The sequence below is a fragment of the Vitis vinifera genome, chromosome 13, assembly GCF_030704535.1.
Source record: "Vitis vinifera cultivar Pinot Noir 40024 chromosome 13, ASM3070453v1".
Lineage (NCBI taxonomy): Eukaryota > Viridiplantae > Streptophyta > Magnoliopsida > Vitales > Vitaceae > Vitis > Vitis vinifera.
Window position 1 is genome coordinate 17112928 of NC_081817.1, and position 72089 is coordinate 17185016.

The window sequence follows — 72089 nt, forward strand, 5'->3', positions numbered from 1 at the left end:
TCATAACTATGAACAAGTAAATTGATTTTTAACTTTTTAACTTGACTTGTTCCTTCATGAGTTATTTCAAGTAATCTCTAAATTTCTTTAGCCGATTTGCATTGACAAATTCTATTGTATTCATTTCTATCCATAGAACATTGCAAAGTATAAACAACCTTAGCATTTAATTGGAAGTTTCTTCCATCACGCTCATCCTATTTTTACTTAGGTTTTGGAACCATGACTCCATCAACTAGTTTTGAAGGAAAAGTTGGGGGTCATCTTCAATGGCATCCCATACGTTTAAATCGGTTGATTGTAAAAACCAAGTCATTTTAGTTTTCCAATAGGGATAATCGATTCCCATAAAAAATGGAAGTTTATTGGTTGAAAAACTTTCAATGTGAGATGAGCTTGATGGATTCGTCACTTCCTCTTAGACAATTAAGTCCTAAACAAAAGGCCTAGCTCTAATACCAATTTAAAAAATAAAGGCTAATCTTAATAGAGAAAACACTCAAGAGAGGGGAGAGGGGGGAGGGTTGAATTAGAGTTTAAAAAGTTCTTTTTCAAACATAATTAATTGAAACACAAGAAACACAAATATAAAAAGATAAGGTTAGAGAAAGCAAACTCAGATTTTATAGTGGTTCGACATTTGCCTACATCCACTCTCCTCAAGTTCATAACTGAGTGAGGGTTCCACTATACTTGAAACTTCAACCAAGCTTCTAATCACTTTTACACTTAGACTTTGGCTCCAATGGGCTCTTACACAATCTTTTCAAGTTTCTCCTCAATTGAAGGCTTTAACACTCAAATAATAAGTTTGAATCTCTCAACCTAACTCAACGATGACTCAAATACAACTTAAGGTTAGGATAAATCACAATTGTGCACTAATGAATATGCAAATAAAGATTTAATGCACGAAGAAAAGAATGAGAGCTTTTAAGGTAAAAACAAGTAGGTAAACAAATAAATGTAGGTGTTTTCTTGTTCATAAAAGAAGTGGAGCTCTCAATTTATAGGCTTTTAACCTCGGGGAGCCAAAATGCCAAAAAACAGCCTCGACCGATTGAGTTGGGGGTCGACCGATTCACTAACCGTTGAAGCATTTCATGCTTGGTAGGTGAACGTTACCCTCGATCGGACATCAATCAAACCTTTACCGTGAAGACATATCCCTTGATTTAGGAATGGAAGGCCATTGGAAGAGAGATAAGGTTTTTTTGTATCTCTTAATCGGACCTCGATCGGGAAGGAGTAACTAGTTGATCGGTACCCTAACTGGTTGAGCCGATTAGCCAATGCCTCGACCAGTTCACCATTTTTGGCCCAAAAACTTATTTTTTTCAAGTATTTTTGCTTCTAACACTTAAGAAAGTCTTTAGGTAAATTAATATGCCAATTTTGAAACATTTGCCTAAGGTTCATTTGATAGAACTTGGATTTAAATGGAAATGTTACTTTGATGCACAAACTAAGTTTTTAAAGATGCATGAAAAGATATGAAAATCCTAAGTGCACCCATGCATTCATCTTACATATGTTTCTTATGATTAAGGTCTTCCAATTTGTCTTGTTCATGCATCTATTGGGTCTTTTGATGAATTTCCAAATTAACACCTTAAATTCTTTATAATTCAAACCAATTAGTAACTTAACCATGGTTTGTTATCATCAAAACACGATTAGGAGAACCCTTGGACTAACACATGCCCTCATGAAACCTATTGATGGTAGAGGTGAAATTTTAGTTTATGAATCCTAGTTCATCAAATCTCGTACTCTAGGTATTATTTCGAGGTGTTTCGTGTATGAGCCTCTTCAAATAGATCTTATTGCTATTGATTCGATGATCCCTATAAGGTGTCGTCAACAAGAATTAGTTATTGAGGACAAACAAATTGGTAAAACAACAATAGCCACAAATACTATTCTCAATCAACTAGGACAAAATGCAATATGTGTTTATGTAACTATTGGTCAAAGAACATCTTCTATAGCTTAGGTAGTTACTCATTTCCAGGAAAGAGGAGTGATAGAATACACTATCATGGTAGCTGAAATGACAAACTGACCTAATACATTATAGTACTTTACCCTTTATATAAAAGAAACTCTAATTAAATATGTTATGTATCGTAAATATTCAAAGAAGAAATAAACAGTGACAGTCTAAACTAGTTTTGTTTCATAAATTGTAGGGATCTTGAATCTTTTCATTCCCTATACCAAGATCAAGTTAGGTACATACGAATCTTCCTAACTTTTCTAAATGTTATGCACAACATAAAACATACATTTTAAAACAAGACTGAGATTTAGATTTTAAGATTAGTGTGCTTACCTTAGATTTAGATGTTCTAAATCTATTCCGTTCGAATAAGATGAAACTTGAAGTATCTAAAGGTCTCATACACCTAGGATCTTTCATCCGATGACTCTAACTTGATCTTGGCACTTAAACAATAGGGGGGTTTGGAAGGGTGGAGGCTTTGACTCTCTCTACTCTTTAGATGGTGGAAAAAGACTAATTGGAAACCTTAACCCCTAAAAAGGTATTTATAGGTGATTACTACCAAAAAGTGCTATTTTGTAGACCTAATTATAATGGTTTTAAGCACCTTTGAGTAGTAATCATATTCATTTAACCCAATTAATTCATTAAGGTCCTTAGTACTTGGTTTTAACCATTTTGTGGCAAGTTTACATGTTTTTATCAGCTTATGAATCGATTCAAGCATGCCAAATGATGGAGGAGCTACTTGGACAAGTTAAAGCAAGGATTTTGGACATTTACAAGCTTGAATTTCAAGTGGAAACACGAGCACAAGCAAAGAGAAGCAAAGAGGAAAAGCAAGCAAAGTGAAGAGAAGCAAAGAGGACAGCAGCTGTAGTCTTCTTTTGCACTTTTGGAGCACTTCCCGAAGTCCATTTTTTGCATACTATATACCATTTCAAAGCTCTGGAAGTCAAGAATCCAACGCTTCAAACCATGCACGATTTGGAGCTGAAATGAGGAAGATATGGCCTTCGGAAGCCAACTGCTCCAGGTTATGCGAAAATTTCGCATTCCACAAGGTGTTATGCGAAATTCGCATAACATTCGCATAACCCATGCGTGTTGCGAATTTTGCTCTGTTTTTGCCGACTCCACTTTAGATATTTTCCTTTGTATTTTGTGATGTAATTTCCTTTCTTATCCTTGTAACTAACCAATCACAAGCTTTTGCTTTTGTAAAGACTTTATAAGGGGTGGAAATCACCTCTTGGAATATATAGAATATAGAATACATATTACGTTTGACACTTAGAATATTTTTACAGAGCTCTCCCGTTTCTATTTTCTTAGTAGCCAAACAGCCTCTAAGGGCTTTTCCTCAGAGGATGATTGGCTAAAACTTTTAGTTTCTCAAAGTATGGATGTTATGTGATGGCTTGGATGCAATCCCATGGAAATTTCTCGCACCCGGAAGGTAAGGTAGTCGTTTTTCATTAAAGGTTCATTAATGCAAAGTTTGGTTTTTATTTCCTTTGGACAACTTCCAACGGCCAATACTTGATAAGCTTTTGGATTTCTATCCATTAGTTATCTCTTACGAGCTATTGGAAGGTGAGGTTTTCAATTCCAAGTTTTGTATTAATTCGTTAGAACCAATTTCAATGGCCATTGAAAGGTGAGTTTATCACCTAGAATGACTTTGAGTTGCCAATATTTGGTAAGCTTTTGGCTTTAGACCATTAGTTATCTCTTACGAGCCATTCAAAGGAAGTCTAAGGTGAATAACCATTGATGAAATTCACTACCATCTGTTTTGTCATTTTAAAGGATTAAAACTTGATTTGCTAAATCCATACCGGTTCGGGAAGCAAGCATCACCATAGTTGCAACCCCAACGCGAGGAGCCTATCCTGAGATTTCCAATTTGCATAAGAGCCAGAGCATAGCTATCCTATCTTTGAGAAACTTGTTTTTACACCCTTTCATTTTAGTCTTTAATGTTAGCTTAGATTAGTTTAAATCTTTCTAAAATATTTACATCTTCTTTTAAAGTTAACATCCATAAGAAAATCACCTATTTTCCTAATTTGAATATCACTTGTGTTTGCGAAAACCCTTCCCAGTGAACGATCCTAGAACCACTATGCTATAGTAGCTTGGCTACTTTAGTAATAGTATTTAAGGTATAAATTTTGTTGATACGCCTTTAAAGCTAAGCTACCATGAGTCGAATCAAATGGCGCCGTTGCCGGGGATCGACCATGAGTCGAATCAAATGGCGCCGTTGCCGGGGAAGGTGCCACAAGCACATTGAAGCAACCATTAAGGGTAACTTGTGATCTTCATCACAAGTTTGGTGAGTTTTCTTATAATTTTTTTTTTAATTTAGTTTTTATTTAGTTAAATTTTTTATTCTCTTTTCTTTTATTTTTGTTTTAACTTCAATTTGTGCATTCCTTGTTGGATTCGAGACCAAGAGGGAACCCTGGTACAAGTTGAAGAAAAGAGTCTTAGTTGAATATCATTTTTTTTTAGAAATGGAAATTCCACATGAAGATCAAAGCTCTCATTATGATCATGAGAAGGACAAATTTGCATACTTATCCATGAGGGATCGGATTGAATTAGGGAAAAGGCAAGTTCAACAAAGCCAATGGGGTAGTAAGTATGCTTTGAATGAAGACATGAGCATGAAGGCAAAGCTAGCATCTATGGATAGAAGGATAGAAGAGTTTGAATTGAGGAATGTGCATATTGAAGCACAACCACAAGCCATGCCAACTTCATTTGAGTATATAAACCATCCCAACCTTACAACCCAACCTCAACCTCAACCATCAATGAGTACATCTTCATTGGAGCAAGCCATTTTGAAGATAAACAAAGTCATGGAGGACTTTGTAGGTGAGCAACAAAAGATCAACTCTCATCTTAATGAAAAGATTGATAATATGGAGAGTTCAATGAATGTAAGAATGGAGGGGGTTTATAATGATTTATCACTAAGGATAGAAAAAGTTCAAGACTCCATTGAGAAGCTCACCAATCTCGACATAGCAAAGGGGAAAAGGAAGCTTCCTCCTCAACCCCACCATAACCTTCAAGGAACCAATGCAAAAATATCAAGGAAAGTGTTGATGATCGACACTTTGGTGGGGGATTGCAATGACAACTCTATGGACCAACCTTCCATTGAAAATCATAAGGTTCAAGATGATAAAGGGTTACTTGAACCCTTTAAAGCATCCGCTTCTCCAGGGAAGAGAAGAGAAACGAATTCCCTTGGACCAAATGGGAAGGATGCTAATTTTGTTTGGGATCCAGGGGGAGTTCAGCATGAAGTTGGTGTGTGAGTGAGGATGAGCTAAATAGTTCATCTTCTTTTTGGGGTACATGCTATCAGCTTCATTTAAATTCTATGCTTCCTTTAAATTTATGCATGTTTTAGTTTGAATTCTTAGCTTTAATTTAGTTTTAATATGTTTTGAAGTGTTCATGCAGGTATGATGCTTGCAAAAATCGAAGTTATGGTGAAAACAAGGGAAAACAGGGGAGAAAAGCAAAAAAAAAAAGAGCAATTCGCACCACCCCATTTCGGCAACTGTTGGGTCCATTTCGATCACTTCCCGAAGTTCATTTCATGCGTACTATATCTTGTTTCAAAGCTTGGGAAGTCAGGAGTCCATAGGTTCAAACAGTGCTCGATTTGGAGTTGAAACGAAGAAGTTATGGCCGTTTGAAGACGACTGTGCAAAGCTGAACGGGAATGTTGCAGCCGCACCTCATTTTGCTATTGTTGGACACGTTTTTGGAGCACTTTCTGGAGCTCAAATTATGCATACCATATCTCTTTTTGAAGCTTAGGAAGTCAGGAGTCCAGTGCTTCAAACGGTGTACGATTTGGATTTGAAACGAAGAAGTTATCACCATTTGAAAGAATCCAATTTTGCATTTGGGCTGGTGAATAGTGCTTGTGCGAAATTTTCGCATAACACCTTGTGTTATGCGAAATTCGCATAACACCCCCCCTTGTGCGAAATTTTTGCACCACTCTTCCCTTGTGCGAATTTTTAAGCTTCCCCTGTTTTAGCCAAAAATCTCCAATTTTAACACCCCTGCAAGCTACATTCAAATGTCATTGCAACTTATATCAGTATACCATCATGGCATGGACCCTTTGAGCCTTGTCCTCAGCTGCTCAAAGTGGGGCCCACTCATCATTTTTGTAAATATTTAGTATAAATTCCTCTCTCATTCAATTTTTGAATTTTGAAACAGGTGGTTCAACCTTCTCAACTCCAAGTCCACATCACATGAGGTACCACTTCCTTCCTCCTTATTTTCGATTCAAACATTGAGGACAATGTTCATCTCGGTTGGGGGGAGAGATGAGGAAGTAAGTATTAGTTTAAATTTTTATCATACTTAGTTAAATTAGCTACTTTTTGTTTAAATTTTAAAATTTTTGCTTTAAACTCCATGGATATTAAGGATTAACTCTCAAAATTAAATGAGAGAAGTCGAGTTTCAACTTGATTACATGAGTCTTAGAGTTTGTATTATGCTCTTCTAAAAGTTGATAAATTGTTGAAACTCCCATTGCATGCAAACTTATCTCTTCCACCTTAAGCTATTTGCACACACATACAATAGGTTCCGATTATAAGATGAAAAACTATTTCCCTCTTGACTTAGGAAAATTTTAGACTTGGTACCTTTAACCTCATTTAATAGTGTTGGGACACCTTGTAAAAGGACAATGAGTCTTTGAAGAAAATAAAGAAAAAAAGAAAAATGTTTGCTTGCCTTGAAACCCGAGCAAGGTCTAAGCGGCAACGGAACCATCCTTCACCCCCCAACCGACTCATTGCTAGTCCCTTAGCAATGGAGGAGATAAAAACTAAGTAAACTATAATAATATACATAAAAGGGATCATGCAAATCACTCCAAAAAATGATATGAGTGGCATGATGGACATCCATGGATCAATAAAGATGTGAAACTCAACCTATAATAAGAGTTGTCAAAGCATTCATTTGATCATAAAGTACAAAGAATGGATATTATGCAAGTTTAAGCATCAAAAGAATTTCCACTCTCAAAAGATCCAAATCAAATTCTTCCACTAAAATCTAAGTGTTATTTATTAGTTTCCGGATATAGTATGTCAAACTAATCTCTCCCCTCAACCTAGTTCTTTTCAAAGCTTAGCAAACTAATCAACCTCCAATAGGCTAAGAACGCACCTCTTCTCTTTCACAATTTTTTCTTGTAGGAGTGCAAAGCTTAAAGGCATTCTTTTCTAAATTGTCCATGTAACGGGGGTCCATCGATGACTCCCAACCAATTAAGGTTTAGGGCATCAAGCTTTAAGGATCTTTCAACCACTAACTCCTCGGATTTTACCCCGGACTTTTGAGAATGATTTTTTTAATACCCAAGCACCTACAATATGTTAAACTCCACCTATCCACCCTTGTAACGAGCATTGAGGTCGGTGACTCCCAACCAATTAAGGCTTAGGGCACCAGGTTTTAAAGATTTTCACCAATAGGGTTCCCAATAAGGTGTAAGTGACTTGATCTACCAAAAGCTTGGGTCACTTAATCTAACCCAAAATGGATCCTAATTAATTAACCTTATAAGCGTTTTTTAATTAATCAATTAACCCAATCCAAAGACTTTGTTCACCAACCCTATGCAACCTTGTGTAATTACCAAAATGACCTTAGGCACAAAAGTAAACTAAGAGTCAATCCAACCTTCATAAATTGTGTTATCAAGGTATATGAGCTCGAGTGAGGATCACTAGGGCCCATGGGATAGTACTAGCTTCCTCAAAATCAAATTATGAAGTTGAGTCAACATTCCACTATAGAGAATCAACTATAGTCCAGTATTCTATATAAATAACAACGAGATGCTAAGTGCTTGACTTCATGACCTGCTATCTATTGGGTTCAATCTCCTCATGAACTAGTATCCATAGTCTAATAAGGTGAAAACTATTAGTCTTTTAAGACTACCTCTATTATCCTTGAGTTATAGATTCTCCTAGTGTGTGTTCAATTAACATATCTTAGCTCACATGGAGCTTATGTCAAATTCCACTTAAAGAACTACTATAACAATAGTTTACATGAACACACCTCCTTAATATCACTTAAGGGGACATTTAGTCTCAATACCATGAGATATCATAGTGTTTCTATTAAGAATACCTATTTTTATCAGCTTCCATTAATAGTGACCCAATCCATAGGGAATATATAATTAGCTTATGATCTCACTTATAAGTCAAAGCCATTAATAACTTTAGCACAAGCTTAGTATTCTTTCAAGGTTAAGAGACAACATAATAAAACAACTTAGCGAAATTATAACTACTTGATAGTCTTACGTCATGACTTACCGTAGGTCTTATCCAATGTGTAACCATATACATTAGTGCACTCACCATAGGAAACCCATACAATAGCTAAGACCAACCATTTGTCCAATTAGAAGGTAGTACACTACAACATCTAATGGAATGCCTACACCCATGAATTAGTTGTGTACAAATCATCTACTTGTAAGGAACCTATGACTTGGATATTCTATGCAACTTCTAATTCACTCTACTCATGTACAATGCAAAAGATGCAGGCAAGAATGCTTATAAGGTATAATGTATGGAATGAGGATAGATAAAAGAATCTAATGCATTAAGCTCGCTTTATTTGAAATCTATTTATCTAATAAGAAAATTTTGAAAAGTTAATAAATCTATTGGAGGGGATAGAAAAAAAAATGAATGCCTAAAGTAGTACATGTACGAATGAAGGGTAACATATGCATACATAAAGGATAGTGTACACTTATTTCTCAACTACATTGAAACTTTCATTGTATGAGTGATTAACTACATCTTATGCATGTTTACTTGCACCTAGCTTCCAATGAAGTTCTCCTAAATTCTCTTAGGCTATGTTTGGTTGATTGGGTAAAGCATGAAATAAGATAAGAAATAGAATATAATATCTTATCTCATGTTTGGTTGGTGATGGGATAAGATAAGTTATCTTATCACTTATTCTATCCTATGCTTAACCAAACATGGGATGAGATTAGTGTAAGATATATTATCCATTTTTTTTATATTCATTCAATATAGGATACATTAATCCCAAGCTAAGATATAGGATATACATATCCCATGTATCATAAATTTATTTTTTATATATTACTTTTTTTTCAAAATAACAATGTTTTATTATAAAATTAAATTTCTATTTAAAAAATAAAAACTAAAAAATATTTATAAAATAATATGTATATATATATATACACACACATATATTATTTCTATATGTTGAATAAAATAATATAAAAAATTTATTCATAAAGTTTAAATATTTTAATCATGAATATTATTAAACAAAAGAGAATTTTTTTTTTTAAATAGAAAATATTATAATGTAATATAATTTTTTATTTTAAACATTAAAATGATATATAGTATCCTAAGATATATATATCATATCTTATCCTATTAACCAAATGTAGTTTTAATTTTCTTTTAAGGCAAAAGGACTTGTGAATGAATTTAGTGATTTTTAAAAATAATTTGAAATTCAAAGACAACCAATTATTAACATAAATTCACAAAATAAAAATAGTCTAGCATGTATATAATGGTTTCTCCTTTACACACAACGATAATTTTTTCTAATTATGTACACAAACTTCAAATCATATTGGATTTTTCAATGAGTTTAGTAATTCTTTACAATATTTAAAATTTAAAAATTAAGTATCCATTAGATACACTTCTCGTTTACTATTTTTAAAGTAAGAAAATAATCGTAATTTTTCTATAAGATACAAGAATTTTAAGAGATTTACATTTAAAAAGTAAGAATTTTAAAAGCAGCTTAAAAAAATGAGGTATCAACAAATTTTTACTACAAATTTAAAAATTTTTAAAAGTGATTTTTAAAGAAAGGTAAATCCATATATTTCATACTAAATACTCTAGAAGTTTCTGATTTTAAAAATAAAAAATAGAAAGTATATCCAAAGACACCAACTTAGTTGATATCAAAATTCCTCCAACCAAATTGGTTCCAAAAATTTTGTTAGTAATTGGGTGATTAATGCCTATTTGTACTAAAAAAAGTTGGTTTATTTATATATATAGAAAATTGAATTATTTTTATTTTAATTATTCATTTTAAACAAAACTTTATTAATTATGACAAAAATTTGAAGCATTTTTATTCATTTTAATAAAAGAATACAATTTATTGATTTACTAAAATATTAATATCCATATTATATAATATCTATTAAAATATTATCATTCTTTTTTATTAAAATATATGATTGATGTTTTAATTATAATATAAAAATTCTATTTTTAAACAATTATTATCCATTCATTTCATATTTTTCTCATATAATTTGTATAATAACCATCTCAATAAATTGAGATTGGCATAAATTGTTGAAAAGAAGAATATTTTGTAAAGTAGTAGTGTACCTAATGCATAAAGGTGAAAACTAAAATCACCACATTTTAATTCGTTTTAAAGTAGGGTATTGAAAATTAAGTTTCTATTTGGCATTTGTTCTTTAGAACAGGTTTATATTTTTTAAAACTAAAAAACACGTTTGGCAACTAGAAAAAGTGTTTTCAGATAACATGTTTTTATTTATTTTTTAAGAACTATTTAAAAAAATAATTATACAAATATATATAATAATTTAAAATAAAATTCTAAACATAAAAAATAATTATTTTTAAAATATTATAAACAAATAAAAAGCATTTCATTTCCCAAATGAACTTTTGTTTTACAAAACATTAGAGAACAATTTTAAAAATCTATTCTTAAAAACTATTTTCAAAAATAGTTACCAAACATGACCTAATTTTCCCTTGATTATTCTCTTTATTTGAACTTAGAAGGTTAACCTAAAATGAATAATAATAATAATAATGTCTTTTGTCAAATTGCAATGAAATCTATTAAAAAGTTATATGCATATATATATGAAAATGAAAAAATTTGCTTCTCAAAAACTAATTTGGAATTGACACCAAAATATGAAAAATAATATTCTAAAAATTTCTAAAGATGACCTATTTCCAGAAAACCTTGATAAGATTATTGAGAATGCTATTCATCTGTAGGGCTATATGAGAAAAGATTAATTGTGCACTACAGGGAAAGAAAAATAACAAGGAATGAATCTTTTACTAAAATTATTGAGAATAATTCAATAAGTCTAGGAGTTTTGGGGTGATACTCATACAATACAAGATATGCATCATCAGAGTCCAGGTGGGGAGGATTGAAGTAGGCAACAACCTAGCACTATACCCAATACCCATACAAAAGAAAACCTCACTACATCCTCTAAACTGAAATATAAATTCTCTGAATTCATCCTTGGATTCAATATCTGGGCTTTCACAACTCACATGTACAGAAACAAGTTACCAACAATTGCTTACATTAGAACATTGGGTCATTAGCCCAGAAACCCAAAAAAGAAGGGGGGAAAAAGAAGTTAGAATAAAACAGCGAAACCTAACTACAACTACACCAAATGTGTCAACGGAGAATTAACATAATACACAACCGGTTATATACTTTAAAGCCCACAACTTTCAATGCCTCTATTGCTACTGCTGCATTTCAAGTGATGTGGATCTTATTCGAGTCTCCTCTTTGCTAAAGGAAATGTTGTGATGTGGTGATTCTTGCTTGCTGACTTGCCATCAGATGCGTAGTACTTCATGCTAAAAATCAAATTTGGATGTAAGCATCAGATGTCTTACCAAGTATAACTACTTGAAAGTATAAATTTGAGGTGAAAATAAGCAGAAAATGACGATATAAAAGACTTGATCTAACAAAAGAATTGTCCTACAGATAGCATGCTTTTCAGGCCCAGAGAAGAGGAGGGGGGGGGGGGGGGGGGGGGGGGAGGAACTTTTTGTTCTGGTCAATGGTTGGGAGGGCAATTTGGCCATCAGCCCACCTACCTCATCCAGTTAGCCTGCTTTAAAACTGGGTTTGATGCAACTTAAGGTAGTGTGTTTGGTACCACACTTTCCCATTTAGGAATAGCAAGACTGAAGATATATGTGTGGTCTGACAAAGTACTAGGTGGTAAACTCAGTTCATTGTATTTCAGCAGGGGGGCCAAAAGCCTAAGAAGGCAGTTAACTATTCACGTATTTCCCCAAATCCTGCCCCACATTGACCAAATATTCTTTCCCACCTCACACTTTTTTACCACTTGTAGATCATAACAAACAAATCAAAGTCCAAGTCATTCTCATATGATACAGAAGAAAAAGGAAAAAGGAAAAAAAAAAATTGCACCCCTAATCTCAGACTGGGAATGATACATCCTAAATTGGCCAGGCAAAACCTTAGCCAATGACTGCAGTAAAAGCATAATTTGAATCATCTAGTCAAATCTTGGTGTAGCAACACAGAATAGGCCACCATATAATGGATCATGCAAATCATGCTACATCATCTGCATAGCACATTGGGCATGTTTTCCTTCAGAATCTTATTTTGATGTCAACTTGCTTTTCTAAATATGCCATTCCAGTTCCATAACTTTATTTTTGTGACATTTCTAGCATTTGACAATATCAAGGTTCGAGATCTGATGACAATCCCAGCAATGGCCTTGAGGGATTTTGAGGTTCAAAATTCTGACAATTCAATTCCTTTCTGGTATTAGAACCAAGCATGCATTGGAAGGCTAGGAATCTCTCAAGCCTTCCACTAATAGAACTGCTAGGCCTGAAAATTTGCTTCAGACCCCAAGATGTTTGTACATAGAATAGAGAAGAAAAAGGGATATGCTTCTTGTTTTTCAGTTCTGAAATTACACGGGAATAAATAGGCTGAAACAAAAAAACAACAAATCTAGGACCTAACAACTTGAACAGCCTAACAACTTCGACCTTATCTGAAATTCCAAATCTGATTAGTTTTAATCAGTTCAGATTTATTGGAAAATAAAACAGAAACTTTAACAAATAACACTAATATTTCTACACCCTTCCTCAAGTTGGTGCATAGATATTAATCATGTCCAACTTGTTGACTAGAGTTTCGAACCCCAGTCTAGAAAGGCTCTTAGTTAGAACATCTGCTATCTGTTGTCCTGTGGTGACAAATGACATACAGATAATGCCACTTTCAAGTTTCTCTTTGATAAAATGTCTATCAATCTCAACATGCTTCATGCGGTTATGTTGAACAGGATTGTTTGCTATGCCAATTGCTGCCTTGTTATCACAATACAAATTTATGGGAGGTTATGAATTTAACTTAAGCTCTTCAAGAACTCTTTTCAGTCATAATATCTCACACACTCCATTTTCCATAGCCCTGAATTTTGCCTCTGCACTACTTCATGCTAACACATTTTGCTTTTTGCTTTTTGCTTTTTGCTTCTCCATGTAATGAGCTTGCCCCAAAGAAAGGCAAAATAACCAGAATGATCTTCTATTTGTAACTGGGCCTGCCTAGTCTACATCTATAAATACTTCTACACTTCTCTAATCACTTTTCTTGAACAATAGACCTCTTCAGGGTGTACTCTTTAAATATCTTAGGATCCTGTATACGACTTCAAGATGTTTTCATATGGTGAGTGCATAAACTGGCTCACAACATTGACTGTGAATGCTATGTCAGGCCTTGTGTGGGAAAGGTAAATTAACTTCCCTACAAGTCGATGGTACCTTCCAAATTTCAACTGCCACTCCCTCGGTTAGTTCTCCAAGCTTGAGGTTTGGATCCATTGGGGTGTCACTTGTTCTGCAGCCACTCATTCCTGTTTCCTCAAGTAGGTCTACAACATACTTTTTTTGTATGACAATGATTCCCTTTTTTAATTTAGTGACTTCCATTCCTAAAAAACACTGTAAGGAGCTTAAGTCTTTAATCTCAAATTCAGCTGCAAGGCATTTCTTCAATATTGCTATCTTGTCTTCATCACTCCCAACAAGGATGATGTCATCTACATACACAATCAAAATGGCTATCTTACCTCCTCCAGTATGTCTCATGAACATTGTATGATCCATTTGTCCCTAATTGTAGCCTTGATTCTTAACTGACCTTGTAAATCCTTCGAACCATGCTCTTAGAGACTATTTTAGACTATATAAAGACTTCCCTAGCTTGCATACTGTTAGGATTCACAACACACACTCAACAAAATTCTATTAGCAATGGAACAAAGAGCCAACAATCAAGAAATTGCATTGATCAAAAGAAAAAATTACAAAGATTGGTTAGCAGACATTCGAGAGGTCTGCAAACTCTCCCCACAAGTCCAACTCAGTAACTTTTTTTCCTACCTTTTCTTTTCTTTATTTTTCTTCTTATTCTTGCTAACTCAGCCCCAAAGCCCCCGATGCAGTCTAACCGAATCCAGCTTAGCATAACCTACAAATAGCAGCAAAATTACAATCAAAGAAAGATAAAGGTTGTTCACTGATTTTTTATTTTTTATTTTTTTTAATATGTTGTCGTTTCCCATTCCCTCTTGGCTCGCCTAGCGTATGTGAAACACACTGTATACCCCCCCTCCCTAACAGCCACTTTGTCCACAAGGTGGAACTCAGGAAATTGATTCTGAATAGTAGCAAAACTTTCCCAAGTAGCCTCAAAATCTAGAAGATCTTTCCATTGTACTAGAACTTCAGTAACAAAGGTAGATCCTGTAAGGCATTGACGCACTCCCAAAATAGTTCTTGGTTCAACGAGTAACTCCATTTCTGCAGTTAACTGTGATGGTAATGACGAGGACGTAGGAGCAGTACCTACTGCCTTGCGAAGTTGTGAGATATGAAACATAGGATGGATGGTGGATGATGGCGGAAGAGTCAACCTATACGCCACCATACCCACTCGAGCTTCAATTGGAAAAGGTCCATAATACCATGGGCTCAATTTCTCATTACGACGCTTGGCAAGAGATTTTTGACAATAGAGTGGGAGCTTCAAATACACCAAGTCACCCACATCATAATGCTCTTCATGGCGTTTTCTATTGGCAGTAGCCCTCATTTGATCTTGGGCCTTGTGCAGATTAAGTTCCAATTCCTCAAGCACACCATCACCCTCCTCCAACATGTGTTCAACCGATGACACAATAGTAGAACCATGCCCATAACGAACCAATGGCGGTGGATCCCGCCCATATAACAACCAAAAAGGAGTGGATTGAGTGGTTGTATGGTACAAGGTGTTATACCAATACTCAGCCCAAGGAAGCCACTTAACCCATTGCTTTGGTTTGTCTGAAACAAAACAAAGCAAGTAGGGTTCAAGGCATCTATTAATGACCTCCGATTACCCATCTGTTTGTGGGTGATAAGCAGAGCTCCTTTTTAGTATTGTGCCTTGCAATTTAAACAACTCTGACCAAAAGTGGCTAAGGAACACCTTGTCACGGTAAAAAATAATAGAACGCAGAACACCATGCAAGCGCACAATTTCTTTAATGAAAAGAACAACAATAGATTGCGTAGTAAAGGGGAGCTTAAGCAGAATAAAATGCCCATACTCAACCTGTCAACAACCACCAAAATAGTGTCGAACCCCTCAGATCGCAATAGTCCTTCGATAAAATCCATGGTGATGTCGTCCCACACCTTATCAGGTATCAGGAGAGGTTGGAGTAAACCTATTAGTGACATAGCCATGTATTTATTTTGCTAACAAATTGTACACGAAGCCACAAAATCCTTAATATCGTGTTTCATCTTTGGCCAATAAAATTCGGCCGTGAGTCGTTGCATTGTTTTAAAGACCCCTGAATGACCACCCACCAAACTGTTGTGAAATTCCTGTAATAAGGAAGGAATTAAGTTGGAATGCCATGATAGAACAATTCTGCCTTTGTATAAGAATTGTCCTTGTACTACAGCATAACTGGAGTATTTGGGATTGTCTTCTACCATTCCATTCTAATGTGATTCAATGCTTCATCTGTTTCAACCTCTTTTTGTATCTCCTTAAAATTCACAATAGGGGATAAGGTGAGTGCAGTGAGTTCAGGATATTGTGATAAAGCATCCACTACTCTATTCTCCAGCCCCAGACAATATTGAATTTTTGAAGGTATAACCCAGAAGTTTTGTGAGCCACTTTTGGTGCTCCTCACTGATCAACCTTTGTTCAAGAAGGTACTTGAGACTACTCTTATCAATGTGTACAACAAATTGCCTTCCCAACAAATAAGGTCGCCAATTCTGAATAGCAAAAGCAATGGTCATCAACTCTCTTTCACAGTACTTCACTCTATTTCACTGAAGTAAAATATGGCTGTAGTATGCAATAGGACATTGGTCCTACATCAAGATAGCTCCCACACCGACCACCGAAGCATCAATCTCAATAACGAATGGTTTATTAAAACCTAGGAGAGTTAAAACCGGTACTGTAGTCATCACATGTTTAAGTTGATTGAATGCATGCTTAGCTTCATAAGTCCACCCAAAATTATATTTTTTTTAGTTGTTCCGTCAACGGGTATGCGATCTTACCATAACTTGCCACAAATTTCCGATGATAACCGGTAAGACCAAGAAAACCCCTCAACTCTTTCAAATTTTGTGGTGTGGGCCAGCGCTGCATTGCTTCAATTTTGGAAGGATCTATTGGTACCCCATCTGCTGAAATAATGTGGCCGAGGTATTCTAATTTCATCTAGGCAAAATGACATTTGCTCATGTTGGCATAGAACTATTGGTCGTGAAGAATGCTTAACACCACTTCCAAATGATGAACATTGGACTGTAAATCCCTGCTATAAACGAGGATGTTGTCGAAGAAGACCAAAACAATTTTCTGAAGATGCTTTGTGGAAAATATCATTCATGAGTGCTTGAAACATGAATGGGGCATTCATGAGTCCAAACAGCATTACGAGAAACTCATAATGTCCATCATGGGTTCTAAAAGCCATTTTGTGAATGTCTTGCTACTTTACTCTTATTTGATGGTAGCCAGATTAAAGGTCCAATTCGGAGAATATTCGTGCACTGTTCACATCAAGTATCTCGTCAATTACTAGGATGGGAAATTTATCCGGCACTGTGACTCTATTCAAAGCACAATAATCTACATAAAAAAGTCAACTATCATCCTTCTTAACCAGCAGTATGGGACTTGAAAATGGGCTAGAACTTAGTTAAATCACACCAACCGCCAACATTTCGCTCACCAATCATTCAATCTTAGCTTTTTGGATTTGTGGATAATGGTAGGGTCGGACACTCATAGATGCTACCCCTTCCTTTAAGACAATTGCATGTTCAAACCCCCGACTAGGTGGCAATGGCATGTCAAACACAGAACGAAATTGTTGTAAGACACCCTGTACTGCCTCTGGAATTGAAGCAAACTTTGTCTCTGGTGAGAACTCCATGTTAATGAACTCAACTAGAACCCCTTGCTCCCTTCCCTTCACTGCTTGCATCAAAGCTTTTAGAGTAACTTGGGTTTTGCACAACCCCGGGTCTCCTTGCAAAGTCACGGTTGATTCACTCACCTTAAACCACATCATTGAAGTTTTTCAATTGAACTTATTATTCCCAAAGTTTCCAACCATTGCATTCCCAAAATCAAATCGAAACCACCCAAATCAAGAGGTAGAAAATCCTCTACAATTTTAACTCCTTGCAACAATAATTAGACCCCTCGACACACGTCTATAACCTTCTATTTCATCCAACGACATCTCAAGTTACTTTACCAATGCCCGTGAGATAAAATTATGGGTTGCTCCGAGATCGATCAATACCACTACCTCCTTCCCACGAACCTCCCCTTTCTATTTCATCGTCTTTGGCTAAGTAAGCCCTACCACCAAATTCATCGATAGTTCCACTAGTTCCTAGTTTGGCCCATGGACTTCCTAATCTTCCTCATCACTTTCCAGTAGTTCTTCCTCTCCTTGATATGCCATGACTTGGAGTTCTTTCAATCAACGACGATGCCTCGGTGAGAATTTCTCATCACAGTGGTAACAGAGACCTTTCTCAATTTTCGCTTGAAGTTTGGGATCCAATAGCTTTCTAAACGACACTTTCGAAGTCGTCGTACGATGATTATCTATCCATAGCGTTTTCGATGCTCCCCCAACAGAGATATTCATAAATTTATTTCCTCTAGAATTAGGGTATTTATATTGTTTTAAGGTTTGGATTTTTTTTTTTCTCTAGTTTTTGGGCCATTAACATAATGCGGCCCAAACCCCTGGGCCTATGCGCCTTCAACTTGGCCTGAATGTCAGGTCGAAGCCCATTAATGAATTGGCCCTCCAAGAGACATTCTGGAATTTCATCCATGGTGGAAGTAGCTTGTTCAAAGTCCCTACAATACTCATGAACAATACCTTCCTGCCATAGAGAAAAAAACCTCTCGGACATCTCCTCTTTGTCTCCCAAACCAAAGCACTCCAACAACAACTCCTTGAAATCCTCCCAACTCCGAAAAAGTCGACGCGTATCCTCCTATTGATGCCATGCGAAGGCTTCGCCCTCCGTAGATACTATTGTAGTCATTAATTTCTCAACGTCACTCATCCGATTTAGTGAGAAGAACCACTCCGCAAGATAGAGCCATTATTTAGGGTCTCCGCCATAAAAAATCGGCATTTCCACAAGTCGGGTACAAATTTCTCCTTTATCTCCATTGTCATGCACTTCCCTAACCCTATTCCCCTATACTACCAATGGCGGCTCCGATGAACCCACTCCAAAATCGTCATTCGAATTTTTTGGTTTTCGTCTCTCATTCGATGAAAATCGATTTGAATTCTCCCGTATTTCCGCAACCATCGCATCTAATTGCTCCATTATCACAGTCATGCTCTTTTCCAAGAACAAAATCTTCATCCTACTCTCCTTAACTATGTCGATATCCTCCCAAACAAAGTGCATCCATTCTTCCATTAGATCGATAAACCCATCTCCCTTTTCCTAGCCATCCCAAAATTCTAGTCTCTGATACCAAAATGTTAGGATTCACAACACACTCAACAGAATTCTATTAGCAATGGAACAAAGAGCCAACAATCAAGAAATTGCATTGATCAAAAGAAAAAATTACAAGGATTGGGTAGCAGACATTCGAGAGGTCGGCAAACTCTCCCCATGAGTCCAACTCAGTAACTTTTTTTCCTGCCTTTTCTTTTCTTTATTTTTCTTCTTATTCTCATTCCTTACTAACTCAGCCCTAAGGCCCCCAATGCAATCTGATCGAATCCAAGTCAGCACAACTAACAAAGAGCAACAAAATTACAATCTAAGGAAGATTAAGGTTGTTCACTGATTTTTTTTTTTTTTTTTTTTTTAATATGTTGTCTTCCCCTAATCCCTCTTGGCTCGCCTAGCGTATGTGAAACACACTAGAGGTCTATCACATACTTAGGCTCCAAAGCTTTCCTCAAAACTTGGTAGAGCATCCATGAAGACTTCTTCTAAATCACCATTGAGAAACGCATTCTTAACATCCAACTGATGTAGGGACTATTCCAAGTTTACAGCTACAAAAAGTGGTACTCGGATTGTATTCAACTTGGCAACTAGAGCAAAGGTCTCTCAATAGTCTATCCCATAAGTCTATGTAAAACCTTTAACCACCAACCTAGCTTTATATTGTTCCAAAGATCCCTCTGAATTAAACTTTGCTGTGAATACCCATTTACACCCCACTAACGTCTTTTCTTCAAGCAGATTCACTTTTTCCCATGTGTTGTTCTTCTCTAAAGCCTTCATCTCCTCAAAGACAGCCTCATTCCACTTTGGAACACTTGGAGCTTCCTGTATATTCTTAGGTACATCTACACTAGACAATTGTGGGATAAAAACAGAGAAGAAAGGTGACAGATTTTTGCAAGACAAGATTAGAGATTGGATGCTTAGTACAATTTCTAATGCCTTTCCTAAGAGCAATAGGAACATCTATAGGTTTAGGACCATTAGAATTTAAAGAACATGACATTTCAAAAGGAATACCTGGACCGAATACAGGTTTAGGGCCTGCAAAATTTAAAGGACAAGATATTTCAAAAGGAATACCTAGACTGGACAAATCTGTTGCATTCTAATCTGGGCTTGGTTTGGACTTTTGGCCTTGTAAGGTTGGATGTCATCCTAACTTTGAGTTTGTTTGTTTCTTGAGTAGACAAGCCCAAATAATTTATCCTCTAGTTCTTATATCATAATCCATTCCATTTTCAAGTCCATAAGTAGGCACTGGATTAGGTAGTACCACTTCTAGATTCAAAGTTCCCGAATCCAACAAAGGTAAACCAGAATTTATCAAACTTGGTTTTTTAATAGAACCTATGCCATTATTCTCAATTTCAAACGAGTCTTTATAGACATTCTCCCCCTGAATAGGAGTGTTAAAAAAGCTTTAAGACTCAAAGAATCTGACATCCATAGTCACAAAAAAAAATGTTTTCGGATCAAAACATCTGTACCATTTTTGTGTTGAAGGATAGCCAAGAAAAACATATTTTAATGCTCATGGATCCAATTTACTATGACTATGATTATGAACATGCACAAAAGCAACACAACCAAACACCTTAAGGGGTAAATCAGAGATTAACTGTGACTTTGGAAAACATTCTTTAAACATTTTTAATGGAGTCTGAAAATTCAAAATTCTTGAAGACATTCTATTTATTAGATAAGTAGCAGTAAGAATAGCTTCCCCCTATGAGTATTTAGGTACTTTAATTGTAAACATTAAAGATCTAGCTACTTCAAGGAGGTATTTATTTTTTCTTTCTACTACTCCATTCCACTGTGGAGTGCCATTACAAGAGCTTTGATGAATTATTCCCTTTTCCAAAAAATATATTCTCAAGATCTTATTGAAATATTCTTTTCCATTTTCACTCCTAAACACTTGGATTTTTTCTTGAAATTGTGTTTCAACCATATTATAAAAATTCTTGAAAACATATTCAACCTTTGATTTTCCTTTAAGGAAATAACCCAAACAAATTCATTGTGGTCATCAATTTGTGTCAAAAACCATTTTTTTCCAAAAATTGTATGAGTTTTATATGGCCCCCAAATATCACTATGAACAAGAGTAAAGGGTTTGGATGACTTGTAAGGTTACATAGGAAATGGCACACAATGATGTTTTGCAATTTGACAAATATCACATTGAAAAACATGGATTTATACTCTTGAACAAATTGGGAAATAACTACTTCAAATGCTAAAAATTAGGATTACCTAACCTATAATGCCACAACATTATTTCATTGTCACTAGAAACAGAAAATGATTTGAGACTAGTCTTTTGAGCTTGTCCACACAGGTTATCTCCATTTTCGAAGTAATAGAGTCCATTATTTTCCTTAACATTGCCAATCATCCTCTCCAAGTCCACATCCTAGAATACACAATGAGTTGAAAGAAATTTAGCACAACACTTTAGGTCTCAGGTTAGTTTGCTAATGGATAATAGATTGCAAGAAACATTTGAAACATGAAGGACATTGTGAAGAACAAGGAATTTTGAAATAGCTATTGAGCCTTTTCTAGCAATTGCTGAAAGAGAACCATTCACAATCTAGATTTTTTTATTCCCAACATACAGACTATACGAAGAAAATAATTTAGAATTCCCTGTCATGTGATCCGCTGCACCAGAGACAATGATCCATGGACACTTTGAAACTAAGGACACGTTAAATGAAATAGCTTGAAGGTACTTACCTTTTTGGGCTAAAGAATAAGAGGAAGACACATTGTTTGAGAAGTTTGTGGGTTTGAAAAGCTTATACAGTTGATCTAACTATTCCTTACTGAAAAAAAGGTGTCTGAGTGGCTACTCTTGCACCCTTCTACTGCTCAGCTTCAACTTGGAAGGCTTTTGAATTATGGTTGGGTTGGTTGGTCTGGTTGGATGACCTTGGCTTCCAGTTTTGTGGCTTCCCATGTAGATCCTAACTTGTCTCTTTTGTATGCCAAGGTTTATTGAAGTGCTCACACCAAACCTTCTCATTCCTCTTATTTTGCCGTGGATGTCCAGAATGAGTAAATGAATTTGCCTTCAATACTAGAGCAGAAACCTTGGGTAGGGATTGATTATTCTCTCCCATCATTACCTCCCTTTGACCTTCTTCCCTTCTAACTTTAGCAAATACTTCACTGAGAGATGGCAAGGGTTTCCTACCCAGAATTCTGCCTCTAACTTCACCCAAGTTTTTATTAAGACCTGCCTCTATCATTCTCCACCCTCTTCTTGGACAATCCCATTCCTCTTCATAACATAAATCCAATTCTTGCCACACCCCTTTCATGACATTAAAGTACTCCGTCACCTCTCGCTCACCTTGTTTTGACTGCCACAACTTTGCTTTCAATTCAAAAATCTGGACAGAATTTTCCAAATCCAAGTAGGTTTCTCAAACTGCTTCCCACACGTCTCTAGCTGTTGGTAGAAAGAGATACATCTTTCCAATGACTAGATCCATGGAATTGATGAGCTAGGCAATAACTAGTGAGTTTTCAGACCTCCATGTCTTCAGCATGGGATCATTATCAACCAGTTTTGTTGTCTTGCCATTTAAGTGGCCGAACTTCCCTTTGCCATCGATCACAAGCTTGATAGATTTTGCCCACTCCAGATGGTTTTTACCATTCAATTTGTGAACGTTTAATTGAACAAATGGATTTTCAAATCCATTAAGACTTATGGTAGATACTAATATGGTGTGCACAAGCTCTAATACCATGTATGCAGAATAGAGAAGAAAAGGGGATATTCTTCTTATTTTTCAGTTCTGAAATTACATGGGAATAAGTAGGCTGAAACAAAAACCACAAATCTAGGACCTAACAACTCGAACAACCTAACAACTTTGACCTTATCCGAAATTCCAAATCTAATCATTTTTAATCAGTTTGGATTTATTGGAAAATAAAACAGAAACACTTTAACAAATAATCCTAATATTTCTACAGTGTTTAACAAGCAAACCACAATGGTAGGTAATCCATTATGTGGGACACATCTAAAGGAATTTACTAGAGAAAGTTTATATTTATACTGTGAACTGAGTACTCCAATTGCTCCCAGTTGAGTTCAACAAGCTTCCCTTCAGCATCCTAACAAGCAAAAGTTTTCACAATGCATATACATTTTACACAAACAAATTAACAATTTTGAGCTCATTGATAAAAGAACTTAATATGATATTATAGTCAGGGCTTGTAAGTTTCTCACTGCTCCACACAATAATACTAACTTCTATTCAGGCTTCAAAACCTAATCATTTCACAGCATACGTAAACAAAAGAAGTTAATCTCCATACCGAAGAAAATTTCATGCCATTTTTTTTTCTGCCAATTGCTAAGCAAACAGAAAAATAATAAACTTGAAACAGCACTATTTTCTATACATAGCAAACCAATGGAGTGCTGTGAAGTGGAGAAGAAGTTCTTTGAAGTTAGGTTTGAAGGTATCCAGGGGGGTCCTTGGATTTCAGTTTTGGAGAGAACTCCAAGATGGGCATTGTCAGTGGTTTTTGAAGAGGAGGAAGTAGTATGGATTTTGGAATTGTTGAAGAAAACTGTGGAGTTGAAGGCAAATTTGGGTTTCATATTGAAGTTTAGGGGCAGATCGAGGACTCATCTGATGGAAATTTGTTTTAGTAGCAGAGGAAGATTCATTAGAATCTCGGAATTTGTCACAGGCAGAAAAGCTACCTTTTTTATTGTTCCTGAAGGTTTCAAAGGTAGAGGTTGGGAAGCCCTTATGAAGTCAATCTCATCTGTGGTCGACCGGCATGGTTTCGTTGATTTTGGAGCAGTGAAAGTGAAGGCAGTTAATAAGTTTGTGTGGGAGGTCAAGGGATCGTTCTTATGCTAAAGTTGTTGATGAGAATGGCCCAAGGAGAGGGGCTCTCTCTCCAGTCGGGAAGTGGGCTATTGCTGTGATTTGTGAAGGTCGAGAAGCAGTTGAAGACTGGGGTGTTGCAAGTAAGGCTCTTGCAAGGTTGCTGGGGGTGAAGGGAGTGATCTCCATAACACCTTTTACAACCTCCAAAGGTATCTTTTTTGTGGATTCAGTGGAAAAAGCATAGTGGCTTCAGGCGAGAGGAAAAGTGTTTGGGCAGAGGGGTTTGTTTTGGAGCTTACGGAAATGGTCGCCGAGAGAAAACACTATGGTTCTTGGAAAGTTCAGAAGGGGGTGCTTAGAATTGCGAGGTCTCCCGTTCCATCTGTGGGATGAAACCCAGTTTTGGTTCACTTTGAAGAATTGGGGGAAGGTGACAGAGGTGGATTGGAATACTTTGAGGCGAGCAAATTTAATAAAGGCTAGAGTGAAGGTGGAAATGAACCCTAATGTGGTGTTGCCAGCACTGTTGGAGGTGATAGATGACGCCTGGGTTTTCACTGTTGCAGTTTCAGTTGTTGGAGGGGGAAGAAGATGATGTACAAGGAAGGGTTGAGGTCAATGATGGTGTTCAATACTGTGAGAGTCAAATTCGGGTACAAACTTTTACTCCACGCTCCATGGTTGAAGGCCGTGTCTTAGAGGGGGCTTTTGATATGGCTCTTTCTACCTTACCCCCCACTATTGCTTTGTGGTCCCATGGTCTGAAGATGGCTTCTTCGCGATCACCTTTTAACTTTTCATGTTATCCTTTTTCACCAGTGGTCGGTCCTTCAGGGGTTAATAAGTCTCAAATTGTTTCTATTGGTGTTGCGTCTAGTCCTAAAGGTGTGGTGTCCTCAGAAGTCAAGCCCAACCAAGAGTTAGAGGGCAGTTCTTTTCATAGCTTATCACAAAACAACCCTAGTGATTCTTTTTCTCCAGTGAGGTGTTTGCCAGTGGAGTCAAGTCTTCCTCAAATGGAAGATTTCCGAATTGAAGGCATCTCTCCTTCAAAGTTGGCTTCCATTAAGTCATTGTTGGGTTCAATGAGTGTTAAGATTGTGAAATACAATGAGAATGGAGTTCAATTAGCCAAAAACAATGGTTGCTTTGGGGTAAAGGTTTACTCCAGAAAGAAGAAAAGTTTTTCTTTCTCTGTCCTTAGGCGTTTTTAGGCCCGATGGTCTTTTGGGTGGTTTTTAGGTTTTTCTTGTTGTTATGAAAATCATAAGTTGGAATACTAGAGGTCTTGGATCCAGAAAGAAAAGAAGGGTAGTAAAGGATGTTCTTTGTCACGAAAACCCGACTATTATTCTGTTGCAGGAAACTATAAGGGAGTCTTGTGATAGGAGGTTTGTATGCAACGTGTGGAGGATAAGAAACAAAGAGTGGGCAGTCCTTCTAGCTAGTGGGGCATCGGGAGGAGTGGCAATTCTTTGGGATGCTTTGAGGTTTAAATGTACAGAGGTTGTTTTAGGATCCTTCTCAGTAACGGTAAAGTTGGAGTCAGAGGATTATGGGTCTTTTTGGTTATCTTCGGTCTATGGTCCCAACTCATCATGGTTTAGAAAAGATTTTTAGATGGAGCTTCAAGATCTTTCAGGCTTAACTTTCCTGAAATGGTGTGTTGGTGGGGACTTCAATGTCATTAGAAGAACTTCTGAAAAGCTAGGAGGGTCTAGGGTAACCCCAAGCATGAGGGATTGTGAGTTGATTGATCCACCTTTGAGGAATGCCTCATTCACTTGGTCAAATTTGCAAAAAAAAAAGACCTTGTTTGCAAAAGATTGGATAGAATCCTTTTTTCTATTGGTTAGGAGCTTGATTTCCCTCACTTTGTCCAAGAAGCACTCCCCAGATTGACTTTGGACCACTGTCCAATTAGGCTAGTTACCAATGTGTTTAAAGGGGGGCCAACACCTTTTAGATTTGAAAACATGTGACTGAGTCATTCAGAGTTCAAGCAGAATTTAGAGTGTTGGTGGAATGAGTGTCGGTTTGAAGGGTGGGAAGGTTACAAATTCATGAAAAAACTTCAGTTTGTCAAGTCAAAATTAAAAGAGTGGAATAAGGTGTCTTTTCGAAATTTAAAAGAAAAAAAGGAAAAATATTCTTCTGGACTTAGCGGAACTAGATGAGAAGGAACAAGAAGGAATTTTTTCTCCCAAATTGGCAGCTAGAAGGTCCTTAAGAAAAGGGGATCTAGAAGAGGTGTTGCTAAAGGAAGAGGTGTTTTGGAGGCAAAAGATAAGAATCAAATGGATAAAAGAAGGGGATTGTAATACTAAATTTTTTCATAGGGTGGCTAATGGTAGGAGGAATAGGAGTTTCTTTAAATCTTTGATGTTAGAAGACAGGGTAATCTTAAATAACATTGAAAGCATTTCAGAGGAGATTAAGCGTCATTTTGGGAAGTTATTTTCCAAACCTTCAGGTGGGTCTTGGAGATTGGAAGGCTTGGATTGGTCTCCTATTTCTATAGAGGGTATTGAGTGGCTAGATCGCCCTTTTTCAGAGGAAGAGATTCTCAATGTTGTGATACATTTAAATAAGGAAAAAGCCCCTGGTCCAGATGGTTTCACAACTGGTTTTTATCAAGAGTGTTGGGAGACGGTTAAGAATGACTTATTGAGAGTGTTCTTAGAGTTTCACAATAATGGGATAATTAATCAAAGCACGAATGTCACTTTCATTGTTCTAGTGCCAAAAAAGAGTCAAACAAGCAGGATCTCGAATTATAAACCCATCAGTTTGGTTACCAATTTGTACAAAATCATAGCTAAGATTCTTCAATGCGTTTGCGTAAAGTTCTCCAAGAAACCATCTATGTGACTCAAGGTGCTTTTGTTGAGAGGAGACAGATTTTGGATGTCGTTTTAATTGCTAATGAGGTGGTAGATGAGAAGAAGAGATCTAGAGAGGAAGGGGTAGTTTTCAAAATTGATTTCGAAAAGGCTTATGATTATGTTGATTGGGATTTTTTGGACCATGTACTTGAAAGAAAAGGGTTTAGTTTAAGATGGAGGTCTTGGATGAGGGGTTGTTTATCTTCGGCAACTTTTGCAATCTTAGTGAATGGTAATGCTAAGGGGTGGGTTAAGGCTTTCAGAGGTCTAAGACAAGGAGATCCCCTTTCCCCCTTTCTCTTCACCAATGTGGCAGACGTTTTAAGCAGGTTGGTTGTGAAAGCGGAGGAGAGAGGTCTTATTGAGGGTTTCAAGGTGGGTAGAAATAGGACCAGGGTGTCGCATTTACAATTCGCAGATGACAACATTTTCTTTACTAAAGCTTCCTTAGAAGAGCTGATATCGTTTTTTTTTTTTTTTTTTTTGATAGATAAAGAGAATTATAATAAACAGAAAGAGGAAACACCAAACTAGTGCCCTCCAGGTACACAGGGAGTATACAAAAGCAGCCTAGAGACTCGAAACCAAGGAAGGGGAAAGAAACAATAACCCTTACCCTTACTTAGAGCCTAGCCACTCAAAAAGGCTAACAAGAGAAAAAAGGCTCAAAACTATAAACACCCTAACCCAAGACCCAAGATTACATACAAAAGAATGTTTCAGCCTTTGGAGTGAAAGCACCTCATTCCCAAAAGCCAATAAATTTATTTCCTTCCAGACTGACCAAAATATACATAAGGGGGCCATTTGTCACGCCTTTTTATGGGTTTTCCCCACAAACACTCCATGCCATCCAAGGAGAGTTTCCTTAATTGAACCAGAGAGAACCTAAGCCACACCAAAGAGGGAGAAAAGAAGATTCCACAATGCCCGCGTCTTAACACAATGAAGTAAAAGGTGATCCACCGTTTCTGCTTCAGAAAGGCATAGAAAACACCTATTTGCCAAAGAGTACCCCCTCCTCTGGAGTTGCTCCAAAGTTAAGAATTTGCCTCAAGAAGCTTCCCAAGCGAAGAAAGCTACCTTATGAAGCACATTCGCTCTCCAAATACTACCATAAGGGAACAAAGCTGAACCTCCGGGCTCCAGAATAGAATAGAGCAACTGCACTGAGAAAACTCCACTTCTAGATGCTGTCCACACCACTTTATCCTCGTCCTACCTTTGCACCCTAAAGGCTTGGATTTTTAGCATAAACCGCTCCACCATCTCAATCTCCCAATCATTAAGCGCCCTTGAGAAAAGAGGGGTCCAACCATCCCCTACACCATTTGGCTTCCACACATCCGATACCCAGGCATCATTAGCGAGGGAAATGGCAAATAAAGAAGGGAAGGACTTGCAAAGAGGCTCATCTCCACACCACTTATCCTTCTAGAATCTCACTCTCCTACCACTACCCACGCGGTAGGCTAAACTGCTATACATACCCAACCACTCCTTTCTAATAACTTTCCAAAGCCCTACACCATGCCTCCCGCTTACGGGCCGAGTAGACCATCCCCCCTCCTCTACACCATACTTGTGACTGATCGCTTGCTTCCACAATCGCTTGCTTCCACAAAGCCTCACTTTCAATGGCAAAGCGCCAATTCCACTTACCCAAGACAACTTTATTCATCCAAGCTAAATTTCTCACACCCAAACCACCTTTCTTTCTTTCCAGACAAACCAAATTCCACCTAACAAGATGTGACCTCTGTTCAAGACTTCCTCCCCCCCACAGGAAGTCCCTCTGAATCTTCTCCAACCTCAACCTTACTTTTCTGGGCAAATAAAAGAGAGACATGAAGTAAACAGGCATGCTAGAGAGAGTGCTCCGAATTAGGGTGAGTCTTCCCCCTTTTGATATATACTGTCTCTTCCACACAGCCAGCCTTTTCCGAAACCTCTCTTCAACACTATCCCATATCACCTCTGATTTGAAGGGTGCCCCCAAAGGCATACCTAAATAACAGGAAGGCAGACCACCCACTTTACAGCCCAACTCCAATGTCAAATCCTCTATATCATTCACCCTCCCCACCGGAATAAGCTCACTCTTCTCCAAGTTAACTCTCAACCCTAAGCAAGCCTCAAACCACATGAGGAGCCAGCTTAGATGCGTCAACTGATCCTGAGACTCCCCACAAAACACCAAGGTGTCATCCGCAAAAAGCAAGTGAGATATCAGAGTCCTCTCTCCACCCCTGCCTCTTACCCTCCACCCTGATAAAAAGCCCCCACTAATGGCCCTTCTCAATAAGCAACTAAACACCTCCATAGCTATCACGAACAAATAAGGGGATAGGGAGTCTCTTTGTCTCAAACCCCTTGAACTTTGGAAAAACCCGAAGGGAGAACCATTTATAAGAACAGAGAATCTTACAGTAGAGATACACCACTCTATCCACTTAATCCATCTCTCCCTTAAGCCCATTTTTTTTAGCACTACCAACAAGAACTTCCAGCAGACATGATCATAGGCCTTCTCTATATCCAACTTGCACATCACACCCCCTTGATTGCTTTTCAACCTAGAATCCACAGCCTCATTTGCAATCAAAACTGCATCAAGTATTTGTCTACCCTCCACAAAGGCATTTTGGGGTTCCGAAATCACTTTTCCCATTACCTTCTTGATTCTATTTGCCAACACCTTGGCCAACAACTTGTAAAGGCTTCCCACAAGGCTAATCGGTCTGAAATCTTTCAAATCTTCTGCACCTCCCTTCTTAGGGACTAAAACCAAGAAGGTGGCATTTAGAGATTTTACAAATCTGGCCCTTTCATGAAATTCTCTAAAAAAGCCCATAATCTCAACCTTTACCACATCCCAACAAAAAAGCCAAAACGCCATGGTAAAACCATCCGGCCCCGGGGCTCTGTCTTTGCCTAGATCTGAAAGAGCTGCAAACACCTCTTCCTCCGAGAAAGGAATCTCCAACCCCTCAGCCTCACTACTATCTAACCCCATAAAGGACAGCCCGTCGATACTAAGGCGCCACCCCTCTTCTTCTGAGTACACTATTTTTTAAATTATTTTCCTCTGAGTGCCAAGAGCCATTAACTTTCAACTTGGACAACCAGTTTCTTCTACTATGAGCATTCGTCATCCTATGAAAAAATTTGGTATTATTGTCCCCCTCCTTCAGCCACAACTCCCTAGTCTTCTGTCTCCAAAAAATCTCTTCCCTCATCACCCAAGACTTGTAGGACTCCCTTGCTCCATTTCTTGCTCCACACTCTTCCAGATTTAAAGCTGCACATTTCTCCTTTTCATCCCAATACTCAACCTGCATAAGAGCTTCACCCTTTTTAGTCTCAATGAGCCCAAACTCTTCTTTATTCCAAATCTTCAAAATATTTTTAAGGGCCCTCAATTTAGCATCTAAAATGTAGCTGGATGTCCCTATAAATTTTAAACTCCCCCACCATGTCTTCATCTTGTCTTTGAAACCCTCCTCCTCCAACCACATATTCTCAAATCTAAAAGGGGAAGGTCCCCTCTTCAACCCTCCTCCTTCTAGGAGGACCGGGAAGTGATCCGAGATAGGTCTGGGGAGAATTCCCTGCATAGCCCCATTGAAAAGACTATCCCAGTTGCCTGTCACTAAAAACCGGTCAAGCCTAGACTGGGCCTGGTTATTCAAGCCACCTCTCCAAGTAAACAGGCTCCGTCAAAGGAAAATCCCTCAACTCCAAATCCTCTATCACTTTTGAGAATCTCCTCATTGAAGCAGTAAGCACACCTCCCCTACTATGCTCCTCTGGAAACCTTACCAAATTGAAATCCCCTCCCACACACCAAGGGTCACTCCATAACCCTTTAACTGACCCAAGTGAACACCCACACTAAACCATCCACACAATTTTTAAACTGGCACAAAATTGAGAAAACCCTTTCTTCCAAGCCAACCAGCTCCACCAGTCTGTTGTCCCAGAACACCAGAATACCACTAGCTGCACCCCTAGAATTGACTGCTCTCCATTCTAGATTTCTTCCCACCCCTAGACTACGAACAAGTCCCATAGTCATTTCTTTAATTTTAGTATCCTGTAAACAAACCACATCCACTTTCCGGGATTTGATGACTGACTTGATAATCTTACTTTTATCCCTATCATTAGCCCCTCTAACATTCCACGATAGAATTCTTATCTTCATTTACACCCTGATCCAGAAGCCCCTCCGAAAATACCCATGCTAGAACCCATTTTTGCCTTTTTGTAGCTAACAGTCCACTCCAGCTTCTTGAGTTCCCTACTGGATTTTGAAGATTTTAAACTCGTCTTCCTAGTCACCCCTTCCTTACCCTTTTGCTCAATTCTCCCCTTCATTCTCCTTAAGAAGTACAAAATTTCCTCTTCGAAGCCTTCCGTCAGCATACCCAAGCAATGACTGAACATCGCAAGACTGCTTGAACTCCACCCTTCATCACACCCCCCTTCTTCCAGGTGACAGACACTCCTTTTCTCAAAAGGACTCGTAAAGTCCAACCCCACCGGGACAAGTGCTAATCCATTCACTCTCTCAGCATCAACCGAGCCCCAAGAAGGCTCACTCCAGCCTCCGAAAGCCAATGCAGCTCTATTCCGCACCACACTCGGCTGAAACCGTCCCAACTCCCCTTCCGCTCCATAAGAAAACCCCTCTGACACCCCTACAGCTTCGACGTGGCCCCAGAGAGAAGAAGAAGAAGAAGAGGATTCCCGAAGCCCCAAAGAAGAAGAAGAATTGGGAACAGCGGAATACCTGGAAGCCTCCTCCATCAGAGCCTCGTCGGTGACCCTCCGACGACGCAGCAGCAACTCCGCGGCGACTGCTACTTCAACAGCCAAGAGCTCCAAATCCATCCCCCCAACACCCCCCGTGGGAACAGACGGAGCCCTAGCCGAGGAGGGACGCTCCAACAAGCCCGTGCCAGCCTTATTAAAAGTGGGCCTAGGAGACCCACCCAAGCCCACCTCTTCAAAGCTGACGGACAATGGGCCAAGCCCACCTCTTCAAAGCTGACGGACAATGGGCCTTTGGCCCAAACCACTTCGCCACTTAGGCCCAAACCACTTCGCCACTTAAGCCCAAACAGCCATTCCCCTTGAAAGCCTTCCCATTTTCTTTTCTGGGCCCAGACCCACCGCCAGAAGAGTCCAAATCAGCTGCACTAGGTAGCCTACCCTCTGCAACCACTGCAACTGCTACCTCCCTTTGCCTTTTGCCACACACAACCTACTCCCCTGTTCCCCGAGACTGCATATCAATTTGAAAATTTTGAACATCTTTCACGCTAACACTGGCACTTGTTTCACCCCCACCCTCGTCCCTGACCTCCCGCCTCTCATCTTTAAACCAGGCGGACCTTGCCACTACCTCTGAGAACCATGGGGGAGTTTCCCACCATAGACTCACCGTCCAACAAAAATTCCCGATTGCCACCTGCAAAGTTCTTGGTCTAAACTTCCCAGAGGCTCTCACCAAGACACGAGCCCACTGCAACTCGGAGAAGAAAGCGGTTTCCTCATCAACAGCTATGAAACCGCCACATCTCTCTCCAATACTCTTGAACACCTCTCTACTCCAAATGTGAAGTGGAAGTCCGACGACTTTCACCCAAACTTCCTTGGCATGGCTCCCATTTCTAAAACACCCCACTTCAGGTCCCTATTTCTGCAGGAGAAACTCTCTCTTCTTAAGACATCTACTACCCCTTAAGAGCACCAAATCTGCTTCAACTTTATCTTCAAATTCAAACAACACAAGGGCTCCACCCAAACTGGAGATTTTTAAACCTCCCTTGAGAGACCACCTTTCGTACGCCCACTCCTTCAAGAAGGACAAAGAAGGAACGGCCTCGAAACTATCACCAAAGCATCCTACCAGACAACGACTAAGCTGCTCTTCCCTACTGAGCAGGTCACGGTCCCCAACATGCACCCACAAAGCATCCCCTAATTCCCCTGTCTTCATTCTCACGACTTCTACATGCACTCCTTTCCCTTTCTCTTTTCCTTTGACTCTATAACCATCCTTTTCAGAGTTGGAAGTACCCAGATCACCTTTGCTCAAAGCTGGAGTAGAAACTCCAAGGGCCCTTAACTTCTGAGCTAGCAAAAACCACCCTCCTACTAAGCCTTTACCTTCTGGAAACACTAGACAAAACCTCTTTGCTTCCAAATCCCTCACCAAGCAAAGCAGATACCTACCGGCTTCATTTGAACGACACTCCAGCCTATATTTTCTTCTTCCTTCTTCCCAAACTTTAAGACACCCCGAGCTTGACTCTCCTCTGCACCAGTCTTCCACCCCTTCCAACAAAAAACTGAAGCTCTTTTCTCCAAATTTTATCCAAGAGGAGAAGCCTTTGCTCCTTTCCAGAATAATCCCTCTCGGTTTGCCTCGAATTTCTTCAATGGAGATTTTGAACGTCTTTGATTCCACTGCAAACCAACTCTTACCACCCTTCGAAACTCCTCTCCCCTCCGAGAAAGCAGCCATCCTCACAATTTTGCTTGTCTATCACAAACTAACTGAAGAAGATAAAGTTTCATAAAGCTTCCAGTTCTAGAGCTGATATCGTTGAAACTAATTTTGTTCGTTTTTGGGCGTTTGTCAGGGCTAAGGATAAACCTAAATAAGAGCACTCTATCTAGAATCAACATTACCCTTGACCAAACAGCCAGGTTGGTTTTTTTGCTTGATTGCGCAGTTTCTGAGTGGCTTTTATCGTATTTGGGTCTCCCTTTAAGTGGATATCCAAATTCAAGTTCCTTTTGGGACCTCATGATAGATAGATTCTCTAGGAGGTTAGATGGGTGGAAAAAAGTTTTTTTATCCTTTGGTGGTAGAATGACCCTCATTCAATCTTCTTTGTCGCATATCTCGAGTTACTTTCTTTCTCTTTTCAAGATTTCGGTTTCTATAGCTTTGAGGATTGAGAAACTTCAAAGAGAATTCTTTGGTTAGGATGTGGGGAAGGTAAAAAAGATCCTCTAGTGAGTTGGAACTTAGTCTATAATCCAAAGGAAGTTGATGGTTTAGGGTTGGGAAAAATTTCTTTGAGGAATCAAGCTTTATTAAGGAAGTGGCTTAGGAGGTACCCTAAGGAAAGTACTACCCTCTGGAAAATGTCATTTTGAGTATCTATGGGACACATCCTAATGGATGGAACCCCAACTATAGAGTCAGGTGGTCACATCGTTGCCCCTGGAAGGCCATTGCACAATTGCTTCAAGTTTTTTCTACAAACACTTGTTTTGTGGCAGGTGATGGGTTCAAAATCCGTTTTTGGGAAGATTTGTGGTGGGGGGATCAACCTTTTTGTGTACAATTTCCAAGTCTTTCAGAGTCACCACTACTAATAACTATCTTATTTCAGCTATCCTTGATAATAACACTTTGTTGTCTCGGGATTTTACCTTTCATCATAATCTAATAGATACAGAGATTGAGGATCTTGAAAGATTAACGTCCTTATTGTCCAATGTCCATCTGTCTCCTTATATTTCAAATACGAGATCTTAGGTACCGTCCTCATCAGAAGTTTTCTCAGTTAAGTCGTTTTTTTTCAATCTTATCCTATTCTCCAAATTCAGTCCCCTTCTACCCAGCTAATTTTCTATGGAATTCAAAAGTTCCTTCTAAGGTCAAGGCCTTTGCATAGTTAGTGGCACTTAAGAAGGTAAATACTAACAACTTGCTATGGTTGAGAAGACCTTTCAAAGCCCTTAGTCTTAATTGGTGCATCCTATGTAGGAGTAGTAATGAGACAATTGATCACCTTTTCTTGTATTGTCCGATTGCTTTGGGATTGTGGCAAAGGATTTTTTCACAGGCTGGGAAGGAGTGGGTTTCGCTAGGCACTATTTGCTATATGATGATGATTTCCTTCAAGTGTTTTGGGAATTCATTTAGAGGAAGGGCTCTTTAGAGGATAGCTTGTCTCTCTTTATTATGGATTGTGTGGAAAGAGAGGAATGCCAGGATTTTTGAGAACACTTGGAGGACGTCGGATTCATTGTGGGATTCGCTTCATTTTTTTGTTTCCTTTTGGGCTTACTGTACAGACATTTTTAAACCCTACCCTTTGAGTGCAATTCAGCTTAGTTGGCTATCGATTTGTACACGTTAGGGTTGGGTTATAGGGGCTGCTGTTGGTTTACTTGTATAGGCCTTTTTGTTCTTTTTGTATAACCGTCTTTGTTTTGCGGAGGTTTGCTTAGTTACTTTTGATCAGGTTTGTTTTTATGAGGAGGACCTCTCATCCTTCTTTTGTTTTTCTATTAATACATTTGTTTGTTTCTGATCAAAAAAGAAAAAGAAAAAAGAAAAACACAGCACTATTTTCTGCAGTAGTTCCACTTAGAGCTGTGGTGTTTTTGGATACAATATACTCTCAAAATTTTTACTAGAACCAATTCCACTAAAATCCAAACAGAAAAACAGAAGTGGGTTGCCAACCTCAGTTGTAAGCTATAGCTTCAACAATCAGCAATACTAAGCCATTATAGATGCAACCAGAACTCCAAGTTGTGTGAATAAAACCTTCCCTGTGCAAGAAATGGAGCACTCTTTTCTCTGATTCATTGTCTAAAAGCTGTATTTTATATTTTTCTGGCTGTTTCAATTCATCTACACTAAGATATAGCGGACTTGCTTAGATTAGACTCCTATGGGGTGGAAGCTGAAGACAACATTTGGAAATTCAGGATGCCGTCCCATTTCTTGCCTTTAAAATACCAAGGCCCATCAGTATCAACTAGCCCAAAATAGGCATGTTGATCAATATTTCCAGCCAACACATGAATGTAGGGGATCTCAAATTCAACCATTTTAGTACAACTAACAAAATTACTGATAAGAAACAAAGATGAAATTGAATTTCTTGATGATTTGTTCAATTATGAGGAAAACCATTAATCAAAATGTTATTGCAAAGAAATTACTTACAACTTTTCAAAGCTGCTCACGGATGTAAGCCATTGATCTCAACATGGAACCTAGGGTATCTCTAGAAACTTGAAATTTCACCTCAGTTTCTCCAGAAGTTGTCTTAGTATCTTGGAGCTGAGAAGAATAAGCAATAAAAAACTTAACATGTCAGTAATATAAATGGTGCAAATATTAAGCTTGTTCAAAAATAAGCATTCAGTATAAAGTTAACATTTAGGGCTCAAACTCCGAATGCTTATGCATGAAAGTGTACAGGATTCCCGACTTCAACAAGCAAGACAAGCATTTAATGAAATAATAATAATAATATTTCTTTTTTAGTTAAACTGACTCTAGTATTTTTATATTGGACTGGTAGTGAAAGCAGAAAACAATGTTTTTCTATCGAAATGAACATTTTCTTGGTTTCTATATTAAGCTCTTTTAACAAAGCCAAACATGTACAAAAACTCTCATTAAGCTTAAAAAAGAGCTTTTGGCTTTTCAAAAGCCAATTCAAACAATTACATAAATTAAAAAATAAAGCTAAGAAGCATCTCAGATTGAACATGTGACTAACATAAAACAAAGAGTTAAAAGGGAAAAATAACTTGTTTTTCTGGTACAAAAAGTAGATTACTTGTTTTAAAACAAAAGGTAAAATGAGATCAAAGAGGTCCAAAATTTGGGTGTGCATACCTTAAGATTGATAACAGCAACCCTATTAGCTGGAGTTGATAGTTGCTGACTGATGTAGGCCATGGATCTCAACATAGGCTCCAGTGTGACCCTTGTTAACCTAAACTGCACCTCTGTCTCCCCCAAAGGACTTTTTCCATAATCTTGCAGCTAAGGATAGAAAAAGAAAAGCCAAAGACAAAAAGAATAACCCACTGAACTTGAAAATGCAAAAATATCAACAGCAAACTGTTGTGCTCACCCTATGCTCGCTGAAAACAGAGAATGATTTCTGAATAATACTTGTGTAGTCATTAGATATATTTCCAACCTATTTAAAATGTTTATAATGGGAAAAAGAAAATTATTATATTCTAAGCCTATAATCATTCCACTAAATCAGCCACTAAAATAAATCAGCTACTAATTACAGGAAATAAATATTAAGTCAATTGCATAGAAAAAAATCCAAATTAAATCCCAAGCCTATATAGACTGTATAATCCGACCGTTACTGCACGGATTCTCTAACATACCCCCTTAAGTTAGTATGTAAATATTCTTTATTCCCAACCTGTTTGTGATACATTGAAATGGTTGAGCTGCAAGTGTCTTTAGCAAGTATGTTCACCAACTGTCCTGACGGATGCACATCAACCCGCTATCCAGTTTAGTCATGGCTCGAAATTTTGCTTCAACACTCAACCTAGTAACCACATACCATTTCTTACTTCTCTTAGTTACCAAATTCCCTGAAAAGGACTACAGTAGCTAGATGGATGATAGCTTCCTATCAGTGATTGATCCTGCTCAATCATATAAACTACAACTGTCACCTTCCTAGTTTTCTAAAACAAATACCACTATCATGAGTTATTCAAGTATCCAAGCATTTGAGTAACCACCTCCATGCGTACCTCTCCTTGGGAGTATGCATAAATTGGTTCACCAAACTTACAACATATGCTATATAAGGTACCTATCGAGCATTGATACCTCTCTCTCTTAACAGGAGAATTTTCTGATCCTTCATCAAGTTGTGATCAGCCTTAATGGATGTATCAGACTACACCCCAAAAGTCTGGTTTCTCTTAAGGAGATCTAAGATATACTTTGGTACGAAATTACAATTCCCTCCTTTGGCTGAGTGATTTTAATCCCTAAACATATTTAAGTCTTCCTAGGTTTTTAATTTCAAATTCTTTTTTCTACTTCTCTTTTAATGTTCTCATTTCTTCTAACTTCTATCACAACAAAATCATCAACTTACACAATGAGAGTGACTATTTTTCGATTCCCAAAGTGTTTAACTAAGTATGATCCCATTGGCTTTAGATGTAATTCATATTCTTCATTGCCTTAGTAAATCTTCCAAGCCAAGCTCTGGGGAACTGTTTAAGTCCATATAGAGCCTTCTTCAATTGACAAACCTTATTCTCCTAGAAATTTTCTTTCAAACCAAGTGGCATCTCTATATAAACCTCCTCTCCTAAATTTCCATGAAGAAATGCATTCTTGATATTAAACTTCTATAAGGGCCAATCTATTTTAATAGCAAGGGATAACAATATATGAATAACATTCATCTTTTGCCATCGAAACAAAGGTTTCTTAGTAATCTATCCCTTAAATTTCAATATATCTCTTAGCTACCAATCTTGCCTTGTACCTCTCAAATGTCCCATTTGACCTATATTTTGCTCTAAACACCCTCTTACACTTGTAACAATAGATATTGTCCGCTTTGCACTCAAAGGGGTCTTCATGGCTTTAAAACGTGTCTACATTGTTAAGAGGAGCCCATACATATATAGCATCAAGAACTTTCTCCTTTATCCGATATGGGACATCACAAACACCCTTCCATGCAGACGCAACATCCTCATTACATCCTACAGGATTGAGGAATCAAACACACAAACACCCTTCATGAGGCCAAACAAACCCCCACACTAAGGTCAAGGATTAGCTTTGATACCATGTTGTAATAACCCACACCCAACCATGTAAATATTGTTCGCTCTGGACCTAAAAGGATCCTCACGACTTTATAACATGTCTACATGGTTAAGAGGACCTCATACATATGTAGCGTCAGAAACTTTCTCCCCTATCTGATGCAGCTTGTTTGTCCTCAATAGGAAGATCTACAATCTCGTAGGGATTATTATTTTGATTTTTTTCAAGGCACTCATCTCATGTTGCATTGCTTTCCTCTAATTCTTATCCCCTCATGGCCCTAATGCCTCTTGAATAGTTTTGGATATGCTAATAGAATTAAGTTTGATAAAAAAAATGCTTTGTGAGATACAAAATTGTTATCAAATTAAACGAAGTTGATTAAAGGGTATTAAGTATAATGTCTCTTAGACTAGACTAGACTGATTTACAAGTCGAAAGCCAACTAAGTTCAATAACATCAAGTAGAATGACTCTAAAGGCAATGGTACAAGAGGCCCACAAGGAGGAATAAAAGTGAAGTAGATCTCACAACATCTCTTCCATTCTTCACTTTTCTTCAAAGATCCTAGCATTTATCTTTCGGTACACAATCCAAAGCATAGTTAGGCAAGCGATTAGCCAAAGGGTCTTGCCTCTAATGGAACTCCACAAACCTTTAAATGAGAAGGCCATCATGTCACATATACTCTTGGGCGGAACCTAATCCATCTAGGCTAGACTAAAAAGCTTGTGCCAAAGCCCCAATATTAATGGGCAATGTAGAAAGGGATGGTAAACATTTTCTTTCTCCTTTCTTTTTTTTATTTAGGAGGGGGAAGGGCCATTGCATTGGCAAGACTAAAGAAAACACCAATACCCACTTTTATAATTAAGGCAGCATCAAGAGTTCCAACATCTATAATTCATGTAGCATCAGGTTTACGCATTATTTAGATACAAAGTGGCAAAACACCATAACCACATGGAACAAAGACAGAATGCAGCACAATGCTTGAGTTTACAAAAGTGACCTGCCGATAGGAAATGTAGTTAAGTACAGAAGGCACACCTTCAGGTTGATGACAGCCACTTTACCAGCTGGTGTTGAATTCTTATTTTCAATGACCCAGGTCATGGACTTAAAACAAGTGAGAACCACCTAAAGCAATAAAAGATAGTCAAATGAAGTAACAAAAAAAGAAAAATTCTTCACAAATATGCATTAAAAGAGAAATATATGGATAACAGATAAAATACGATGAACCGCAACAATTAGTAAAATCAGAAAATAATTTTAAAGGGGAAAAAAGGAATATAAAGCTCTCTACTTCTTACCGGGTTATCAGAGGGACCACCATCATGATGAATAGACACAGGCGCCATGCTAGGCTGATTCAAATCAGCAACAGGAACTCCAATGTCGTTAAGATTAAAGCGATGGGGCATTGCATCTTGCCAAGGCCACAAAGATGGTGCAATTTCAGAAGCTGATACCGGGGATTTCTTGTTACTGTCTTCTTGATTATTTCCGCTGCCCTGAGAGGTGGGAGGTATAATCTTAGCAACAACTTTCTTCACAGCAGCAATTTTCTTTCCACCCTCTCTTAAAACACCCATTGCTGCATTGTAGGTATCTACAGCAATAGCTCCTTCTTCTGCATATTTAATGGCTTCTCGACAGAGATTGTTGAAGCGCACAGTCAGAGACTCAATACCATGTTGATCTAATTCTTGTTCATCTGATCCAACCCCAGTCTTTGCATTCCTTGTCCATCTCTTCAAAATGTAATGGAATGGAAGAGTAAGAACATTAGTTACAGTAAATACTGTCAGTATATGTCTACAGAGAATGCCCGAGTACTCAAACATTTGACAACTGCAACTTGCTTTCATCTCAGAAACATTCAATGTAACCATGTACGCTTTGTGATCAAGTTCATATTTAGCAACCCTGTATTTACTGGCCACCCCATCATCCTCGACCTTATTTGCAGTATAAACAAAAGTTTCAACTAATTCCTCTTGAAACTTTGCAAAAACCTTTTTGGTATAGAGGTTTGCTGCCTGTTGTTCCATTGGTGATGGTGTTTTCAGTACTGGGTTAGTACAAATTGTGTCATAATCTGCTTCTATTTCCTTTTCCAATGAATTTTCTAAAGCCCTTTCATACTGCTTAAAAAACACTGGTATGGTGGTCTGTTGATTCACATAACCATCAAAAAAGGAGCTAACCCCTTGGTTTGAAGAAATAGCAGCAAAGAAAGTGCCCCGAAAATAAACTGGGGCCCACTGCCTGCGAGCATTATATACTGCTTGGAGCCACTCATTTTTCTGTAGATCATATCTATCAAGGAGAGAGGCCCATGAAGATTCAAAATCCTCAATTGTCTCCGAAAAGTTGATACAGCTGTACAGCTCTCCGTAGAAGGAAGGATGAGCAAGGTATATGTGAGCCAACCTCTCTTGGCCTTCTCTCAAGATGTGCCACTTGCAAATGCAGTGGCGAGTTTCTGGGAACACATGTGCAACAGCTACCTGTATGGCTCTGTCTTGGTCTGTGGTTATAGAAACAGGAGGGCAATCATTCATTGCAGATAGCCATGTCTTGAAAAGCCACGTAAAGGAAGACTCGGACTCGTCCAGAAGTAATGCACAGCCAAATAATACCATCTGACCATGATGATTAACCCCGGTGAAAGGAGCAAATGGAACCTGAAACTGATTTGGTCTATACATTGTGTCAAAGATGACTGCATCACCAAAGTAATTATAAGCTGTCCTTGATCTTGCATCAGCCCAAAAAACATTAGTCATACGGTTATCATCATCAAGTTGGATTGCATAATAGAAGCCAGGGTTCTCAGCCTGCATCTTCTTGAAATAATTCAAGAGATTCTGAGCATCTCTTCCAAGGGTTCTTTTTCGGGTAGGTCTAACATAATTGGCGGGCCCAATACTTCTAGCTGGGAGATTTGGCTCTAGAGGGGAGGCATTTCCAACTCCACGAATTGGTTCATAAGATACATGATTTCCATCAATGGAAACATAGATATCACTTGGAGCATCATATGGTTCGGCCACACTTTTTGTAGTACCAGCAAAATGCCTACGGGGTCGAAGGTAATGGACCTTGCTGGGAGTGATTGTAGAATGGTTATGGTCCTCCACAAATTTTGTCACAATCCAATTGTCTGAATCCTTTCTCTCTATCCTAAGCATTGCATTGCAGCTTTCAACATTCTTTCTTTTAAAAACCTCCCTAGAACATGCAAAATCCCAAGAAATGATTGGCCCATCAGGCTTAGTACGGCTGAACTGACCTACGTGGGTGCTAAAACCCACACGCCTGGCATATTGATCATAGAAGGTCTTGGCAGCTTCTTCTGATTCGAATTCCATGGCCACATGTGGTTTTGCACCCCCATCATCATCTTGACTGGATACCTCTCTCTGTGTAGCATTTTCAATCATATTTTGTCTTTCTCCCTTATTAGGTTCAGCATGTGCTAATGCACATTTTTCCCGGTTTTGTCCTTCCATGTCCACCATTTCAGTGTTCATATTTATTGGGTGGATATATATCCGTGTACTGTTATTTTTGGGAAGGCTATGAATAGTTCCACATGCTTAACACTGCTACAACAAAAGTGCAAACACCCAACATTATTTACCAACTGGGATAAGTGGATAAATCTATTACAGCAACATATAAAGAAACTATAGATACATAAATGTTGTGCATCAATGTGATAAACCATTGCTTTAGTGCCTAAAATGACTTTTGGGAGCAAATCATTTTTTGCTGCCATATTGTTCCTTAATTTTTCTGATTTTGGTATTTTGGGATTTTCTAGATGTTCTTTGTTAAAAATCTTTGCATTCACATGGAACCGAGTGGCACTAACACTACCAAGTTGAACAAGACTGATTCAACATCCAATCAAATATTGAGGAAGCATGGTTGCATCCTCGACCAAGTTTGCTTAGCCATAGCCATTTTTATAAAAAAACTAGGTCAAATGGTGATAATCAAAAGCATAATAAACAATAAAAAGTGATGCCATCCATCTTCTGCATGTTCGAAAAATGAAGCCACAAGTGGGACCGTAATGAAGAGCAAATCCAAGGACACAGTGCACTCCAATAAGGAGATCCAATATTGCATTAAAGGATCCAACTGGATCAGGTCCAATGGTTCTGGTTTCATGTATTAGCAATATTTCAAAAAATTTATTTATTTTTTCAACATATAAGGTGATACAGTCTTCCAGAAAGATTGAGCAATATCAGAATTGAGATGGATATCTTAAGATATTAGATGTCTTAAGCAGAAAATGGAAATGGGCAAGTATGGGACAGATCTCTCCTCCCATGACCCTGACCCTAAAGTAAAATAATTTATCCCCATGTCTTTCTCAAACTCAAGATAGGGCAGTGGTGCAAGTCCAATCCTCATCCACACATTAGAAAAGGGTTTTGATCTGCATTTAAGCAAAGATGACGTAGGATGGGGTGGAAAAGAGAGTGGTGGGGACTGGTCCATGCTAACTGGTGGTGTTTTATTGCAAATTTTAAACAAGTTCTATAAGATACAAGGTGTAAAAAAGACTTTATGTAAATAATTAAAATGCCTTGAATAAACACAATAAATAAATAAATATTATTCACATCCCGTTATAAACAACTGATGATAAAAAACAAAACATTCATATGTCACCAACTTTGTAACATTAAGCATAGGAACGCACATCTGCCTATAAGGAGGTGCAAAGGTGGTCAATACCCCAATCATGAAAGAACCAAAAGCTGGTACCACATTTTTTTTCATAAACTTACTCCTACCCTTTAAAAATTTGCCCAAATTCACCCTATCAAGATGAGGATGGTAAACCAAAAGCCTTGAAAATTGTGATTCCTAGTCTTAAGAAACTAGGTTAGGCATATTTAGCTAGATATAGCATGGGATATGAAAATAGGGCGAGATAACATAGTCTATCCCCTCACTTATCATATCCCCTATTCAATCAAACATGAGATAGGATAAATGATGAGATATATTATTCAACCTCTTTTTTATTTTCCCTCCTAAATAAAGATACAAGATATACATATCTCATATAATTTTTTCAATTTTTTATATTTCTCCTTTTTCAGAATTAAAAAATTTAAATTTATAGTTCAAAAAAAAGAAAATAAATAAATAAATGTATAAAATTGTGGGAAAACGTGAATTATGGTTGTAAATTAATGGCTTGTATTTTGCTATGTATGGTAATTATGCTAGTTTAGGAGAGTTTTTTTGTAACAGCCAAAATTCCTAGAATTAGGTTAATTTAGTTAGTTTCCTATTTTGTTAAGAGTATCCCATAAATCATGGGATTTGATATAGCCTAGTAATTAGTTTCCTTTTCTATAGCTAGGCTTTTTCTGTATAAAGCTAACACCAAATGTAGTTTTCTGTGATGAATGAAAATAAAATTATTCCACAATTCTGCTCTCTCAATTTACATCATGGTATCAGAGCTGAATTAGGATCCTTGGAATTTATTATGTTTCAGCCTTCATTGCTGAATACGGTGCCCTATTTTTCTACTGTTTTTGAAACTCAAAACCGAGCATTTGTTTCCTCTCCTGGAATTTTCATTTTCTTTTTGGCCTTCATTGCCATTCATTTGTTTTTTTGCCTTCATTGTCAATTTGATCTCTTGGCCTTCAACGTTGTCTATTGTTGACCCACATGCTTTGCCTAAATCACCTAGAAATTGTCCTTTTCTTTTTTTCCATAAAAAAATGTTAGAGATTGCAAAAACAACCACTACAGCCCAATCAGAGGAGATTATTCGACCCCAACATTCCGGAGAATTGCAGAATATCCAGGCTGCATATAGGCTGAATGGAAAAAATTATCTAAAATGGTCCCAACTTGTTCGCACCGTGTTGAAAGGGAAAGGGAAGATCAGTCATCTCATGGGTACAGGGCCAAACTAGGAGATCCTCATTTTGAAGCATGGGATGAAGAAGACTCCATGATTATGGCATGATTGTGGAATTCTATGATTCCTGAAATCAGTGACACATGCATGTTCCTAGCTACTGCCAAGGACATTTGGGATGCGATCCAACAAACGTACTCTAAGGCGAGAGATGCGGCCCAAGTATACGAGGTCAAGGTGAAAACTGTTGCTGCTAATCAGGGAGATAAAACTGTTACTGAGTATGCTAATCAATTGAAATCTTTATGGCAAGAACTTGATCATTACAGGGTGATAAAGACCAAGTGTCCCGAAGATGCTGCTATTCTCAAGGATTTCATAGAACAAGATCGAGTCTATGATTTTCTTGTTGGACTCAATCCAGAATTTGACCAAGTGCAAATCCAGATTCTTGGCAAGCAAGAAGTTCTATGCTTTAATGAGGTGGTGGCATTAATTCGAGGAGAGGAAAGCAAAAGATGCCTGATGCTTAATCCACAGAACACGGACAGTTGGCAGTGGTAACAATTCAACCACAAATATGGAAAGAGTACTAGTTTCTGGCAATCGAAGATCTAGTCAACCAAAGACTCAAAATCGTGACTACAAGGACAACTTATGGTGAACTTATTGTAAGAAGGCATGCCATACCCGTGAGCGGTGCTGGAAACTACATGGAAAACCACCAAGTCGAGAGTAGGGACAAAAGGGAGAACAACCAAGTAATAATGGTCAGGCCCATGTCACAACAGTACAACAGAATGAAGCAACACCGCAAGAGATAGGTAGTCTTAATCAAGAAGAAGTTGAGAGGGTGAGGTCTCTTATTTGCAACCTTGACAAACCAGCAGGTACTGGTTCATTGGCGTATTCAGGTAAGTTTCCATTCTCTATTGGATTAAATGTCTCGGATATAACCTTTGCCAACTCCTGGGTCATTGACTCAGGTGCTACCAACCACATGACTCATTCACCAAACATTTTTTCCACATATTTCCCATGTTCAAGCAGTAGAAAAATAGCCATAGCCGATGGCTCCTTGACCACTGTAGCAGGTATAGGAGATGTCAAAATAAGCCCATCACTGATGTTAAAAAATGTTCTTCACGTCCCTAGGTTAACCACGAACCTCATTTCTATCAAAAAACTCACTCAAGATTTACATTGCAATGTGGTTTTTTATCATAGTCATTGTGTATTTCAGGACGAGGATTCGGGGAGGATGATTAGACATGCTAGAGAACGGGATGGACTCTACTATCTCAAAGCACCAAGTCAATCAAACATTACCAAAGGCAAATCATCTCATTCTTTTGTCTCAGAAGTTGTTTCATTCAATAAAGAAAAAGTTTAGCTTCATCATCGCCGACTTGGACATCCATCATTTAGGGTTATTAAAATTTTGTTTCCTTCTTTATTTAAAGGTCTAGACGTCGAACATTTTCATTGTGAAGTGTGTGAACTTGCTAAACACAAACGTGTGTCTTTTCCAGTTAGCAATAAAAGAAGTTCTATTCCTTTTTATCTCATACACAGTGACATTTGGGGTCCTTCTCCTATTTCTAACATTACTGGGGCTAAATGGTTTGTTTCATTCATTGATGATTGTACTCGAGTCATTTGGATTTTTTTGCTCAAACATAAATTTGATGTCAGTACTGTCCTTCCAAATTTTTGTTCTGTGATTAAGACTCAATTTATGGTCAATGTCAAAAGATTTAGGTCGGATAATGCTAAGGATTATTTTAATCAAATCCTAACTCCATACTTTCAGAGGGAAGGAATAATACATGAGTCATCTTGTGTTAACACTCCACAGCAAAACGGAGTGGCAGAAAGAAAAAACGGTCACCTTCTTGACTCAACCCGATCCTTCATGTTTCAGAAAAATGTGCCTAAATCCTTTTGGGGAGAAGCAGTTCTTACAACTGCTCATCTCATAAATAGATTGCCTTCTAAGATCTTGGGATTCAAGAGTCCAATGGACATACTTTCAACATTCTATCCAAACCTACACACTACAAATAATCTTGTTCCTAGGATATTTGGGTGTGTGGCATTTGTCCATGTTCATAATCAAAATAAGGGGAAGTTAGATCCACGGGCATTAAAATGTGTTTTTGTGGGTTATTCTTCAACTCAGAAAGGGTATAAGTGTTACCATCCTCCATCAAAAAGATACTCTGTCTCGGTAGATGTTACTTTCCATGAACAAGAATCGTATTTCACCATTCCTTATCTTCAGGGGGAGAATTCGGTAATGGAAGATAAGGATAGGGGGGATTTTTTATTCCTTTATCTGCCATCACTTCCCTTGTCAAAACAATCTCGTCCCACTGATCCTTTGATTGAAATCTTACCTAAATTGCCTGATCAACCTAAACTTGTGCTGCCTAAACTTGTGCTGCCTGAACTTGTGCTGCCTAATCAGCCTGAACCTGTGCCTGAAAATCCAAAATCTGCCCCTGAGAATGTGAGATTTGACAAAGCGTTTTCGAGGAAGAAGACAGTTGTTCCTAAATCTGTGCAAGTCCAAGACTTCAACCCAAATTCTGAGAATGAGGTAACAATTTCTAATCCTTCATTGCAATCTGAATCTCATGTGAACAATGATGACCAGGACCTCCCTATTGCTGTTAGGAAAGGGATTAGAGAATGCACAAATCGACCTCTATACCCTCTTACACACTTCCTATCCTTTAAAAAATTTTCACCATCTCATAAAGCCTTCCTTGTCAGCCTAAACACTATTTCTATCCCTACCACCGTATCCAAGGCTTTGACCAACAAAATAGGAAACTAATTAAATTAACCTAATTCTAGGAATTTTGGCTGTTACAAACAAACTCTCCTAAACTAGCATAATTACTATACACAACAAAATACAAACCATTAATTTACAACCATAATTCACGTTTTCCCACAAAAATTATGACAAAAAATAATACTACTATATGTATTATTTAATATATATATATATATATATACCAAATGTTTTTATATATTTAGAAACATAAAATAATTTTTTTATTTATAAATTTTAAATATTTTAACCATGAAGCATTGAATATTATTATTTATTACCAAAGAACTAAATTACAAATTGTAGAACGATTTTCAAATAATACTAAACATGAGAGAGATTTTATATTTTTTTTTTTAGTAGTAAATATTGGAATGGAATTGTATGTCAAATAAACATCAAACATTAAAATCCAATATATTTTTTATTTTATTTCTTATTCCTTCTACAAACCAAATATGAGCATAACCTAACATATCCCATCGAATATAATATCCCATGATATCTTTTCCATTGGATATAACATCCCATGATATCTTTTCCATTGGATATAATATCCAAGAATTCTATATGCCACTTAAATGATATTTTAGGATGTACATTTCCTATCCTATATTAACCCAACCAAAAATGGGCTTAGAGTATAATAAATCAATTTCATTTTTTAATCAATTTAATTTTTATTCTTGGTATAAAAATAGGGGAAAGTACAGCATCAAATGCATCAGAATCACACACAATAATAACTACTATTCTTCTTATCTTTCCAAAACAAAAAATTGAAAGCATCACCAAAAAGAAAAAGGTTGACCCTCATTCCCACCAATGATTTAATAAAAGAAAAACCTTTACAATTTGATAATTCAGCAAAACAGTTCAGATGAGCATTTCACCTGGCCAAGGCGCATTTGAATTAAATTTGTAAATATAAAAGAAATAATATGATTAGATTTCAGTGCAACGATGTGATCCACCTAAAAATGCTTTCACATACACATTGTAGCCAACTGCTAGAGAAATTACCAGAAAAACACAGTGGCAGTGTTTGGAAACATTTCCAGAAACCCCAATTGTGGGAAATTCAACCCATGAGCAGCGCCCAACCTTGAGTAGTGAATTATAATTGGGATTCCAAAACAGAAATGCAGCCAAACAGGGCCTTGTAACATAATCAGGGAAAAAAAAAACCCTAGTGTTGTTCGCCATTTGCAAAAGGTTTGATGAGATGAAAAGCATACCAGAGAGATGAAACGCAGTGTTTTGGGGAATGAGAGAGAGCGGGGGTGTGTGTAGGTTTTCCGGTGGGGTGAGGTCCAATTTGTTGGACCAGTTGAGTCTGAGTACCGCCCCAAACAGAACCCACTGCTCACTGCTTTCCAACCTCTTTTTCTTTGTTTTTCTTTCTTTTTTGAAAATTTCCTTTTCGGGTCTTGGGTTACACCCTTAATCTAAACCAGTTCAAATATAAGCGGGCCGGCCCGTCCTCAGGCATTCTTCATCTGGGCTCACGCCCCCTATAGTGAGGCCCAAGCCCGACTTGAGGTTAGTCCAGAATTTAAGAGAAAAATCGAATATAACCAAGAGATGTTCTAATTTTATCTATTTTTCCTTTTGTTTCCTAAGAAAATTTAGATCTAAATTTTTCTCACCGCAAAAAACCAAACTCTACCTTACATAAAATTGTCAGAGTATGATTAACCTCTTGATTTAAAATCACTGATTATATGTCTAGTAAGAGAGGGAAGCGTTAAGGATTTACTTGGTGTGACATATCACATTGTTTGAAGAACTCTAAACACTGTCAAAGGAAATGATTGTCAACAAGAGTGTTCTAGTGCGTTGTACATTCTTATCTAAGACTTATACAAAGTTGTACTCAAAAAGAAAGCTAACACGTGAAAAAGTACTTAATATGGGTAAAAATAATGAATTTAAAATAAATCCACAAAATTCTAAAATTGAAATCAAATTTTTATTGTATGCAATCATTATTTTGCCTCATAATTCATCGAATTTTCAATAAAATTAAATTTCATAGGTTTATGTATATTCCTATTTAAAAATGAAAGCAACGACACTAAAATAATAAATTTGGATTAGAAATTAATTTAATACGAATTTTCAAAATCCTTTCTCTTACCCTATAATAAAAGCAAAATTCACTATCATAAATTCCAATGAAATTTTTTTAGTTAGAACCCCAAAACATAATTGACTCGTATCATTATCAATTAGAATCAATTCCAATTAAATTTAAAACAAAAATAGAATTTTGATATCTTTCTAAATTGAAAATCTGAAAATTAATGAACTAATCTTAATGATCAAAGCCTAATTTAATCACAAATCTTAAAATTAAAAAGATATGCCACATACAAATCAATGAGTAATAAATGAAACTTAATTTAGAAATTTTTAAATATTTTTTAACAACCAAATATAATGAAAAATCCTAATTATTAGTCCATTACCAACTTCTTTATTAATAATTACAAAAATTTATTAGTGTAATAAATTATGCTATTTTGGAATATTTGGAAAAAGTAAAATTCCTATTTTGTTAAATTATTAGTTTTATGTTTTTTAATTATGTAAAATAAGAAGAACATAATAATTAATTTTATAGATATTTTCACATAAAAATAATAGATAACATATTCATACATTAATAAAAATAAGCAATTTTAAACTTAACGTATAAATAAACAGTGTGAACAATTAATAATATTAAGCTTTCAGGAAATACCACTGAAGTCTCTAGTATGTTCAATAATTTAATAAATATAATAATATTTATTAATAAAAGAAACCATCTAGTGCCTAGGTATAAAGATTCGCTTCCTCCTTGCATAATTATTATTTACTTTCAATGTAATGAGATTTTATAAATTAAAAATATATTTATATAATTAAAAAGAGTTCATTAGTATGTATAGTATCAATGACTTCTTTCCTTGATCGAGGTAAGATATCACAATCACTTTTAATGTAAGTAGAATTCTCTTATCGTGTCTCATAAGATGTAGAACTAGATAGATATACACCTCTTGTAAAGCCAAATAGAGTCTCATATTAGGGTTGGGATTAGATGTAACACCACTTTGTAATGCTTGAAACCCAAGGTCACAGGCACCTGTTGAGAAACTCTAGATGGCTCCATTCCCAAGCCTTAGATCGTGAGAGTGCATGAAACTTATCTTAGGTTTCTCTAGAATTATCGCAATGGAAAAATATGGCTTTCAAAAACCAAAAACTTCATAGATTTAGATATTAGTGTCATACTTGCAATCCAGATGTTCTTGGATCGAATCCTGTCGGTGTATAATACTCCAAAACCGTAGTAGATCTAGTAAGCAAATAGATCTTTCACCTAATTACTTTTGGAATCTAGGCACTAAGATAGTGAAGATTTTAGGGCTGAAGGTTAGGGTTCTCACTCTAATAAGAGAATGACAAGACTTCAAAATCCTACTAGGTTTAAGTAACTTGAGCCCACCATAGAATTAAGTCTCTTAATATAGCCTAAAAAAGTGGTTAATTAATTAATTAACCCAATAGGGCTCCAATTAATCAATTGGCCCAGTTTCAAGATACCACTCACTTATCCATGTGCAAGCTTACATAATTACCAAAACGCCCTTATGCACACAATTGAACTAAAAACTCATTCAACCATCATAAATTGTGTTATCAAGGGAATATAAACTTGAGCAGCGACCACTAGGACTCATAGGGCATTACTAACTCCTTCAGAATCTAATTCTAAAGTTAATATAATATCTCATTATAGAAAGTCAACTACACTCTAGTACCCTATGTATATTGTAGTCTAACAAGGTGAAAGATATCAACCTTTCAAGACTACCTTTTCAATCCTTGAATTATAAATCCTCCTATTATGTGATCAAATGACATACTATAGTTCACTAAGAGTATATATCAAATTTCACTAAAAGAATTATTGTGGACTCATAAATTTCATAATTACATGTCCTTAGGATCACCAAAGGGGACACACTGTCTCAAAGTCCATGAGATATTGTAATGTCTCTATTGAGAATACTTATTGTTATCGACTTCCATCAATATTGACCCAATTTATAGGGAATATATGATCAACTTACAATATCACCCACAAGTTAAAACCACTGCCAGCATCTACACAAACTCAATATTATCTAAAAGTTGAGAGACAAATACAAAATAGCAATTTGGTGAAGTTATGACTACTTAATAGTCTTATGTCATGATTCACCGTAGGTCTTGTCCAATGTGTAACCTTACATACTAGTGCACTCACCATGGGAAACCCACCCTAATAGCTAAGACCAATTATCCATTTAATTAGGAGATGGTATACTATAACCTCAAATGGATTGTTTAAGTTTACGAATTGGTTGTGAACAAATCATCGACTTACAAGGAACCTATGACTTGGATCTTCCATGCAACTCCTAATACACCCAAGTCATTTACAATACAAGATATGCTAGGCCAAAATGGTCATATAGAATAATGTATAGAATAAGGGTAGATAAAAGTGAACTTGAAATATCATTAAAGGAATAATGAATTCCAAATTTGCTACATCATGTCATGTTTTTAAGGACTATATCCCAATATCATAGTCTTATCCCACCTTGGTTAGTAGATTTTTTTTTTAACATTATATATTTAGTGATCATCTCTTAATTATGCAAATTCATTTTAAAGTTGTGATGACTCATTCAACCTACAAAAAATAATAAGTCATTAAAAATAGTGTGAGAATTGATCATGACTTTAGTAGAACTTTATCTAGCCCTATAAGGGAAGACGTTCTACTTACAAGTAGGTATAAAAGAATTTATTAATACTCAAAGTTTAGCTTAACATTAAAAAGGTAGCCTTGAGGTGAGCTATGATATTGTATGGGTTGGATATTGGCCTAAAGTTTTTCAGGCAACCCTAGGCTAAGCTTTGGTCCAATTAACTAAATTTACCTAGTTATGGGAATCAATTGGAAATTAACAATCATTTTTTAAGGTTATCTTTAAATCCTAAAAATTTTACTGTTTTAATTTCTCTCTACCTTCTCATGGATAAAATAAAAGAATGGAAACTTTTTTCTTATTTATTTATCCATTCATAGTCATTTTTTTTAAGATTCAAATAAGTGTAAAAAAATAAACTTATGAAATTATTTTAATAAATAGTTGATAAGTTAGCTTACAACTCCTTTTGAAAATAATTTTAGAAGAGTTAAAAGCACATCCTCATTATTAAAACTTACAAAAATTAAGTATTTGATAAAGACTTTAAAATCATTCTTGAAAATATAGATAATTACTTATAACCAAGGAAGAAAATGTTGCGATATTTTGGCGATTTCTTGCTGAAATCGGCGATTTTTCCCGATATATCGCATGGTCAACGCGGGTCAAACGAAAGTCAAACGCACTACAGTTCCCCCACTCCCCCTCATTTAGGGCCGAGGGGATTTGAACCCCAAACCAAACTTACCATCTGGGCTAACTAGCCCTTTACTATATAATGTGCAAAAAATATATATATACCTAAACTCATTATATAAAAAAAAATATTAAAAGAATATTTTAAAGAGCAAATTAATTATAATTATTTTATAATTAAATGCAAAATCTTTTAATTAATTACCAAAAATATAAAAATTAAATAATTTTCTTCATAATGTTTTTAATATCATTAATAATTAATTAAATATTAAAAAATTATATATATATCATAATTTATTTTATATTGTTTAATATAATTGAATTAAATGGATCATATTTTAATATTAATATATATTTTAAAATTAGACATATTATAATCAAATATCATAATATTAGGTGTAATTTAATAATAAATGTACACTTATAAATTTCATATTTTTATCGATGCATACGATATTATTATCAAATATGATAAATCATGTTATACATATATCAAAATTTTTAATAAAATAACTTTAAAATGTCTATTATACTTCTAATTATATTATTATGAGGTTTTCCTTACATTTTCATGAGTTTTTAACAATTTTAAGCTTACCGATATTTTTTTCCAAAATATCCGCCGATATATCTCCGATATATCCGATATATCTGTAAAATCGAAGTACCGATATATCCGTGATTACCGATATTTTCATCCTTGCTTATAACTAAGGATGAAAATGTTAGTTTTTTTTTACGGATATATTGATTATTTGATTTTATGAATACATTGGAACATATTATAAAAATTTGATGGAAATTTTGACGAAAAATATCGATGGATGAAAATTAATCAAAATTTAGGAAAAAATTTTAAAACATAATATTTCCTAAATTTTGATTAATTTTCATCCATCGATATTTTTTGTCAAAATTTCCATCAAATTTTTATGATATGTTCCAATGTAAAACATATCGAAATTGATAAAAAAAATTCATAAAAATATCGATAAAATTAAAAAAAATATAAGAAACAATAATACACATAATCTAGTTATTTTATTAAAAAAATTGATATAGGTTTGATATAATTTGTGATATTCAATAATAATATACATAATTCAAGAATTTAAAATTATATCTAATATTAAAATTTGATCTATCTAATTGATTAATTTTATAAATTGCATGAAAATAGAGGCAAATATCACATTGTAAAACTTCATCATAATATTAAAAGCATCATTCAACTAACCAATTGTATACCACCTTGTGAATACTCGATTTTTTCACATTTTCTTTAAGTTTTTTATATTTATAGTTATTTTCTATGAATAATGATGATCTTAAGGTCCTTTTGGGACATCTTGGATATAAGAATGAGGTTTGAATTGAATCGAAAAACTAAGGTCACATGTAGCTCTCAAGTTCTATCTCACTTTGACCAATAAAAGTTTTGAAGTGTTTGAAGGGGTTAAGGATGTCTAAACAAGCTAAAAACCAATTTTGTTGGATTTCTGACTTCTTGAAGTTAAATTTGACCAATTTTTATAATTTTTGGATCTATTTGCTCATTGAAACAAGTTGATGAAGAGACATGAATGCTCTTAGTAGAAGTTGGCACCATCATTGTATATGACACCACTTTTGATTGAGAGCATGTTACTTCAATTGAAATTGGTACCACATTGGCACTAAGCCCTATGGTGGCACTACTTATGGCAATGGTGATGCCATTTTGTGCTTGATGTGTAAACATGGGTTGGGCCCACCTTTTTTAGTCATCTCCAAGCCACCATTCAATCTTCCACTTGTCATTTGGATGCTTCCACATGGTGAAACACCTAGGGCTGGTTAGGAAGGCTATAAAAAGGAAAAATGGTGGTCGTATTGGGGTTCCTTCCTCCAACTTTCGCTTTATTATCTATTTTTGGTGTTCTTCAATTTGGCTTTTGGAGGAGGAGATCTCAGATAGATCTTGCTCATAAATTTCTTTCCATTTTTCCTAATTTGTTTGGATTATTTTCTTTCTCTTGAATTTTTTTCCTTAAGTGTAATTGAATATTTCATTATCATTGAATCAATACATTTTCAAATTTAAGTTTAAGATTCTTAATTTTAATTTCTTATACTTTATTTTATTCTTTCAGTTCAATTTTATTATAATGTCTTTCAAGCAATCTCTTGGGTTGAGGAAAGGGGGTAGACATCCCCTTCTATTATTAGAATGGTTCTTTACTCATTGGGTATTCATAGATTTAATTGGCTTGTAAATTGGATTCCTTTAACATTTGTGAAATCACCATATCTCAATATTTGGAAATTGAAGTTTATGAGCTCCTTGAAGTTATTTCAAGTGCTTAATGATGAAACCATTTTGATTTGAAATGACCATTATTGAGCCCTTAATGTTGCAATTTAGCAAATAAAAGAGATATTGGGAAGTTTGAATATTTACATGGGAATCCAATTAACAAGTTGAAATATTCAATTCAATTTAAGTGTATTTTCTTGAAAATATCTAACTAAGGAGACCTTTAGGTGTCTTAGTTGTGTTAATAGAAACAAGGATCATTCCATGGTGAGAAGGGAACCCAAAGAACCTCCCTCTCCTCAACATTTTGTTACATTTGGTTAAATGGGTGAATTTGCCTTGTTTTCATAAAATAAAATAAAATAAAATAAAAATTCACAAACCCTCTTGCTTAAAGCAAATTAAAAGAAAGATATTTTTACAAAAATCTAGCTTTCATTCTTTAGATCTTGTCATCTCACTTACATAAGATCACCTCTCTAAGGTTCAACATTCGACTCATCGGGGTTTTAAAGCTACAACTACATCCTTATACTTGGGGAATTGCCAATTTATTCACAAACGTTTGGGATTGGTCACTATATACAACAAATGTAAAGAAATCACATTAAAAAATTATTATGATGATTTTTATAATATAACAATTTTTGAAATGGAAATATAAAAATAAAATAATTAAAATTAATTTATTTGTTAATATTTTATTTTAGTATTTTTACAAGTCTATAAGCAGAAATATCTTTTAGTTACATGTATGAATATAGTTATGAAAAGGCAAAGTTGCATTGATGGTTAGATGTCCTCACTTGTACCTAGGAGATTAAGGCTTGAGTCATACTTGCTTATAACATAGAAGTAGAGTAGTACTTGATAAATGTTCCTTGCAAAAAAAAACTCATTACCAAAAACACTAAAAAAAAAAATTATATTAAAAAACCAATTGTTTCTCTTTAGATTGAAACATTATTAATATAAATATTGTGGATAAAAAACTAAAACCATTCTCAAATAAGTTATTATTTCTTGTTAATATACAATATTAGTAAATACCCGCCATTCTCATCTATATATTACTTGTTTCTCTTGTGTACACATTATTTTAATAAGTTTTTTATTTATTCAAATCATATATTATTTTTATGTTTTTTTCTCAAAATTTTATTATCTTTTCGTGTATAACCATGACTATGTGTAAAACAAAAAAATGAAATTATTATGGTTAAATACCTAAAAAGATGGGCTAGACTTTATTTTCCTATGAGGCTTCTTAGGAAAGTAAAGAAACTAAGAAGAGATTTGACCTAAATTTATTATTTTATTAATGTCCTCATCTATTTGTATAATCAATATATCTACGACAAGTCTCCTAACAATCTTTCTAACAAGATTTGAGATAAGCTAATTATAACATGATACCTAGATTTCACACAACTCAGCATATCTAATATAAACCATAATGCAAAACAAGTAACTCATTAATCATTCTCTAACATTCCCTTTCAAACTTAAGAAAAGATCTTCTCCTTTGAGTTTTTTTTTCCCTCAAATGTATAAACCTAACACTTAAGGTAACCTTAGTTACAATGTCTACAATTTGGTCTAAAGATGGTAGATGTCAACCTCATCAACTTGTTTCTATAATACTCATTCGCAAACTAAATGCAAATCTAGCTTAATGGGTTTAGTAATGACATGTGAAATAGGGTTAGCATGAAGCACGATTGTGTTAAAATTATCATACTAAATAAAGGGTGACCTTGGTATATAAATTCTAAGCTTTGTAAGTAGTGATTGAAGTAAGGTAAGTTCTATTACAAGATTAGTTAAACTCCTATACTTAGCCTTTGTGCTTGACCTTGAAACAATATGTTGTTTCTTTGAATGCTAAGCTATCAAGTTAGATCCCAGATAAACATAAAAACCAAACGTTGAGCTCATCAGGATTCAAGCCTCAATCAATATCACAAAAATTACCAATTCAAGGGTGGTTGATAGTTTGAAGTGCAAAATTTGGTTTACTATACCCCTTAGATACCTTAGGATTTATTTGATAGCTTTCCAACAAGCTTCTAAAGGATTAGACATGAATTGACAAACCTTGTTTACATTGGAAGAAATCTTAGGTCTAGTTATTGTCACATATTGCAATACTCTAACAAGTTATCTATATAACTTATGATTTGAATAGGTGTTTTTGTCTTAGATCTAAGCAACGAAAGTAATATCAATTTTTCAAAAAATTGATCTTTAGGGTTAAAATACTAACCTTTAAGTTTGGATGTTCCCAAACCTTGAATCTAGTGTTGAAGAATCAAATTAATGTTGTTAAAAGTCTCATAAACTCATGATCTTTTGCCCAATGACTTGACCATTCATTAGCACACAAATGGTGAAAAGTTTGGGAGGGTGGAGGCTAGGACTATCTCTTTTCTCTAGATGGTAGAAGACAAAAAGTGATGGAATTCCTAACCCCTATGAGATATTTATATGGTTCTTTACTTGGCTTAAGTGACTTGAGCCCACATTGACTTGGGTCACTTAATCTAGCTTAAATTGGGTCCTAATTAATTAATTAATCTAAAAGGGTCTACGAATTAATCAATTAGCCTAATCCAAACACCTTATTCACTTACCCTTGTGCAATTTTGTGTAATTACCAAAATGCCTTTATGCACAAAAGTGAACTTAGAGTCAATCTGACCTTCATAACTCATGTCAATAAGGTATATGAGCTTAAAGAGAGGACCACTGGGATCCATAGGAGTACTTGCTCCCTTAGAATCCAATTCCGAAGTTGATTCAACATCCCACTTCACATAATCAATTGAATTCCATTATCATATGTAAATAACCATGAGACACTATGTGCTCGAGTTTGTGACATACTATCCATTGCATTCAATCTCCTTATCAACTAGTGTTTGTAGTCCAACAAGGTGAAAATTATCAACCTTTCAAGCCCACCTCTATTATCCTTGAGCTATAGATTTTCCTATTGTGTGTTCAATTGAAATGTCTTAGCTCTTAAAAAGCCTATGTCAAGTTCCACTTAAGGAATTACTATGCCATAGTTTTCATGAACACACCTCTTTAGGATTACCCAAGGGAACACTTTATCTCAATTTTATGAGATATTAGGGTGCCTCTATTGAGAATACCTATTGCTATAGACTTCCATCAATAGTGATCAAATCCATAGGGAATATATGATTAGCTTATGATTTCACCCATAGGTCAAAGTCACTACTAACTTTAGCATAAACTCAATATTCTCTCAAGGTTTAGAGACAACATAATGAAGCAGCTTGGTAAGGTCATGACTACTTGATAACCTTAAGTCATGACTTACTATAAGTCTTTTTCTAAATGTAACCATGCATACTAGTACACTCACCATGGGAAACTCATCCCAATAGCTAAGACTAGTCATCCCTCTAATTAGGAGGTGACATACTACAACCTTTAATGAGTTGCCTAAACATATGAATTGATTATGAACAAGTCATCTATTTGCAAAAAGCTCATGATTTGGATTTTTTGTACAACTCCTAATGCACTTAAATCATATACAATGCAAAAGATGTTAGGCGAGAATGCTCATAAAGTGCAATGCATGGAACAACAATAGATAAATATGAAACTGGAATATCATTAAATAATGAATTCCAAATTTGTTACATCATGTCATGCTTTTAAGGGTTTTATCCTAACAATAGAAACACTATTAAATCTAAACAATTGAAGCCCATTTATCATCAATGTAGATAAAAACTTAGCATGTAATATTTTAGCTTTACACAACAAGTCTATGATATAATTTGCTTGAGACAAATGTATACCATTTGTACTGTGCTTCACTTGTATTCCTTATAAGTAATTGACAACTCTCAAATCTTTTAGAGCAAATTCCTTATGCAAGGTCATTCTCAAAGCTAAGATAGTTTTAATACCACTTCTAGTTAGTAGTGTATAATTGACATATACTAAAACATAGGTAGTATGTTGTGGTATGATCCCTACAAACAAAATAAGAAATTTAAAGGCATATAAGGTTGTTGGAAATGTCTCAATCTAGGCTTAAGGAGCTTGCTTTAGTCCAACAATGTCTTTTGAAGTTTGCAAACCAAATTCTATTATTTAGTATAGACAAAATTAAGGGGCTATTATATAAAAGCCTCTTGGAGTATACCATTCAAGAATACATTATTAACACAATGAACTTGCCATCTTCTAGACAAAGCTATTGTAAGATCAATTCTTATTGTTATTAGCTTAATCACAAGGTTAAAGGTCTTATTAAAATTAAAACCTAGTATTTGATGAACCTTTTTGCCACCAATCTATAGCCTTATACATTTGTATTATCCCATTCAAATAATTTATAGCCAATATCTTGTCTTTTAAAAGGTAAAGACACCAAATATCAAGTTTGATTGTTCATTAGTGTAATATATTCTTCCTATGTAGTTGTATTCCAATGAGGTGTAGCTAAAGCTTTCTCTACTGAGTCTAGTTCTCCTATTGCTAAGAAAACCTTTGGCTTAAAGATACCATTTTTGAATCTAGATGTCATACCATAAGTATTATTTGTAACTCCAGAAATTAACCCCTATACAATTGGTTATTTATTAGTAATATAAATACCTTTATGATAAGAAATAAGATTCACGAAAAAAGTATAATATTGTAATAATTCTTCACATTGGAACTTAGTGGTATGAGAATGTTCATTAGAAATAGGAAGAGATGGGGATTAAAATGTTTGAACCTTTCACTAAATAAGAATAAGAACACTTAGATTGGATTGAAAGTAAGACAAAATAAGATGCATGATAAAGGATTGTATCTAAGTGGAGTAAATGATTTTTTCATTTAAATTTGAGTGTTCAACACATTTAGCAAATAGAAAGAATGTTTCTTGAAATAATTTTTTTTACAATAAGATCTAAGTATTTATACCTCTTTTAATTGAGACTATAGCTAAGGAATGTATACTAAATTTTTTTAAAAAAAATTGCAGCTTGTGTCCTGATTCGTTCCCAATTGGTGTACTAGCTTATTCTTGTCCTCTCAATGGTCCCCAACAACGATGCCATTTGATTTCGTGCCCAACTGGTGTATGTCCTATTGATTGGTTCTCAATCAACTAGTGTACCTTGATCTCGGTCCTCAGACGAGAGTAATCAACAAAATTTATAACTTATTTCACCATGTACTAGGATAGCCTCAACTAGCATAGCATAGTGGCTCTAGGATCGGTTAGCTTTAAAAGAAAACATAAAGATGCTTTAAAAGGTTGGTTTTTAAGTGAAACCAATAATAAAGCAACAGAAATTACTTACAAAAAAAAGTGTTTCTTGGAGTTTTTGGATCACTAGGCTCAGGGTCCTAATACAAAAAGAGAGTTTCGGTCACTTGAATCTTTTCCTCGCATTGGGGATTTAACATATAGTTATTTCCCGAACTGGTGTGGTACATATGTTTCCCTTTTATGGATTCAAACAATAAATCCCTCTCATTGATTCATCTTGCAATGACTTGTGCCTCTCACCTAGCATTTGTCATTCAATGTGATCCTTAACCTTGGATTACCCTTCAAAAGATTGTAAGAGATAACTAATGGATGTCTCCTTAGAGTCCAAAAGCTTACCAAGTGTTGGCTATTCTAAAAAATCCTATCTTTGAACCACCTCCCAAAGGCTCGTAAGAGATAAACTAGTGTATCTCAATGGACGGAGATTACTTGCCTTACCAAGTGTTAGCCCAGGTGATTTAAAGGCATTTTAAGTTAACTAAAAACATAGAAACCATTAACGGGTCACACTTTCTCTTCATTAAAAGCTGAAACAACAAAACTTCCAATTTTTGCATTCGGAAACTTACCCAGCTTTCTTCACTCCAAGAAACAAAAAGCCTAGCCACTCATCCTCTGAGAAAACATCCTCAGAGTTTGATTTGTTAGAAATAAAAATAACGAGAAAACAAAAATATGAAGGAAAAGCAGAGCAAGTGCTCTATAGATATATTTCTTATTATGATCCTCCTCTCGTCGGATTACACATATTCTTTTATATTGGTTCAGAGATATATATAGAAGATATTTTCTAAGAAATATCCTAATAATATCTTTAGCTGATTACAAGGAGAAAAAAGAAATTTACACAAAATATCTTGGGAAAAAATCTAACTGAGTTGGTTGCAAATATTTGAGATTACACAGGTGGATTTCGCAAGTTGGAAGTGCCCATTTCGCAAGAAAAGGTTGATTTTGCAAGGTGATTCGCACGGTGCGAAAATGGAATTTGAATTGTGAAGTGGCACACGTGTGCTTGCAGGTGGTTTCGCAGTTGTGAAACACCTTGCAAAATTTTCGTAAGCTGATTTTGCAGCTGCGAATTTTTCGCTCAGCTTGGTGCAGTTGTCTTCAAACGGCCATAACTTCTTCATTTCAGCTCCGATTAGCACACCGTTTGAAGCGTTGGACTCCTGAATTTCCGAACTTCAAAATGATATATAGTATATATAAAATGGACTTCAGGAAGTGATCCAAATATATCCTGCAATTTCTGTCCTCTTGAATTTCATGTTAGATTCCTCTGTTTTTCCTCCTTGCATTCTTGATTGGCTTTGGCAAAGAACTAAGAAGCTCCAAAGCTTGAATTCTTCATGTAAATCAGCTTCCATTTTCTTTTCCATGGACTATACAGAGCTCTCCCTCAATCTTAGATTGCTTTGGTGATAAAAAAGCTATAAAAAACACCAAAACTTAACACAATTTGATTAGAAATGATTGAAAAGGTCCTTAACATGCCAATTGAGTTAAAATGTAATAACTACTACTCAAAAGTGTTTAAAAGAGTTAGTTAAAAACTATAAAATAGCACTTTTTGAGTAGTAATCACTCCCACAACCGACATATTGCTAGTCCCTTAGCAATGAAGGAGAGAAAAAGATAAATAAACAATACTATAATTTACAACATCATGTTGATCACTCCAAAAAATTTTCAAGTGCCATGATGATCAAACTCTCACATGGAACATTAAAGAAATCAAACTCAAACTTCAACAAGAGTTATCAAATACCTTGTCTAATCATAATTCATAAAGAGAAGGCATTATGCAAATTTAAGCTTTAAAAGAATTTCCACTCCCGAATGGTCAAACCTTACTCTTCCACAAAAATCTAAGTGTTACTTATTAGCTTCCGAATATAGTATGTTGAACTAATCTCTCTCTCTCTCTCTCTCTCTCTCTCTCTCTCTCCCCCCCCCCCCCCCCCACCCCCAACCTAGTTCTTTTTCAAAGCTTAGCAAACTGATCAACCTCTAATAGGCTACGAACGCACCTTTTTTATTTCACACTTTTTTTTTCTTTCTTGTAGGAGTACAAAGATTAAAGGTATTCTTTTCTAAATTGTCCATGTAACGGGGGTCCATCTATGACTCCCAACCAATTAAGGTTTAGGGCATCAAGCTTTAAAGATCTTTCAACCACTAACTCCTCGGATTTTACCCCAAACTTTTGAGAATGAATTTTAATACCCAAGCACCTACAATATGTTAAACTCCACCTATTCACCCTTGTAACGAGCATTGAGGTAGGTGACTCCCAACCAATGAAGGCTTAGGGCACCAGGTTTTAAAGATTTTCACCATATACCCCTTAGACTTTGCTCGAGTTTCAAGGCAAGTAAAACATTTTTTTCTTTCTTTCTTTTTTCAAAGGCTCATTGGCCTTTTATAAGGTGTCCCAACACTATTAAATGAGGTCAAATGTACCAAGTCTAAATTTTCCTAAGTCAAGATGGAAATAGTTTTTCATCTTATAATCGGAACCTAGTATGCACAATGTGTGAATAGCTTAAAGTGGAAGAACTAAGGTTGAATTCAATAGAAGTTTCAACAATTCATCAACTTTAGTAAGTAAAGTATAATACAAACTCTAAGTCAAGTAAAAAGACAAAAATTCAATTTATCCCTTTTCATTTTGAGAATTTTTCCTTTATAACATGGAGAGTAAAGAATAAAAACTTAATTTAAAAAAAAAAAATTAAGCAAAAATCAACTAAATTACCTACATAACTTGGCATTAATAACAAAACTTCCTTCTTCAACTCTCCCCCCAACCAAGCTGAACATTGCTCTCAATGTGGCAAGAGCGATTGAAAATATAAGGAGGAAGTGGTACCTCCTGAGTGACATGGAGTCTGAGTCGTATAGGAGAAACCACATGTTTAAAAAAAAAAAAAACAAAAGAGTTAGTGACTAGAGGAAATAGAAAGATGCCAAGTTTAAACAAAAATGATGTCTATATATGATGTATCATCAGTAATACATCCAATCCCAGAATATAAAACATTAAAACATGGAATTATGTATACTAATATAATATGTAAAGACAAAAAGTAAAGAGATGATCAAGTAATGGTAGGGTCCTATGGAGTTGATGCATCTGTGGTGGCCTCCTGAGTGGGTTGGATCAGGACTTTGACCTCTGTTCTGGTAGTCTCCTTAGATGGAATAGTCTCCTCAGCTGGAGCTCTCAACTAGAGCTATGGGTTCTGATTGTTTAAGGAGGTCAGAAATGGAGTGAGAGACTTCGTGTGTGTGATCTTTGGGTGCGCGGGGCTCTCTTTTTCAGATGCATGGTCGCGAGGCTTTGTTGGCATTTTCGCAACTTCCCTTGGCTTCGTAAGGTGTTTTCACAAACCCCCCCCCCCTTCCCTTTTTTCGCAAGTCAATTTCGTAGGGTGAAGGCCTTTTCGCAGCTTGGAGGTGATTTCGCAGCCTAAAGGTGATTTCGCAGCCCAAAGGTGATTTCACAGCCCAAAGGTGATTTCGTAGACTAAAGGTGATTTCGCAGCAAAATGGGAATTTCGTAGGGGGTTTCGCAGCTGCGAAATGGGCTTTGGAGGTTGCAAAATGGAACACGTGTGCCTGGGAGTGGTTTCGCAGCTGCGAAAATTTTCGCAAGGGGGTCTTATGGCTGCGAAATGATTTCGTAGAGGGAGGCTTGTTTTGCAACAAAACCCTAATCTCGCAACATGGTTCTTTTGGCTGCGAAAGGATTTCGCAGGGAAAGGCTTGTTTCGCAAAGGGGCTCTTTTGGCTGCGAAATTTTCGCAGGAGCATAAGTTCCTCTGTTTTTAAGCTCCTTTGGTTCTCTGTGGCTTCCCTTCACTTCTTTTGAAATTTCTCCTGATTTTGATCATTAAAAAAGAAACTATGTTAAATCAAAACAAAGTAAAATTAAAGCATTGAAATCAAAATTAAAACAAGTAATAAAATAAAACAAAAAGATATGGACTAGCTAGTCTTTAGAAAGACTAAGTCCATAAAAAAATTTGATCCTGATTCAGCTTGCCCGAATCCCATATGAAGTTTGCATATCTCACTTGAGACTTGCTCTGTATGATTTTGTCATACAAAGTTTGGAGGAAATGTGGAGGTATGTGTTTCTTCATCATTTCTTCCTTGATGACTATCCTCTATGATTCTTCATCTACATTAAGATCATAGTCATCTTTCTCTATGTTTTTCCCCTTTTTCTTTCCTTTGATTTCCTCACTCTTTTCTTTCTCTGTTTCACTCTCTACCTTATGCTTTAGCTTGGATGTGGGCAAATCAACCTCTTTACCATTCCTTAGAGTGATCACTTCTTTGACTTCTCTCTTCTGTGAAGATTCTCCCTCATTAGCCTTCATTTCATGGATACCCTTTTGCTTTTGATGAGGTTGAAAAGGAAAGTTTCCTTTTTCTTACACTATGTTGAGGTTGGTGAGCCTTGAGATTGAGTATTGGAGATTATCTATCTTCTGAGATAAATCATTTTGCATTCCATCCATTTTTTTATTCAATGAACTCTTTACACTGTCAATTCTTTGACTGAGCTGAGCATTGATGGATTTCTGAGCTTCAACAAAGTCTTCCATGATCTTGGTACGATTCACCATAGCTTGTTCAAGGTTCGAGGCTTGCGGAAGTGCTTAAGCAGGTTGCTGGTACTGAGGTGGCTGTGGTTTCCAAGAGAAATTTGGATGATTCCTCTAATTGGAGTTATAGGTGTTGCAATCACCTAACATCTCTCTCGCCGCTGGAATGGTAGGACACTCATTCACCAAGTGCTCATAAGATAGACAAATGGCACAGGGCATAGGTTGCAATGGTGTTTGAGAGATGGCTTGCACTTCTTGCATCTTCTTCATTTCTAGCTCTTCCAATCTCCTTACCATAGCTGCAATCTTTGCCTTGATGTCTATGTTCTCATTCAAAATATACATCTCACCCTTGGTATTAGGTTAAGACGTCATTCTTCCCATATCTCTAGCATTTGGTTCATCCCATCATCTTGAAACTTCAGCCACATAACTCATGAAGTTCATGGCTTCCTCTACTATCTCGTATTCAATATGGTGTGCACAACTAGCAATTTGTGAATTAAAAATAGAGAAAACAAAAGAATAACAATTCTAAGAAAAAAAATAAAATTAAGGTAAACTAAAAACTAAATAAAAGGTATACTAAAATATGAACAAAAAAAAATAAACAAATAAAAAGAGTTAGTAAAAGGAAAAGAAAAGTCACCAAACTTGTGATGAAGATCACAAGTACTCTGGAAATGTGATATCACTATAAAGTGGCACCATCCCCGGCAACGGCGTCATTTGATTCGTTCACAATTGGTATACCAGCTGATTCTTGTCCTCTCAATGGTCCCCAGCAACGGCGCCATTTGATTTCGTGCCCAGCTGGTGTATGTCCTGTTGATTGGTGCTCAATCAACTGGTGTATGTCCTGTTGATTGGTGCTCAATCAACTGGTGTACCTTGATCTCGGTCCTCAAACGGGAGTAATCAACAAAATTTATAACCTATTTCACCATGTACTAGGATAGCCTCAGCTAGCATAGCATAGTGGCTCTAGGATCGTTCACTGGGATGGGTTTTCACTTCAAAATTGATATTAATTCAAAGCTGAATTGATGCCTTTTCATTTCAAGGTTAGCTTTAAAAGAAAACATAAAGATGTTTGAAAAGGTTGGTTTTTAAGTGAAACCAATAATAAAACAACGGAAATTACTTACAAAGAAAAGTGTTTCTTGGAGTTTTTGGATCACTAGACTCAGGTTCCTAATACAAAAAAAGAGTTCCGGTCACTTGAATCTTTTCCTCGCATTGGGGATTTAACATATAGTTATTTCCCGAATCGGTGTGGTACAGATGCTTCCCTTTTATGGATTCAAACAATAAATCCCTCTCACTAATTCATCTTGCAATGACTCGTGCCTCTCACCTAGCATTTGCCATTCAATGTGATCCTTAACCTTGGATTACCCTTCAAAAGATTGCAAGAGATAACTAATGAATGTCTCCTTAGAGTCCAAAAGCTTACCAAGTGTTGGCTATTCTAAAAAATCCTATCTTTGAACCACCTCCCAAAGGCTCGTAAGAGATAAACTAGTGTATCTCAATGGACGGAGATCATTTGCCTTACCAAGTGTTGGCCCAGGTGATTTAAAGACGTTTTAAGTTAACTAAAAACATAGAAACCATTAACGGGTCACACTTTCTCTTCATTAAAAGCTGAAACAACAAAACTTCCAATTTTTGCATTCGGAAACTTACCCAGCTTTCTTCACTCCAAGAAACAAAAAGCCTAGCCACTCATCCTCTGAGAAAACATCCTCAGAGTTTGATTTGCTAGAAAGAAAAATAACGAGAAAACAAAAATATGAATGAAAAGCAGAGCAAGTGCTCTGTAGATATATTTCTTACTATGATCCTCCTCTCGTCGGATTACACATATTCTTTTACATTGGTTTAGAGATATATATAGAAGATATTTTCTAAGAAATATCCTAATAATATCTTTAGCTAATTACAAGAAGAAAATAGAAATTTACACAAAATATCTTGAGAAAAAATCTAACTGAGTTGGTCGCAAATATCTGAGATTACACAGGTGGATTTCGCAAGTTGGAAGTGTCCATTTCGCAAGAAAAGGTTGATTTTTCAAGGTGATTCGCATGGTACGAAAATGGAATTTGAATTACGAAGTGGCACACGTGTGCTTGCAGGTGGTTTCACAGCTGCGAAACACCTTGCGAAATTTTCGCTCAGCTTGGTGTGGTTGTCTTCAAACGGCCATAACTTCTTCGTTTCAGCTCCGATTCACACACCGTTTGAAGCGTTGGACTCCTGAATGTCCGAGTTTCAAAACTATATATAGTATATATAAAATGGAATTCAGAAAATGATCCAAATGTGTCCTACAATTGCTGTCCTCTTGAATTTCATGTTAGATTCCTCTATTTTTCCTCCTTGCATTCTTGATTGGCTTTGGTAAAGAACTAAGAAGCTCCAAAGCTTGAATTCTTCATGTGAATGAGCTGCCATTTTCTTTTCCATGGACTATACAAAGCTCTCCCTCAATCTTAGATTGCTTTGGTGATAAAAAAGCTATCAAAAACACCAAAACTTAACACAATTTGATTAGAAACGATTGCAAGGGTCCTTAATATGCCAATTGAGTTAAAAGGTAATAACTAATACTCAAAAGTGTTTAAAATAGTTAATTACAAGCTATAAAATAACACTTTTTGAGTAGTAATCATGTCCATTAAATGGATGAGTATTAGGAAATCATGAACAACAAATTTTTTTTTGAGAAATTTGTAATATGGTTTGGCTTTGAATAGAAATTCTAAGGAAATTTTATTATGTAAAACATGTGTTGGACGTCTATTTATAAGATGAATAAAAGTTCTAAAGGCTTCATCCCAACATTGTAAGGGCATTGAGGCTTTGACTACAACATGACAATATTTTATATTAGTTACCCCATTTTGTTCATGTGTATGGGGACAAGAATCTATATGTACTGATTACTACCAAAAAGTGCTATTTTGTAGATCTAATTATAATGGTTTTAAGAACCTTTAAGTAGTAATCATATTCATTTAACCCAATTAATTCATTAAGGTCCTTAGTAATTGGTTTTAACCATTTTGTGGCAAGTTTACATGTTTTTATTAGCTTATAAACCAATTCAAGCATGCCAATTGATGGAGGAGCTATTTGGGCAAGTTAAGCAAGGATTTTGGACAATTACAGGCTTGAATTTCAAGTGGAAACATGAGCACAAGCAATGGAGAAGAGGAAAACAGAGTGAAGAAAACAGCTGCAGTCTTCTTTCACACTTTTGAAGCACTTCCCGAAGTCTATTTTTTGCATGCTATATACCATTTGAAAGCTTAGGAAGTCAAGAATCCAAAGCTTCAAACCTTGTATGATTTGGAGCTGAAATGAGGAAGATATGGCCTTAGGAAGACAACTGCATCATGTCAAATGACCAATTTCGCAAGGTGAATTTCACCTTGCGAAAATTTCGCAAGGAGATTTTCTTCATGGTGCGAAATTTTGCCATTTCGCACCATGAAGACCCACCTTGCGAAAATTTCGCAAGAGGATTTAGGCACCTTGCGAAATTCCTTTGAATCCCCTGTTTTGAGACGTTGTTGATGTTATTCCACTGCCGGTTCTCCAAGATATTTTGCTTGATTTTTAGCTTTGTAAATACCTATTTTACCCTTGTAATCAACCAATGAAAAGGTTGCTTTTGTAATAGCTCTTGTAATTTAGCTTTTTATTGTCTTTAAATAGAGGTGAAGAGCCTCAGACATCATGATATCTTGTAACCTGTAACTTTATAAGTTATAAGAGCACTTTTGTTCATACGCTTCTTTTCTCTTTTCTTTCTCATTTTCTTAGTAGCCAAACATCCTTGGAGGATGAAATCCCCAAGGATGAGAGGCTAAAACCTTTTAGTTTCTTGATGTAATGGATGCCATGTGAAGCTCCCGTGTCAGGATGGAGGTTTCCAAGCCATAAATGTAAGTAGCTGAGCGTCATAAATGTTTTCAATTAAAGTAAAGCTTTTAATCCCTCTGACTTGCTTTGAATGACCAATACTTGATAACCTTTTGGTCTCAGTGGATTCTTATTGTTAGATCCACTGACGTTCATTAGTTATCTCCTACGAGCCATTGTATTGCAAGTCGAGGAGATGACCTATACCAATAAAAGAGCATTTGTGAGGTTCAGCTACCCTTTTTGTAAGTTTTCAAGGACTAAAACTCAGTTGTTAAACTCATACCGGTTCGGGAAGTAAGCATCACCTTAGTTGCTTCCCCAACTCGAGGTGAAGAGTCCCAAAATCTCCATTTTTACACAATGAGTTAAGCATGGCTATCCATAGCTTTGAGAAACTTCTTTTTCCATGTTTTAACCTATTTTTATGTTAGTTTAGTTTACAACACCTTCATCTTTTTATGTTTTCATCTTAACCTAATTTTTATTAAGAAAAGTTCACTCCATCCTCCGAACTTCACCAGTTAAAGTAAAAACCCTTCCCAATGTTCGATCCTAGAGCCACTATGCTACAGTAGCTTTGCTACTTTAGTGTAAGGACCTTAGGTATAAATTTTGTTGATACCCTTACATGCCAAGCTACCAAGAGTCGGGTTATCATGTACAATCCCATGTGTTTTGAGATAATTAGTGAACACTTGATATTCATCGTCCTAATCACTTCAAATGGCCTTGAGTTTGTGGCTAAGTTGCAATTCTATTTGAGTTTGAAAATTAAGGAAAATTTAGAAAACACTGAATTTATTTCTAAGAAGATATATCTAAGTAAACCTAGGGTATGCATATATAAAATGCATTTAATAAGAGGAATCACTTGAAGATTGAATAGGTAAATGACCTTATAAGTAAGAATGAATGAGTTGCAATGATTCAAAATAGCAAGTGTATAAAAAACCAAAGGGAAATTTATGAATTTTCCCTAAACAATAACCTGAACATAAATGCAAAATTTTATTAGGAGAAGAAGCTTACGAGTGTGAATCACATATTTTACAAATTTAGTAGAAGGATGACCCAACCTACTATGCCGAACATCAAAAGGAAAAAATACTTACATGAAATTTGAGTATTTTGTGTATTATTCTCTTGAACAACAAATGGAATATAGTTCGAAGCATGAACAAAAAAAAAAAAAAAACAAGGAGATGAAACATTGGTATATCTTAAATACCACAAGTATTGGATTGAAAGTTCGTGATAGGAATCTTATGATCAAAGATATAAAAAACATAAAGACATTGCCTAAGTTTCACTTGCATGAGAGCTTTCTTGGAAACCTAATATTTGACAAAAAAACAAGTTATGATAAAACCTAAAGAAACCCTTATTTTCTCTTGCAAATTTAGACACAATTGGTTTTTGGTTATTGAAGGACCCACAAGAAAATGTTAGCTCTCTTACAATCTGATTCTGAAGTTGACTCAACACTTCATAAAAGATAGTCAACTACACTCTAGTATCCTATAAAATTACAACGCAGTAAAGCTCGGGTTTGTGGCCTACTATTCATTAAATGTAGATTCTCCAAGAAATCTTGTCTAGATAATCTAACAAGGTAGTGCTATCAACCCATTTAGATTACCTTTTCAATCCTTGAGTTAAAGATCCTCTTATTATGTGATCAATTGACATATTCTATCTCATAAAAAACATATATTAAATTTCACTTAAGGAATTACTACATCCACAATTTCATGATCACATGTCCTTTGGATCACTCAATAGGATATGTTGTCTTAATTCTATGAGATATCATGATGTCTTTATAGTGAATACCTATTGTCACTAGCCTCCATCAATGATGACTCAATTCATAGGAATATATGACCACATTATGGTCTCACCCATAGGTCAAAGCCTTTTGTTGGTTTCAACATAGACTTAATATTTTCTCAAGGTTGAGAGTCCGTACAATATAGTAACTTGGTCAATCATGATAATCCAATACCCTTACATCATGATTCATTATAAGTCTTGTCCAATGTATAACTATACACACTAGTGTGCTCACCATGAGAAACTTATCCTGATGGTTAAGATCAGTCATCCTTCTAATTAGGAAATAGTGCACTATAGCCTTTATTGGATTACCTAAATTCATGAACCGACTATGAAGTACTTATCGTCTTGTAAGGAACTCATTACTTATATCTTCTTTGTATGCTTGAATGCACCCAAGTCATGTAAAATGCAAGTGGTATGGGTATGGATGTCAAATCAATATAAGTGCAAATGATGGATATAAATTGGACCCTATATAAAGAATTTGTCCCACAACCATATAACCTTTTTGAACTATTCACAAAAAAAATAATACTTCCTCTTTATGTGTTTTCTTTTCTAGTGGTACCTTGGTTCTTTAGATTGTGTCACCACCACATTGTTATCGAATAATAGGATCTTGAATGATACAGTTTAGGGAACTACCTCTAGTTCCAAAAGGAACATCTAAGCCAAACGACTTCCTTTGTTGCTTTAAAAAGAGCAACAAATACCACTTATAGTATACACATACCTAGAGGCAGATCTATGAGAGTTATCATTAGATTGAAAGTTTGATTCCCTATTTCTAAGGAGTACCAACTTATCGTAAAGACTCACAAGCATATATTCTCTTATCCTCCTAAGATACTTGAGTATATGTTTGACATCTGCTCAAAACCCAAATCTTCAATTGGATTGATATCTACTCACAATTCCTACAATAAATCAAATATTTGGTTTAGCTGTTAGGATAGAGTTAAAAACATGAAATGATGTAACAAATTTGGAATTCATTATTTAATAATATTCTAGTTTTGGTTTTATCTATCCTTGTTCCATGCATTACTCTTTATGAACATTTTCATCTAGCATATTTTGCATTGTACATGATTTGGGTGCATTAGGAGTTGCATGAAAGATCCAAGTTACGAATTCTTTGTAAATAGATGATTTTTTCACAATCGGTTCATGGGTCTAGGTAACCCATTAGAGATTATAGTGCATCACCTCCTAATTGGAAGGATGATTGGTCTTGACTATCAGGATGTGTTTCCCATGGTGAGTGCACTAGTATGTATGGTTACACATTGAATAGGATTTGCGGTAAGTCATGACTTAAAACTATCAAGTAATCATGACCTTATCAAGCTGCTTTATTGTGTTGTTTATCAACTTTGAGAGAATATTGAGTTTGTGCTAAAGTTAGAAGTGACTTTGACCTACAAGTAAGATCATAAGCTGATCATATATTCTCTATGGATTATGTCACTGCTAATG

At 36.0% G+C, this 72089-nt stretch overlaps 1 protein-coding gene across 4 annotated transcripts; it reads right to left on the reverse strand.

Annotated features, from left to right (window-relative positions):
* Nucleotides 1-11214: 11214 nt before the first annotated feature.
* Nucleotides 11215-48582, reverse strand: LOC100267671 (protein FAR1-RELATED SEQUENCE 3). Of its 4 annotated transcripts, XR_002031567.2 has the most exons (7): nucleotides 48389-48565; nucleotides 39711-42008; nucleotides 39445-39534; nucleotides 36456-36605; nucleotides 35775-35891; nucleotides 14377-14464; nucleotides 11215-11781 (listed from the first exon to the last, which is right to left on the reverse strand). XR_002031567.2 is itself a non-coding variant. In XM_002272879.5 (6 exons), exons 2-5 carry the CDS (start codon nucleotides 41934-41936, stop codon nucleotides 35781-35783), a joined length of 2577 nt encoding a protein of 858 aa, XP_002272915.3. In that variant the 5' UTR covers nucleotides 41937-42008; nucleotides 48389-48582; the 3' UTR covers nucleotides 11215-11781; nucleotides 35775-35780. The 4 variants fall into 4 exon arrangements, 3 of the variants coding, with proteins under 3 accessions (XP_002272915.3, XP_010659011.1, XP_059597607.1); XM_002272879.5 differs by lacking the exon at nucleotides 14377-14464 and having other exon boundaries at nucleotides 48389-48582; XM_010660709.3 differs by lacking the exon at nucleotides 14377-14464 and having other exon boundaries at nucleotides 39711-42011.
* Between the last annotated feature and the right edge of the window lie 23507 nt (nucleotides 48583-72089).

Excerpts from the sequence above, each read along its gene's own strand:
- LOC100267671 (XM_002272879.5), bottom strand. The coding sequence starts at position 41,936 with ATGAACACTGAAATGGTGGACATGGAAGGACAAAACCGGGAAAAATGT. Across the intron at positions 39,535-39,710 it reads GTGGTCCCTCTGATAACCCG|GTGGTTCTCACTTGTTTTAA; the intron begins GTAAGAAGTAGA and ends TTATTGCTTTAG. Across the intron at positions 36,606-39,444 it reads TGGCTGTCATCAACCTGAAG|CTGCAAGATTATGGAAAAAG; the intron begins GTGTGCCTTCTG and ends TTCTATCCTTAG.